General features: G+C 49.4%; 1 protein-coding gene across 1 annotated transcript; it reads left to right on the top strand.

Moving 5' to 3' along the window:
• Positions 1-15,641: 15,641 nt before the first annotated feature.
• On the top strand, positions 15,642-55,262 carry Pik3c2b (phosphatidylinositol-4-phosphate 3-kinase catalytic subunit type 2 beta). Its single transcript, XM_032914629.1, has 31 exons — positions 15,642-16,650; positions 19,649-19,749; positions 20,517-20,671; positions 21,064-21,184; positions 24,251-24,362; positions 24,515-24,594; positions 25,210-25,273; positions 26,684-26,830; positions 28,987-29,180; positions 30,255-30,377; positions 34,133-34,300; positions 34,829-34,940; positions 36,352-36,494; positions 37,592-37,780; positions 39,145-39,238; positions 39,360-39,454; positions 39,861-40,041; positions 40,757-40,864; positions 41,618-41,710; positions 42,015-42,144; positions 43,049-43,185; positions 46,857-47,026; positions 47,371-47,527; positions 47,856-47,965; positions 49,176-49,377; positions 49,796-49,920; positions 50,714-50,831; positions 51,629-51,710; positions 52,002-52,108; positions 53,171-53,299; positions 54,022-55,262. Exons 1-31 carry the CDS (start codon positions 15,721-15,723, stop codon positions 54,208-54,210), a joined length of 4,866 nt encoding a protein of 1,621 aa, XP_032770520.1. The 5' UTR covers positions 15,642-15,720; the 3' UTR covers positions 54,211-55,262.
• The last annotated feature ends 15,478 nt before the right edge of the window (positions 55,263-70,740 follow it).

Below are 70,740 nucleotides of genomic sequence, written 5' to 3'. Positions count from 1 at the left end.
GAAGGAAGAAAAAGGATGCCCTTGGGCGAAAGTTCAAGTCCGCAGAAAAGTGGGAAGACCCGATAAACGATGCCACCTAAGTCTCTCCATTTGTAATGCTCACACCATTCTCTCTCCCCCCCCTCTGTGTGTGTGTGTATGTGTGTGTGTGTGTGTGTGTGTGTGTGTGTAAGCGTACTACATGTGAGCCTGGTCCCTGTGGAGGTCAGATGAAGGCATCAGATCTCTTGGAATTAGAGTTACAGATGGTTGTGAGCCATCATGTGGCTGCTGGGAATCGAACCTAGGTCCTCTGTAAGAGCAGCCTATGCTGTCATCCACTGAGCCATCTCTCCATTCCCGCCTTGTGTGTTTAACCATAGCACTATGGAGACTGAGCAGGAGGATTACCTCACGTTCAAGGATAGTTTGAGATACACGGTGATTTCCAGGCTAGTCTAGGCTATAGTATAAAACCCCGTTTCCCACAAACGAAAACAGATTAGTGGCCTGGTGTCTGTGAAAATGCTTCATAGCTGTAAATACCTACACGTTTAATCACTAGCGCGGTACCTCGTATAAGTGTGTAAGGAAATACAAAGATTTTGGAGATGTTCCAAAGAGACAAACAGCAGAGGAACTAAGCCCAGGCTCCTTCGTAGAGGGAGAGCGGGTGCTGGAGGAGTGGAGGGTCCACAGGAGTGGCAGCATGTGAGAAAACGCTTAGTAAATGTCAAGGCGTAAGGGGATGTGAAAGAACTGGGCTGGGACTCTAAGTGGAAGCCCTTGAGTACCTGATAAATAAAGGGAAAGACAATTTTTTTGATTAAAAGGTTTGTCTGTTTCTGCATTTGTATTTATGTGCACTTGTGTGCAGGTGCCAATGGAGGCCAGAGGGAGGCACTGGAGCACCCCCCCCCCAAGCTAGAGTCACAGGCAGGTGTTAGATGTGGGTGCTGGAAACTGATGGAAACTGAACTGGTCCTCTGCAAGAGGCCATCTCTCTAGTCTCCTGTTTTCTTTCAGTTAGCTTGTTTGTTTGTTTGTTTGTTTGTTTGTGATAGGGTCTCATATAGCAGACATCTTGAACTCACTATGTGGCTGAGGCTGGCCCAGAAGTCCTGACCCTCTTGCCCTGAGCTCCTAAGTGCTGGGGTTGCAGGCCTGCACCGCTATGCCCTACTCCGGTTTATTTGCTTTGTGGGAAGGGATCTGAAAGTTGAACATAAGGTGCTTGGTTTTTTGGTTGGTTGGTTAGTTGGTTGGTTGGTTGTTTGGTTTTGAGAGATTGTCTTACATAGAGTACAGGCTGGCCTCAAACTCCTGCTTCTCCTTCTCCAGTGCTGAGATTTACAGATGTGTGCCCACATGCCTGGTTAGGTCCTTTTTTGAGTGGCCTGGGCAAATGAAATAGTCTAGGGGTGTAGAGGGAGAGCATGGGGGGTGGAGGGGGCGAGTTCCAGAATGACTGCCAACATCAGTGTGAACATTTGCTCCGATGCAACGAGCCTGGGTTTCCATGAGAGCCTGGGTTTCCCCTGTCGGTTGGAGAAGAGGGCAGGATGGTGAATTTTGGGTTCACACGAGTTTCAGTTTAATTCTTGATCCTATCATTTTCCTGGTTGTGTGACCTTGGGCAGGCCGCTTAATCCCTTTCCTGTTTTATAGTTTCCTCACCCGTAAAATAAGTATTTTAATATCCACATTTAAGGACTGTTGTGTGGGTCAATAAGACAATACCCAGCACAAAATAGCAGAGGAATAAAAAGCCAGTTTCCTTCTTTCTTCCACTGCCTCTGGACCCCTCCCCCAGCTGCTGACAAAACACACTGGCATTTGTATGTTGTGGAGGTATTTCCCTGGCTGTGGATTTCCTTGCTCAAGTGTGCCTGGCCTTCAGTCACGCCCTGGGTACACACACCCAAGCTGCAAGCTATCCCCCCTGAGAAAGTCCTGCGCCTGCTGCTTCTCTGGAGACCCTGGGTGAGGGCCCCATTAAGAAGGTGCTTGTGAGTATGCTCTGCTGAGCCAAGTGGCCCTTTTTACTGAGGGTAGGTTTAGGCTCTTTCTCCCTAGGGACCTTCTTATGCAAATTGGAGGATAGCAGATGGGAAGAAGGTGTCAAGCCACATACCTAAGAGGTAGCACCAAACTGCCCGACACCTCCCTCCCACGCCCATCACTTTCTTCTTTGAAATTCTATATGACTTTCCCGCCCCGAGACTGGAAACAGACTCTCAGAACTGTTGAAAGGTGGTCAAGGTGGGGGTTCTGTTTAGCCGTCATCAGGGCTCACTGAGCGAGCATGCAAGGTATACACACATACAGGGCATAGGGAGACTAAGGGCAAGGAGATTGGAAGAGGGAACTCAGGGAGCTTCTAAGGCCTTTGAGTGGTAAGTGGGATAGAAAGAAGATAAAGTAAGTGAGTGTGTGTGTGTGTGTTTGTGTGTGTGTGTGTGTGTGTGTGTGTGTGTGTGTGTGTGTGCGCGCGCGCGCGCGCATATGTATAGCCTTTCAAGTCTGATTCAGGTATGGATGGGAATCAGGGCTTAGTCAGGCCCTACCCTTTTGTACCTACAGCTGAAAGTGTCGAATACAAACTGATTGTCACTGCCACATGTCTTGGGTTAGCCAAGCAGGGGAAGCCTGGCAGAATCCCCCTGAGGTCTGGTACCATCACAACCTTGTCTGCTCCCCACTCCTGGTACCTCCTGTAAGCATTTCCTTCCTGTAGCTCAGAGATTAGGGACACTGAGGATCTCTAGGAGAATTATCTCATCTCTTAGGCCCCAAATGGGTTTTTGTTTTTGTTTTTGTTTTTTTTTTTCTCTATTAGAATGGATGTAGTTGAGTTCTTGCTCAACCCTCTGGCTTGGGTCCTTGACTGACTTAGAAAAAGACTAGGACATCCCTCTGGGCTGGTACCAGAGACAGGGGGAAGCCCTCAGCTGGGAAGACCTGGATCAGGCTAAGGATGGAGGGAACAGTGAGACCAAGAGGCTACATGACTAGATCATTCTAGAGCAGGAGATTGTGGGCTCAGGAGTGGAGACCAAGGGGGCCTGCACTAGAAGGCTATAACCACCACTCTCTGATGGATGATCATCTCTCCCACCAAGGTTTCCCAAGGCCATGTGGGCTGGCCACTCTTCTTCCTCAGCTCTTTAAATGCAGATTGCCCTTGAGGGAGTCACACCTTGGCCTCTCACACCCCTGTGTGAATTAGTCTCTGATGCCCAGTTGGTATTCTGTTGTAATGGGGACTTGTTTTTTCCCCCTCAGTGAAAGATGCAAACTGGTTCACTTTCTTTTCTCACGTCTGTTGTTCTCCTTGTCTGTGTTGATGCTGCGGTTTCCTCCGGCCTTCCTGAATCAGGAAATAACTAGCCATTTCTGGCACTTACAAGAGGTCCTGGAACCCTCTGGGGACAGGCTCTCTGGGGTCTGTATTTTCCTGGAAGTCTGTTTCCCTGGGTGCTCCACCATGTAGGCCAGAGCTGGGGTGCAGAGAAGCCAGAAAACTGCATGGGAGGGGACAGGGCTATTTATCATTTTTTCTTCAGAGTTAACCTACTTTTCTCAGATGTCTTTGCCAGCGATACTAAGAATGTTACCTCAGAGTCTGAGCCATCCCTCCTCTTCTTAGGAGGCAGATGAGGGAGGAAGGGAGATGGGGGGGTGTGTAGCTGTGAATTCCGAAAGTGGGAGTGTAGGGATATAGGAAGATGTAAGGAGTGGGGTGGGGAGGGATGCAGAGTGATTGAGAGGTGTGGGGTGTGGGGATTTGAGGCAGGATGAGTACAGAGTGTGAGCAGGGGAGGTTGTGGGATGAGTGTGGAGTGGGAGGAGATAGGAAGACTATGTGTGGGATGGGAAAGGTGTGTGGGGGATAAAAGGGGTTTCAGGACTATGCTCGGTTTGTGTGAGTCTTGCAGCTTCCGTTGCTCGGGAATGAGTACCGTCTACCAGGGACCGATGTGAAGGTATCTTCACGTGGACTGAATATACGCCACTGTGTAAGCGCATGGCTATAGTACTGATTTAGGAATGGCGTAGAGGGAGGACCGTGATCAGGGCCTGCAGACACAGCGGATGACGCTTCCTACCCAGGAGAGATAGAAGTTGGCTTCTGGCATGGCACCCGGACTGGTCAACCCCTTTTCTGGTTCTCAGGGACGGTTGGTGGCTTGGCCCACAGCCTTTCTCTGCTTAACTTACAGGGCCAAGCCAATGGCAGACAGCTGCTGGCAGCCCAACGTCCACACAGCTCGTCACCACCCACTGCTTCCCACATTCAGACTTACAGGCTTGTCCCCCCTGCCCTCCCTACAGATAGGACTACTACAGGGGGATGCCTGCTGGCTTTCTTTACTCCATGTACCTGATCATTCCGAGTCTCACCCCATGGGGCTCCTGGTCCCAGAGCTCTTGTATATTTGCTTGCAGGAAGAACACAGGAGCAGAGTCTCCTCCACAGGGTCTATGGCTCCCTATTCCTCCTTGCAGCAGCTCAGTGGGTGCCTTACTCTCTCCTGTCACAGACAGGAAGACTCTATCTAGAAGGGAGTTTAGCCCAGAAAGTTGTTATCAGAAAACCCTCAAGGAATTGTTACCATTTCAAGAAGGCCCTGCAGACATTGTTCTGTGTCCTCTGGCTCGTCCCAGGTTTGTGCAATTGCCCCAACGTTCATGCCCATCATACCAGAGCCTGGACCTAATTTGATATATTCTCCAACGCCGTCTCCCTGCTCTGTGCCAGCTCCAATGGGTTTGCACAGCCATGGGGGACTTGGAAGCCACCATTAGCACAGCGTGATTGATGGGTAATACCCTGCTCTTGTTCTTCCCTCTGGGGAAGCCTCCGGTCCAACTGGGTGTCTCTCTATCCTCTGCCCTGGCTGGAGAGGATTAACTGTAACCTGTTGGTGGCCTCTGTTTTCCTGAGCTGGGTACTTCTGGGAGGGCTTTTTTTTTCTTCCACCCGGGAAAGAATCCTAGAAAACTGGATTCCATAGTGTGTGAGCTGGGATCTGAACTCAGGCTGCAGGTGACGGTGCTGGCCTAGGAGGTCTCAGTTTGCATGAAGCAGTGTTGACGCTGAGAACGAAGATGGCTGATAGTGAGGCAGAACCCCTGTGTCGCATTCCCCTAGTACCTGGCCTCTGTCCGCCTCCGGAGCACAGTCTCGGTATTGCACAGTACCATATAGCACTGTAGTGAGTGAGACAAGGGCTCCCCACTGTCAGTGTATGGAAGTGGGGTAGTTTGGGGAAGTAGGGATGGGGTGGTGTGAGAGTTGCATGGATGGGACGGACCCAACAGTTCCCTCTGCTGGAGGCCATGTTTGGTAAGACGTGGTCCTCGTAGGAAGGTCCTGCACTCCCTGGAGGAGCCCGAGGCTGGACTGAAGGAGACTAGCTTGTTTGGGGAGCTCTAGTGGGGGAAGGGAGGGAACACAAAGCAGGAGCCATGGAGCCAATGAGCCAAAGGAGGCTGCTTTAATTTGACTAAAAGGACCACTTGCAGGGGAAACGATTCACAACCTCATAGCAAGGGTTAAAAGAACACTGCAAAGAGAGAATATAGGCCAGCGAAGAGAATGACCTTGGTGCATGCAATGGACTGTGGCCCTGCCTTAAGTTAGGGTTACTACCGCTATGACGTCATTATGGCCAAAAGCAACCTGGGAGGAGAGGTTGGTTCTGCTTATACTTCCAGGTAACAGTCCGTCACTGGAAAAAAAACAAAACAAAACAAAAAACTGGCAGGAACCTGGAGGCGGGAGCTGATGCAGAGGCCATGGAGGGGTGCTGCTTAGTGGCTTGCTCTGCAGGGTTTGCTCAGCCTGTTTTCTTCGAGAACCCAGGAGCACCAACTCAGGTTTGGGCATCACCCACAATGGGCTGGGCCCTCCCCCATCAATCATTAAGAATATGCCCTATAGACTTACCCGCAGCCTGATCTCACAAGTGAATTTTCTCAGTTGAGGTCCCCTACGCTCAGATAGCTTGTGTCAGAAAACTAGCCAACACAGGCTTCAATACAAAAGCAGGGAGTGAACCTTTCCATCTTCCTGGGGGAGGAGCTGGGCTCCTGGCAGGAGACCCGGGGATTTAATGATGTTCCCTGTTCCTGCTGGAGTTGGAGAGGAACAGGAAGGGCAGGGCAGCAGGTGTGTGGTATGAGGTGTGGGGCCTGGGCTCATAACTGTAAAGCCACTGCGATTCTGTGTGTGTTTGGGGGATGGATAGAGCCAGAGGTCTTCCTTGGAGGGAAACATGGACCAAAGGGATTAAATCCTATGGCAAGCCACATGCTCTGGGCCTTACCTGTAAGCTCAACATTTGGTGGATCAAAAGTTCAAGATCAGCCTTGGCTACATAGTAAGTTACAGGCCAGCCTTGGTCTTCATAGAATCCTGTCTCAAAACCAAACCAAACCAAACTAACTCAAGGTATGATGACACATATCTTTTATCCCAGCACTTGAACAGCAAAGACTGGTGGGTATGAATTTGAAGCTAGCTTGGTCCACATAGCAAGTTCCAGGCCAGCCAGGAAGACCTTTTCTCAAGAGGGAGGGGGAGGGGAGAGGGAGGGAGAGGGAGGGGAAGAAGAGGAAGAGGAGGAGGAAGAGGAAGAGGAGGAAGAGGAGGAGGAGGAGAAGCAGTCAAACAACAAAAATCTATGTCCTCCAACCCCTGGATGGCGTGTGTCCCAAGGGAGGTACTTCCTAAGACAGCGTAGGACGAGTTTTTCCCTTGAGTAAAAGCTACTAAAAGTTGGGCTGTTCAGGGCTGTGTGAGCATGAGGCCCTCCATATTTTTACCATCTCGTCTGAGAGCTCTCTGTGCTCTTGTCCTGTCAGGTATAGCTTAGGGTATGAGGTGCCTCCCTGCTCCATGCCCCAAGGAGGGGTTGAATTATTTACATGTTTACTACCTTTGCCACACTGAGCGCTCCCTGGAATTACATGCCAATTATCTGAATGTTCCCTGTATTTGACGATTCTCAGCATACTGGTGTCAGTTCTGTGGTGTGGAATTTGGAGAGGAACTAACCCAGAGCCCTTAGGTTCTTTGGATCTTGAGCAGGTCTGAACTACAGTGGGGTGTCTGGAAGCTTCTCTGCCAGCTATCTGCCTCAGGCCTCCCTCTCTGGCACAGGCTCACAGGAGGGAGGGCCTGCTTTCTCCCTGCTCTCTGACTCTGAACCATTGTGTGGTTCTGCCCTGGCCGCATTGCCCTTCTGCCTGTCCCTAGTCATTTGCGGGCCTCTGTATAGCCTGAGTATGTTGCCTGGTGCTTCAGACCCTGGCACCCATCTACGTGACCGTGAGCATGTTCTCTTCCTTCACCACCTGACTGCCCTATCTTTGGGGGAAGCTGTCAGTTCTTGTCTTCCAAAGAACCCCTCACCTGTGGTGTCAAGCCAGCTGTACCTTTGATCACCAGTGAAATGGGTGCAGTCCAGGGACTCACCCTACTGAGTCATGACTCCAGGGAAGGGGCCAGGAGTTTTTATGTGTTAGAAACGCTCTCCAGATGACAATTACAGGTATTCAAATGTGGACTATTGGACTACGTAGGATGTCGTCCTGTGACGTTTTGTGGGCGAGCTAGGAGCTTTGTATTTACATAAATTGCTGTGCTACTTAGGAGATCCAAGCTGAAGTATTGATAGCGGTCCTTCGAAATGCTTAAGTAGAAACAGAACACAGACTGGTGTGTGAAATTGGGGAGGGGAACCTGGCTGTCAGCGACCCTGGCTGTCAGCGATTTCCCTCTCTTCTGAGATCTAAATGGCAATTGGCTCCTTGATCTCTCCCTTCCAGTGCTGGGGTTCAAATGCAAAGCGTCAGGAGGCTCAGTGGTTAAGAGCACTGACTGTTCTTCCAGAGGTCCTGAGTTTGATTCCTAGCAACCACATGGTGGCTCACAACCATCTGTAATGAGATCTGATGCCCTCTTCTGGTGTGTCTGAAGACACCTACAGTGTACTTTTGTATAATAAATAAATCTTTTAAAAAAACAAAAAAGCAAAGCTTCCCATAGGCCAGGCAAGTACTCTGTTTCTCAGCCTCACAGCCTGGGCCACTGTTTGCTTTTTTTTTTTTTTAATTGATTGATTAATTGATGATTGATTATATATGAATGCTCTATCTTCATGTACACTTGGGTCTCAAAAGAGGGCATCAGATCCCATTACCCTGTGGGTGCTGGGATTGAACCTCTGGAAGAGCAGCCAATGCTCTTAACTGCTGAGCCATCTCTCCAGCCCCTGCTGTTTGCTTTTTAAAAGAATTCCTAGTACCCTTTAGGACCAGTGGACCAGAGCAGTTTCCACTGTGTCTGCCCAGCTGAGGCTGGTGGGGAAGAAACTCCATTGGACAAGGGAGACTCAGGGGACATGAGGCCCTGGTTACTGGAATAGTTGGTCCCCACACCTGGAAAATGAAATCCCGAGTCTTTAGAGGAAGCCACTTCACACTGTCTGACCTCCCCTTTCCTCTCTGAGCCTTGGAGATGGCTGGGATGCTGTTTGTCCTGTCTCCTTGCTTCCATGGCTGATAGCCTAGCGGTGTTTTTGCCACAGCCAGAACCAGAAGTAGAGGGCACTTTGTAGTCTTTTGGTTCCTCTGTGCACCCCCTGCCCTATCAGTACCTAACCCAGCCCCACTCTGTGTTGGAAAAACCCTATGCAAGGATCCCTCTGTGTTCCGGTCACCCATCCCCTCGTCTATAAAATCCTCACTGCTACAGACTTTTGTCCTAATATTGTGACTCACAGCCGTTCTTTGTGGAAGTATGTTAATTTGGAGCTTGATAACCTCAAGAGAATAACTTGTAATTTTTTTTAAGTCTTTACTTGTTGATTTAGTTTGTTTTGAGACAGGTTCTCATGTAGTTCAGGCTGGCCTCAAACTCATGATATGATTAAGACTGGTTTTGAACTCCTGATCCTTCTGCCTCCGTCTCTTGAGTCTTGGGATCATGAATGTGTACCACTGTGCCTGACACGACTTTTAAAACTAGCTTTTCTAGTAAAGTTGAATTCTGGATACAGTATTTTAATTAAAAATTTGTATATTAGCGTTTTACTTGCATGTATGCCTGTGCACCGTGTGCCTGGTGCCCTGGAGACCAGAAGAGGATGTCGGTTGCTATGGGAACTAGAGTTACAGACAGTTGCGAGCTGCCGTGTGGGTGGGTGCTGGAAATTGAACTCAGGTCTTCTAGAAGAGCAGCCAGTGCCTTCAACCACTGAACCATCTCTCCAGTCCCAGAATAAAATATTTTAAGACTATTTTTGAGATTTGTGTAAGGGACGTGGGGTCCAATTTGGGGGTTTGGAGAAAGCTCTTAAAGAACGTAATCTCAGAGCAGAGTCACAAGAGGATAAGTTAGAGTCACACGAGGGAGCTGGATTGAGAAAGCTATGCCCAGATGCACACGCCTGCATCAAGTCAAGAGGTGTTAAGTGCATAGAGATGCAGGCAGAGGTGACAGGGAGAAGGGCAAGAGAGGCCTTGTAACTGAGGCCAATAGAGAGCCATTGAAGGGTTCTAGGCAGGAAGTGCAATGATCCGATCCACACTTTAGAAAGAACCCCCAAGCCTTGAAGAGGAAGTGCTTGTGGCAGGCAGGACTGTTAGGAATCTGTTATAATAGTTCAGGAAAAAGAAAAAAAAGGGCTTGAACCAGGACAGTGGTAGTTAGCACAGGAGGAAAGATTAGCTTTGGGGTGTGAAGAACAGAGTCACAGCCCGTGATGGGACTTCAGATGAAAAAGAAGGGCTGTGTTGGGGATTTAGCTCAGCAGTAGAGCGCTTGCCTAGCAAGCGCAAGGCCCTGGGTTCGGTTCCCACCTCCGAAAGAAAAAAAAAAAAAGGAAAAAAAGAAAAAGAAGGGCTTTCAGAATGACTGGAGGGGCTAGCCTGGGGTTGGGTAGTGCCATTCGGTGGGGAGCCAGGGATGGGAGCAGAGAAGAAAGATGGTGGTCCGGGCTTAGCCCTTTGGGTTTCGAGTACATGTGATCACATGAAATGAAGGAGGAATGTACATCTGGAATTATCGGTGTGTGTTGGTGTGGACAGAAACAGGAGTGGACGAGACTGTAAGGGGCGTGAGCAGCAGGCTGAGGATGGAGGTGTGAGTCAACACCCGATGTTTGGAGAGTGAGAAAGGGAGAGGAAGACAGAGATAGAGGGGGTGGGGATAAGGGAAGAGTGAGGCCAGTGAGATGGCTCAGCTAGGAAAGTGCTTGCTTTGCAAGTCTGACGACCTGAGTTTGATCCCTGGAACTCCACTCAAAGGTGGAAGGAGAGAACCAACCTCTGGAGGTTGTTTTCTGACCACGGCACATGCACTGTGACACATGGATGTGTGCGTGTGTGCCCACATGTGTGTACTCGAACACACCACATACACAATAATAAGTAAATGAGTAAGTAAATAGAAATAGTGTCACAGGACCAGGAAGCAGAGGATAGGAGAAGAGAATGCTCTAGAAAGAGAGCCAAGTGGACCAGAACATCTGGCAGCATGGGACACGGGACCCCTTGAAGTTGGACAGCCAAGGTATTAGTGAGAGAGGACCCCTCATGACCATGAGAGAACATGGGAGGGAGCGGTTGGTGCTGTCTGCTCTTTCTTGAAGCTTAGCTGAGAATGGAAGGAAGACCGGAGAACCTAAAGCCAAGGGAGCTCGGGCGTAGGTTTTGGCTTTAAGTTGGGAGAGGCATTGTTTCTGTGCCAGTGTGAAACCCAACTGAGAGAAGGTCTCAGCTAGAGGAGAGGGGAGGGAACCCATGAAACCCAAGGAACATTATCCTGCAGAGGATCAAGTGGGTGGGGCAGGAGAGGAAGCCAGTTGTAACAGTAGGAAACCAGATGGGATAAAGTCGGGTGGTGTGGGAAGAGGCAGGAAGCTGGGAGATGGCTGCCATGGCCTTAGTTTCCACTTCGCAGTGGTGCCTAGCTAAGGCAGGCGCTAACACTGCCTGTCCCAGCTCAGGCAGGCCTGAGGTACAGTTAGCTTCTGGATTAAAATCTTAAGGCGGGCTGGCACACAGCCCTGTAGCATAGTGTGTTGGCCCAGTCAGTCCAATGTTGAGCACTTTCCTAGTACCCTGTAAAACAATAGGATACTCTTTTCTGGGACCATTTTCCCACCACTGGATAGCCAAGCCTGGCTATATTGTCCTGTTCTTCTAATTCCTTTTAATTTCAAATAGTAAGACTCCTTCAGAGTCCCCAGACCCCAGAGGGGTCAAAAATAAATAACCTTTTTTTTTAAGAAAAAAAAGTTTTTTTTTTTTTTTTTTGGTTCTTTTTTTCGGAGCTGGGGACCGAACCCAGGGCCTTGCGCTTCCTAGGTAAGCGCTCTACCACTGAGCTAAATCCCCAGCCCCAAGTTATTTTTTTTATATGAGCACATTATAGCTGTTTTGAGGCACACAAAAAGAGGGCATCCAATCCTATTACAGATGGTTGTGAGCCACCATGTGGTTGCTGGGAATCAAAATCAGGACTTCTGGAAGAGCAGTCAGTGCTCTTAACCGCTGAGCTTCTCTGCTATCCCAAAAGTAACCTCTAAGGAGCTATGGAAGGGTGGACAGGTCAGCAGGTGAAGAAATGAGCAGACAGCTGCCTCAAGCTACTCCATCTTTGGGGACCTGCTAAGGACAGTAGTAATCACACTTCAAAGCCATCTGCAGCTCTAACCAAATTTGCCAGGGTCCTGGGAGGGCACCTCAGCTGGAGGAGGATCTGTCTCCTATTTTGAATTGAGTAGAACTTATCACTCAAGAATCTGACAGAGCTGGGTGTGGGTCAATGGTAGAGCACAAAGCCCTACTTTGTATCCTTCCATTCCTGTGCATGTGTGTGAACACATATGCATGCCCCCCCATATTCCCCCACACCACATACATACCACACTCACCACGAACACACCATACCACATACACGCATCTCATACATACTCCTACATGTATACCACACCACCACACATGTAGCACACGTGCACGCCCACACATACAGATACATACACATACCATACACACCACACCGACTTACATACTCCCATCCTCCACAACAGACCCCACACCACACACATGCCACATACACATACCACATACACACACACATACACTCCCCCACACATGCCACACCACACACACAGACCACTTACATTCTCATACATGTATACCACCCCACACACACACACATACCACACATACCTTGAGCTCGCACAAGTGTGTACACACACGCCATACATACATGACCTAGGTGTGGTGGCACATACCTATAATTGCAGCACTTGGGAGGTAAAAGCAGGAAACCCAGGAGTCATTTTCAGCTACACAGATCACCTGCCTGAGTTACAGAGTCACAGAGTCAACAGAAACCGACCAACGACACACAAGATCTCTCTGAACCTTTCTACTGTTGTTTTCAACTTCACGGTCATGAGGTCAATTTCATGGTTCACACTACATGGGTTTGTTACCCCTTGCATGAACCTGCCCTGTAGAGCAAACACCATCTGATACTTTGGTGTAACAGTGAGCTTCCGGGATGCTGTTGCTAGAGGTTAGAAGCGACTGCTCCACACCCACAACCACAAACACAAGCTGTAGGATCTCCTAGGAAACCGTTCTATTGATTTTTATTAAATACCATTAGCCTACCACAGACCAGTTAACTCAGACCCTATTTCGTGAGTGGGCATTGAGCTGTGAACAGTTCCTGTCCTTCTAAGCTACAGCTCGAAAGCCACGCGACAGACCGACCTCGTCTCAGCTCTTTTCATGTTGTGACTTCGGAAGCAGAAGGTACCAACCTCGGGGTGAGCGGCAGGCTCTTACATCTAAAGAGAGCTGGCCTGTGGTTCCTATCTGGCCTCCTAAGGGCCAAGGGATCATCCATATGTTGGCAGATCCATATCCAGTCACCGTGTCTCACCTGTCGTTGAACTTCGAGTAATTATAAAGTCTGCTAAGTAGAGCTGTGTTGTACATTTACATTTTGCTGGGGTTTAATTGACATGCCATAAACAGCATATATTTAAAGTGTACAACATGATAACTTTGGCATATGAACACACTGATGATGTCACTGCCGCCCGGCAAGATAATGAATGGGCTGCAGGCGTAGCTCAGTGGTAGAGTGCTTGCCTAGCATGCTCGGGCCATAGTTGTGATCTCTGCAGAGAGGGAGGGGTGGAGAGAAAAGCCAAAACCAGATAATGAGCATATTCATTGCTCCCAAAAGTTCCCGTCTGGCTTCGGTGCTCCCCCCCAACCCCCCAGATAAGCACCCATCTGTTTTTCCTCTCGGTCGCTCCATTTGCATTTGCAGAAATTTCCGGTACATGCAGTGATATAGGCCCATACGCCTGTCTGGCGGGTTTTATTCAGCAGAGTTAATTTGGGACTCATCCACGTGCCTACGTATGTCAATAATTCATTCATTTTCATTGCTAAGTAGCACTAGTCGATATATATGTAGATGGATCACTTTCTGATTTGTTTAAGACAGGGTCTTAACGGAGCTCAGGCTGGGCTTAAGCTTTTTATGCAACAAAGGATAACCTTGACGTTCTGATCTTCTTGCTTCTATCTCCTGACTGCTGGGATCCTAGATGTGCGTCATCATACCTGGCTTTGTGTGTTTCTGGGGTCAAACCCAGGCTTTGCGTATGCTAGAAAGCTTGCTGCTAACTGAGTTCAGTCCCCATCAGACTTCATGTTTTCAAAAGAATCACCATATAAACATTTGGGTCATTTCTAGTTTGGGGGATTGTCTTAGTTAGGGTTCCACTGCTGTGAGTAGACACCATGACCACAGAAACTCTTGTAAAGGACAACATTCAATTGGGGCTGGCTTACACTTGTTCAGAGGTTCAGTCCATTATCATTATGGCGGGAATCGTGGCAGCATCCAGGCAGAAGCTGCCCTTTCCAAGGTGGTTATGCTATTTTACGTTCTACTAGCTATGTGTGACGGCATGGGAGCTGGTCTCTCTCTTTTCTGCTAATTTTTGGGTGTTTTGTTTTGGTTTTGAGACAGGGTTTCTCTGAGTAGCTGTGGCACTTACTCTGTAGTCCAGGCTGGCCTTGAACTCAGAGATCCACCTGCCTCTGCCTCCCGAGTGCTGGGAGTAAAAGCGTGTACCACCACTGCCCAGCTTCTTTGATAATTTTAATGTCTAGATTTACGTACTTTTATTTTATGTGTATGGCTGTTTTGCCTGCGTGTATACGTGTGCACCACATGTGTGTCTGCTACCCTGGGAGCTCAGAAGAGGGCATCAGATTGACTGGAACTGGAGTTAATGACAGTTGTGAACCACCGCATGGGTGCTGAGAACTGAACGTGGGTCCTCTGCAAGACAATGCTCTCAGCCCCTGAGCCATCGCTCCAGCCCCTTCTTCTTAATTTTTGTTCTGAAACATCTCCCATGCCACCCAGGCTGGCTGTGAACGCCTGGCTTCTGCCTTTACCTCCTGAATGCTTGGATTATACCATGTGCCACCATGCCTGGCTTAATTTTTTTTTTCCTATGGCACTGGGGTTCAAATCCAGGGCCTTGAACCTCCCAGGTCAATGTTTCACCACTAGGCCTTGTTGATAGAACCCCTCCCCTTCTAATTAAGAAATACTTAACTGTATTAATATTATGTGCACATATAATAGAAGCAGTTGAGTGTGGGTGCGTGTGCCACACCACAGCGTGTGTGTGGAAGTCAGATGACAACCTTTAGGACCGGTTCTATCTTCTCAGATGAGTTCTGGTGACCGAACCCAGGTCCTCAGGTTTGTACTACTAAGCCACCTCACCGTCACACCTAACCTTAATTTTTGAAAGATACCTAGGTTGAGACAATGGTTCTCAACCTGTGGGTCGTGACACCTTTGGAGCTCAAACAAGCCTTTCATGGGAGTCGCCTAAGACCACAGGAAAATACAAATATTTACATTATGGTTCATGATAGTAGCAAATTTACAGTTATGATGAAGCGGTGAAATGATTTTATGGTTGGGGTCAGCACAGCATGAGGAACTGCATTAAGAAAGAGTCACAGTGTTAGGAAGGTTGAGAACCACTGATTTGGGCAGTGCTGGGGATGGAAGCCAGGGCCTCATGCACGCTGGACGGACAGACACTCTACCAGTGAGTCTGACCCTAGACAACCATCCTCTTTGGTTGAAGAGACCGTGCGTCCCGTTTTTTACTCTTGGCTGCTGCTAAGTACCTGTTTTTGAAGGACTCATGAAGGTTGTCCTCTGATCTCCACATGTATCTGTGGCGTTCGTGCCTTCCCCTAAGAGCAAACAAATAAATAATTGTTAAGAGGAATAAACCAAGTACCTCTTTCTTTCCTGGGAGCACACGTGACGGAAGGAAGGATAGGAATTAGGACCAGAGATGGAGACGTGTGTACAAGGATGGCTGGATGGCTGTAATAGAGTTGCCCTGGTCTCTCTTTTTGCCTGCCTTTCTGTTTCTTTACTTCTGTTGTGGGCATTGAGGAAAGGGACAATGGCCCGGATTACGTCACTTTATTGTCACAGTATCTGATTATTGATAAGTCTTGCTTTATAACTGAATTACATTTTTGCCCGTTGCCTACAGGTCCCAAGACAGCATGTACCTGCTGCCCTCCAGGCCCGACGCTGGCAGGAAGTAGAAGGCTTCGTCGTCGTCGTCTCCTGTGCCCCTCGCCCTCATCATGTCTTCGACTCCGGGCAATGGGGAGCACTGGAAATCCCTGGAGTCGGTGGGCATCAGCCGCAAAGAGCTGGCTATGGCTGAAGCCCTGCAGATGGAGTATGACGCTCTTTCCCGGCTCCGACATCACAAGGAGGAGAGCAGGGCCAAGCAAAACACAGAGCCCTCTCTTATCAGCTGGGATGAGCCAGCCTTGGACTTCTACAGCAAGCCAGCAGGCAGGCGGACAGAGCTCAAGCTCTTGCGTGGTCTTTCTGGCTCTGATCCCACCCTAAATTACAACTCCATCTCCCCACCAGAAGAGCTCCCCAACTCTACCTCCCAGGATCCACGGCCTGGCACAGATCCCTGGCCCAAGGCCTCCCAGTCTGGAGACTATCTCTATATTTTTGATGGCTCAGATGGGAGATGCTCTCTGTCTCCAGTATCAGGTGACACAGATGGCTCTTGCAAGAAACTGTCCCCACCTCCTCTCCCTCCTCGGGTCTCTATCTGGGATGCCCCTCCCTTGCCTCCTAGGAAGGGATCTCCCTCACCCTCCAAGATCTCTCAGCCTGATGACATCAACAGTTTCTCTTTGGTGGAACAGCCATCTGACAAACTGCTAGGGGCCCAGGACCCAGGAGAGGGAGAGCTACCCGATGGTGGGGGACAGCGACACGTGCTGGGGTCCGTGGACTACGACGGCATCAACGATGCGATCACGAGGCTCAACTTGAAGTCCACTTACGATTCGGAGATATTGTCTGACGCTACCAGGGGCTGGAAGGAGGGCCGAGGACCCCTGGACTTAAGCAAGGACACCTCTGGGAAACCTGTGGCCCGGAGTAAGACGATGCCCCCTCAGGTGCCCCCTCGAACCTATACGCCCCGATATGCCAACCGAAAAAACGCAACACCGGGCAAGAACCGCCGGATTTCTGCCGCTCCGGTGAGGACCTTACTTCCTGTGCGTTCCCTTCAGAACGTAAACTAGTTTCTCTTTGCCGTTCCAAATTCAGATCTACAAAGAACTCACTCCACCTTTAGTCCTCCCTTTTGCCCTCAGGGCCCTTGCAGGTTGGGGAGGGATCCAAGCTAGGCTTTATTATGGGAGGCAGGGCCAGGAACATCAGGAAAGTCTGGCTCCTGTCCTAGGCTAAGTTTCAGTGTGATGATCAAAAGAGCCCTTCTGGGGCAGGTGTTTTGAAGTTCTGGCTGCTGATTGGTGCTTCTTTCATGATGTGAGTTAGGAGTCACCAAGCTCACTCTGGTTGAATGGTGGGGTGGGACTTGAGCCGCTTCTGTCTCCTGAGGCTCCGCCCTGCCGATCACTCAAAGCGTTGACTACTTGTTTAGTGGTAGGTCACCCCCCCCACCCCCGTCCAGATCTCCACAACAGCCCGTCTGATGCCCCAAAGCCACTCGGCATGAGATGGCAGAGCTGGTATTAGACCCTGGTCTAATTCCAAAGTCTCTCCCTTCCTCACTGCTTTTATCGTGATAAAAAATATATCTTACACGTTTGCCACTGGCCATTTAAAAGCATACAGTTTAATGGCAGTTAAGTGCAGTCATACTGTAGGGGCGTTTACCTTTACCTATCTTTCCCCACTCTTTCCTCAGTGAAAATAGTCAGAAAAAGCCTGACAGTATGATAATGCTTTGCCTTATTTATCATATACAACATATAATAAATATAATATAATATAATTAATATAATATATAAAGAACAAAGTCTCTTCATGTCATCCCAGATGGCTAACACAGATGTGTTCATATGCCTTTGGCCCGTGGAGTGTCTCTGGGGGAGGGGACCTGAAGGCCACCTTATTTACCCTTGACTTCTGGACACCCTGCTCCCAGAAGTCAAGTGGCTGCCCCATAGCTTCGGACTTGTGTAGCAACTTATGGCCCGCCCCTCTTTGCAGCCCTTTCCTCCTTACCCTTTGTCTTAGAGCCCTGGGGCTTTCCCGCCTCCTGTCCAGCCTTAGGGACCAGTTCCAGCCCTGCACAGCTGCACAGTCCTTCCTTCCTCTGCTTTTGCAGACAGTCCCTCAGAGCCTAAACAGGGTGAGCTGCAACTCGGGAGCTCAGGCTTTTTAAAGGCTCAACTCAGAGGTGGGGCTGCTCCTGCTATTTATAGGATGGGGAGAGTTCATCACACAGAGCTGGGCCTGCTCACAGAGTCAGGCAGCCTGGGGTAGGTGGTAGTCAGTCACCTTTGTCTCCCCTCCCCCATCTCATGTGTCATCAGAGTACTGAGAGGGAGCCTGACCTGGCCCGGAGCCTCCTTGAAGCAGGGAGGGCAAAGCAAAAAGCTCTTGCCAGTTCTGGGGTGGGGGAAAGAAACGATGCGGCAGTGGTCCCCGCCACCTCAGCTTGGGGCAGGGGCACGACCTGCTGGGAGGGGAGACCCCTTGAGCTCTGCGCCTATACCCCCACCCCGCCTTCGCCGGGCTTCCAGCCGGAATGATCCTACTTATCCCAGGCCCAGTGAGCCATCTCTGGAAAGGGCTAGGTCCAAATGCCAGCCTGGTACCCCCGCTGCCAGCCTCTGCCTGGCAGACTCCCCCGACCAGCATCGGACGATGCCACCAGGGCCTGCCAGCCGGGCAAACGTAAGTGGCTTTTGTTTTCTTACAGTGCCAGGGAATGGTACAGAAAGGGTATGAAATGGCCTTCAGTGGCCATTCTGTTTGTCCCTCTCCCTCCCTGCCTCTCTTGCCTCTGCTTTCTCTCTCTGACTCTTTCTCATAGGTTAATTGCTGACAGTGGTACTATTGTTTGGACTGGAACACAGGCATACGCTTGGCAAAGCCAGGGCCTCACATGCCAACTGCCCCCCTACTGCCAACCGCCCCCGCTGCTGCCTTCTCCTTCATGTACTGCCACCCCCACCCTACACATATCCAGGGGAGCGAGAGTGACCAGAGGGAGGGACATTTGCAGTCAGAACATTCAGGGAAGAGCTTGGTTGCTGCCTTCTGCCCTGAGAGGGCAGGAGGGCATAAGAACAGCTGAAGGGATGATGGGAGGTGAGGTGGCACCCAGACCACAGCATCAGACAGCCCTCTTCCTCCCCGGAGCAGCTGTTAGAACCTGCCGCCTTTACCAGATGCAGCCTGGCAGTCCATGGAGCTGAAGCCTCATTCCCTGTGGCTGCCCTGGGTAGGCCTTTGAGGCCTGTCAATACTGGCTCTCTTCCTTGGGCCTCATTGACAGTTTCCTGGGGGTTTTAGAACAGCCTTGGGATGGGAGATGGTTTGGGGCCTTTTCTAAGGATCTCAGTACTATATGTGTGTTCTGGGAGAGGAAACGAGGCTGATTGGGGCAGGATGCCTGTAGCCGTAGCCACTTAGAACCAGCAAGCTACTGAGGAGCCTAAAGAAGGAACTGGGCTAGGCTCTTCCCAGCCCGGAGCTCTGCTCTGACACAATTGGTCTTCCTCCTGAGAAGGCATGGGTGTCCATGTCATACCACTACCGACGAGCTCAGTCCTAGAGTCTGGTTTCCGGGGCTTTGGATGTCCAAGGGCAGCCTCCCCGGGGACCATTTGGGCTGTCCACCTGTCTCACCTAGCTCAGCTCACCCGGATGTCTCTGGAAGCCTTCCCAAGAATGCTTTGCCCATGATGACTGTCAGCGCTGTTACATACTACCTGATTATGGCCACACTGGGCTGGTCAGACACGTCCCCCTCAAAAGGCAGGTTTGGCCACTCTTGTCCACTGCCCCAGCTTCTTCTGTTCTCAGCACGTGCTTCAAATCCTTTTTCTGTTCAGCCTTTGCTGTCCTAGGTTGGCAGATTAAAAAAAATGTATTTCTGGATTTCATGTGGAGTATGTGTGTGTGTTCTTTAGTGTTATGCTGAAAGTCCATCTGGGAGACCCTTCAGAGAAGGGATTCCACAGGGGGAAAAACGCTGAGTGAGTTGTTCTTCCTTTTAAGGTGAGCTCTCGGCCCCACACTGTCACCAATGGCCATGAATTGTTTGAGGTCTCAGAGGAGAGAGATGAGGAAGTTGCTGCGTTCTGCCACATGCTGGATATGTAAGAACTGAGGATGGGATGGGGGCTGGGTGCGTGTGAGCGTGCGTGTTTGGGGAGGTTGGAGTCTGGGTCTCTAGAGGAAGCTACCTCATCCTTTAGGAAGGAGGAAGAGCTATAGTAAATAAAATTCCAGAGTGGGACCCTTCTCTAGCAGATGTCTGCAGGTTTTTATGAAATCTTGGAAGTTTGCTGGGTGTGGTGGCACAGCCCTTGGGATGTAGAGGCAGGTGGATCTCTCTGAGCTTCAGGCCAGCCTGGTCTACATAGCAAGTTCCAGGCCTGCCAAGGCTACGTAGTGATACTCTGTCTCAGAAAACAAAACAAAACAGAACAAAAAATCCTTTCACATTTTTAGTAAAATTCACGAGCCTTGGTCAGCCTATTGTCCTCCCACTTCAGGCCCTTGACCCTCAGGTGCTGTTAGGAGCAAACATATCTCTCAGTGAAGGAAAAAACATCTCTTGTACAGAAGAGGAAGGAAATAGATTTCCAACTACTTACTGGTTAAATCCTTTTAAACTTAGTGTAGAAAACTCCTTTTGGAGCTCTTACTACTGTCACACAGTGAGGATTGGTTTGTGACTATAACAGAGATGACCACAAAGACTACAGCCTCCCTGGGCTGCTATCCCACTGCCCCGGCTTAGCCTACAGATCAGGGGGCTAAGCTGAGCAGGGACAGAAAAGCCATTGGCCTATGGGTGGGAAGGACCCTGCCCACCCTGTGAAGACACAACAGCAAGAGTCCTTCCTTTCTTCCTATACAGCCTGCGCACGGGCTCTGATACCCAGGACTACTCCCTCACTGGGTGTGTCTGGAGCACTGTCACCCCTAGCCCAGAGCACCTTGGGGACGAGGTCAACCTGAAGGTGACTGTGTTGTGTGACAGTCTTCGGGAGCCACTCACCTTTACCTGCAACTGTGAGTTGGTCGGGCTTACATGAGTGTCCCCAGCGCTGAGGCAGGAGGATTGTTTGGGACTGGAGGGCTTTGTTTCTCACCTCACTCTGTAGCTTGAATGAGGACATTTCCGCAGGGCCAGCTTTCCTGGCACATGGTTACTTCGCGTGTTTGTCCGCTTTCTCTGACTGCCGGTGGGTGCTAGAGGCCACTTAGCTGGTGATAAGAGATCAAGGCTGGGGGTTGGGGATTTAGCTCAGTGGTAGAGCGCTTGCCTAGGAAGCGCAAGGCCCTGGGTTCGATCCCCAGCTCCAAAAAAAAAAAAAAAAAAAAAAAGAGAGAGATCAAGGCTGGGAGGGTCTGTCCCAGTTGCCCCGTGTCACTGCCTTGCTCGTTTGCCTTGCCCCTTCCAGGTTCCTCCACCGTGGACTTGCTCATTTACCAGACCCTCTGCTACACCCACGACGAGCTGAGGGAGGTGGATGTGGGCGACTTCGTGCTCAAGCCCTGTGGGCTGGAGGAATTCCTGCAAAAGTGAGTGAATGGAGCCAGGGCCTTACTTGCCTTCTGGTTGGGAGAGCGAGGAAGGCCCTGAGAGAGCTCTACTTGGCTCAGCGTTTGCCGCTCTTCCCCAGCCCTGCAGTCAGGACTCCCACTCTCTGGGCACATTCTCAGCCACGTCGCACTTTCTGCAGGAGCTCCATCCTCCAGCTGGGTTGGCTGGATCCTGAGCCAAATCTGCCGTGGAAAGAGCTTGGAGCTGGGATTAAGCAAAGATGAGGTCGTCTCTGTGTGCAGGCTTCTGAATGCGGAGAGATGTGCATAGTATGTGGGGGTGGCTCAGGGGCAGCGGCAGGCGGCTTCTCCTACTCTGGAGGGCATGCAGCCACCAGGCAGACAGGCCCTTATAGAACCCAAGGAAGGCACCACAATGGCTCTGGTTGGCTTTCTCTGCCTTTGGTTCCACTGGCCTGTGCAGCTGTTTAGCCTCCTCCTAGGCCGGCTTCCAGCTCCCTCAGCCAGTGCCCTCTACAAAAGGCAGCCTCTCTGGAAAGTGTGATGTGGGATCAGCTAAGAGAAGGCCTCTCCACTACCCTGAACTGTGGAAAACTGGGGTGGGGTAGGCAGGGCTCCCACTCCTGGGGTTAGAATGATGTGGCGCAAACACCAGGAGTTCTGCTTCTCTCCACCCAAGCTGCCCACCATGGTGTGCCCCTTGGAGGAAACAGACCTTGTGAGCAGGGATAGGCAAGGCCTCTATCTCCCTCCTTAGTGGAGCCTGAGAACTGCCACTGTGAGCATTTTCCCTCGAGCAAGCCTTGATAGATTACTATGGTGTGGTTAGAGCACAGGATTGATAGCCAGTACTAAATAAAGGTTCGCTTCTTGACAGATGTCTTCAGCATTAGGGATAGTGACCACTCTCTGGCCTCTGCATCCTCATCTAGAAACTGAGGGAAAAGAAAACAGGCCCCATCGTGATATAATTCCAGGGCATCCACAAAATACATTCCATGATGTGTTCACTGTATTCTTGCCCCCTGCTAGAGGGGCAGGGAGGGATCCTGGTGCAGGGTCTCCTGGAAATGCTAGTGCTGGGCCCAGGGCTATCGTGGGTAAATCAGACTCCGGAGAACACAATTTATACTCAGTTCTGGCTTTCCATTGACCAACTGTGAGGCCTGCTCTTTGGTGTTGGGGGTGTAGTGGTGGTAGAGATGAGGCCTAGCATGGATGAAGCCCTGGGTTTCATCTGTGTGTGTGCGCACACACACAGAGACTGAGGCAGACAGACAGACAGACAGTGACAGATGGACAGAGGGGATGAGGTCAGAGTAAGGAGGACCTCATGAGCAGTCAGTGGATACTGGCAACAAAGGACCAACCCCAGAGGAAGACACATGGGACTCCCAAGTCACAGATGACACATTTTCCCTGCAGAGTCCCAATCCAGAAGTAGTAGGACATGTCAGTATTCCTAATGATGTGATACCAGGCAGTGGTCTTTGGGTCACACGCTACCCCTTACCCCGACCCCAACTTGTGCAGCACAGCTGAAGCCCTTCCACAAACAAGTTGGAGTCCCTGGGGCCCTGACTCCCTGGTTCTACCCGTCCACCCTGCATAGCGCCATGTCCTGGGTGGAAAGGGCCCTCTGGAGTTTCCAGAAAATTGCTAGTTCCCAAGGAAGCCTCAGGATTGTTTCACTGAGCTGGAGGGGCCGATACTGAAGGGGAGTGTTGCTCCAGGATGCAGGCAGCTCAGTGATAAGAGCCTTGAGACAGTCCTAAGGGAGGCTGGGTTTCCTGCTACCTCCCCCTCTCTACCACTGCTCTCACTCTTCCTTCCTCACAGACCCTCCCGCAGGCCCGCCCTGCCTCACGGTCTAGCCTTCCCACGCCATAGTTCACTTTTACTTTAGCCTTAGCCTATCAGAGCTCATATTGCAGGTGCCTGGTCCCCTCAGGATGTGGGGAGCCTCTAACTCTAGGCTGCTTGTGTTCGGCCTGAGGTATTTTTTTTCGGCCTGAGGTCCTGTATTTCCAGAGTCTTCTGCATCCCTCTTCCCTTCTGCTCCCCTCCATTTTCTTCCATTCTAGTCTAGATTCCCACCTCTACGGAGGAAGGAAGTCCTTTTCCGGCTTCTGCTACTCAGATGCTAGGGCCTGGCCCCACTTGTGCACCGGCCCAGAGTGGTGCTGGTTCAGCCCTTTCTTGTGGGTTTCCTTTCAGATTAAGGTGTGATTTGGAGGGAGGGGATGAGGTAGTGTGGCAGAGGGATCAGCAGGCTGCCTCCTAGGAACTAAGGGTCTCCCGTGTGGGTGCTGAGCAGCGAGAACTACTCACACCTCTTAGAATGGGAAGTCTCCCAGGGGATTCATCAGGCAGGGCCAGAACTACTCACACCTCTTAGAATGGGAAGACTCCCAGGGGATTCATAATCAGGCAGGACCATGGAGGGGAGTGGCGGGATGGAACCTGTGTCTGGATAGGACCTGTGTCTGGATAATAGTTCTGGAACTCTGGTCAGATTGCCTCATCTGTCCTCAGCACCACCTTAGGAGTAGCACAAAAAGAGGGTAGGGAACTCAATCTTTTCTTGGTTGTCAAAGCCAAGAAAGGAGATTTAAACAACCCCCCTTTTTAAAAAGATTTATTTATTTATATGAGTACAATATAGCTGTCTTCAGACACACCAGAAGAGGGCATCAGATCTCATTACAGAGTATTGTGAGCCACCATGTGGTTGCTGGGATTTGAACTCAGGACCTCTGGAAGAGCAGTCAGTGTTCTTAACCACTGAGCCATCTCTCTAGCCCAGAAACCAACTCTTTACAGCATCCTGGGAATGAGCCAGTGAACCATTATTTGTGTAGCCCAAGGGCTAAGTGTTGTGGGTGACTTTTATTCAGAAAGACCCCATGCTTTACCATGACATTCCCATGAGTAAAGGGTAAGGCTTACAACACAGGACTTTCCCCCTTCTCCCCTCTGCCTTCCCTTCTGTCCTCCCTGGTTGTCTCTCCCCAAGCTAAAGGACCCATCCCTCCTCCCACTGAGTCCCTAAGGCACTAATGGTCTTGTCCCCTCCCCCACCAGTAAGCACGCCTTGGGAAGCCATGAGTATATCCAACACTGCCGCAAGTTTGACATCAACATCCGACTGCAGCTGATGGAGCAGAAGGCTATCCGGAGCGACCTGGCCCGGACGGTACGTGTTGAAAATTGCTGACAGTTGTACAAACCTGAGCAGGCAGAATGGGCAAAGGGTGATGCAGAACAGCTTAAGGAAGTGGGGTAGGTATCCTGGGCTGAGGAAAGGACATCATCCCTGCCTGACCAGGGCCCTGCTCACTCACTCAGGTGAATGATGACCAGAGCCCTTCCACCTTGAACTACCTCATCCATCTTCAAGAGCGGCCAGTCAAGCAGACCATCAGCAGGTGAGAGTGGGTACCACCTGGGTGGAGTCTAAGCAGGAACTGTGAGGGATGGCATGGATATACTTGCCTAGCTTCCGGCTAGGATGACAGCTCCACATCAATGTCTAGAAACTTGGCAGGGATGCCCTTCTCCTCTATCCCTGTCAGTGGTTCTCAACCTTCCCAGCGCTGTGACCCTTTAATATAGTTCCTCATGCTGCAATGACCACCCCTCCCCAACCATACAATGATTTCGTTGCTACTTTGTAACTGCAATTTTGCTACTAGTTGTAATGTAATTTCTGATGTGGGATATCTATGGTGATTGCTACTTTGTAACTGTAATTTTGCTACCATTACAAGTCAAGTCATAATATAAATTTCTAATGTGGGATCTCTATGGCGTTCAAGACCCACAGGTTGAGAAACACTGCCCCAGGTCCTTTTCTGTCCCTTTCTAGGTAAGAGGTAGCTACTTGGAAAGGACCCCTTTTCCATCCTCGTGAGGGCATGGGAAGAATGGGAACATCAGGGTCTGATCCTTGAACAGTGGAGAAGGAAGGGGGAACATGGGTCTCCCAGAGCAGTGAATTTTTTGTGATCTCTCTTGTGATTTTTCTCACCCCACGTCCCCAGGCAGGCCTTGAGTCTTCTGTTTGACACTTACCACAATGAGGTGGATGCCTTCCTACTGGCTGAAGTGAGTATACATCCTGGGACCGACCAGAGAGGAGCTACTAGAAGTTCCTTTCTTTCCTGCGATCAGTTGGCTGTCGGTGACGCCTCTTTTCACTCCCCTGGCTCTGGGCAAGCAAAACAACATCTGGCGGTGAGGCAGCTGCCGAGTGTGTTAGAAGGTGTTCTGCCCTCTGTGAAGGTCAGGAGGTGGGCTCTGACTGCTGTCTCTGGAATAGAGCAACTCCAAGCTAAGAGTTGTGGCCCAGGCCTTTTTTTTTACTGTCAGAAGTACCCAGGAACACTGTCTTAAGATGTTCTATTGAGGCTGTGACATAGGTATCACACCCCCAGGAGAGTGGCAAGTCCCAAGACTAGATCCTTCTCCTCTTGGAACTACATGGAAGTGCCAGCCTTGGAACCATTTACCCAAATATCATGAAGCAAAAGCAGAGTTCTTTGGAAGTGGTCTTCAAAGTTCAAAACCCTTGGCAGGCACAGTGGCACACTTTAATCTCAGCACTTGGAAGGCAGAAACAGGCAGAGCTCTCTGAGTTCGGGGTCTACCCAGTGAGTTCCAGGCCAACCAGAGTGATATAGTGAGGCCCTGTCTCAAAAAGCCAAGCAAAGTAACAATCTGGTCCCCTCAATCACAGATTCTTTCCTCTGAGGCGGTAAGTCTAGTACACCCTTCACACACTACTAGAATCTATTCTGTGGCAGCTTCTACAACAACAGGGGCACTGATGAGAGTTCTTAGACCATTCTGTAGTGTCCTGTGCTAGTTTGGGGGTTGGGTAGAGGTGAGGGGGCACAGCCTAAGAATTGCTTTAGCCTCAGGGAGCTTGTGTGGTTAGAGAAACGGAATGTTCATCTAAAGCTATTAGATACAAGAGGATGACCAGGGAGGTTAGGGGCAGGGAGCTTGGTGAAGGAGTCCTAGTCCCTAATCTGAATGGACACAAGGAGTCATGGTCAGACAGAGGAGGAAAGTTCTGATGAGAGAGCACTGGGAGCCAAAATGTGGAGGGGAGGGGAGAGTGAAGTGTGGAGGGGAGGGGAGAGTGAAGCGTGTCTGTGGATGTGAAGGCTTGACCTGGGCAGTCTATGGTGAGTTATGAGAAATCTGGGCAAGCGAGTGGGGGCCTCACTGCGTTTCTCTCACCTCCTCGCTGGTCCCTGCCAACTGATTTCCTTTGGCGGAGACCTGTGTATGCTTGTGTAGCAGAAGTAGACGTCCCTGCAAACTGGGGATAAAAGGTTCTGCCTCGCTGTGGCCGACAGACTGGAGAGAATGGATGTGGTCTACCCAACGCAAACAAAGTGTGGTTCCTAGAATTCCTCCTTAGAGTCATTAGCTCCTGCATGGCCTTTAGGATTGGGCTGTGGGAGGCGGAGAGCTGAATCACTTGCCTCACTGTATGGCCTCCCACAGGGGGATTTCCCACTGAAGGCTGACAGGGTGGTCCAGTCTGTGAAGGCCATCTGCAATGCTCTGGCTGCTGTGGAGACTCCTGAGATCACGAGCGCTCTCAACCAGCTGCCTCCCTGCCCGTCACGCATGCAGCCGAAAATCCAGAAGGTACAGGGACCCAGGTGTTAGCATGACAGTGGCGTTCTTGGGTAACCGGGCTGTAGATCGCCATGAAACTTGCTGGCTACTTTACTAAAAGGCTCTCCTAGCAGCTGGAATTTGGGAGGCAGAGGCAGCTGATCTCTGTCAAGCCAGGCTGTTTTACATAGTGAGTTCCAGGACAGCATGGGCCACACAGTGAGACCCTGTCTCAAGACAAATAAAAGAAAAAAAAATGATGAAAGGTTCTTCTTCATCTCCATCATTTGCGTGTAAGCAGTTCTGACTCAAGAGCTCCTGGTAAACAGATACCAAGCCTGTCCCTCTCCTTAAGCATAGAGCTAGCTTCAGCCTCATGGGAATAACCACATGAGCCAGGGCCAGAAAGGCTTTGCCTGACAGTTTGCTTATCTATGAGGGTGCAAAACCAGAGTGAGATGGGGGACCCCCAGAGCCAGGGATTCAGTGACTCCACGGTGGATCTGTGCAGTAAAGTCAGGCGAGCTAACACCACAGGACCTGTATCCCCAGCCTTGCCGGTCTCTTTCTTAGGGAGAGCATGGCTTTTTTTATCTGCTTACTCCGTCCACCCGTGGCTCTGGTACAGACCGTCACTCCCTCCCTCTCCCTGGAGGATCTCTGCTCCTCACATTTCAGCCCTGCCTGGCCCAGATGAGCACAGCTGTGAAAAGCCCTACCAACTGGCACTAATAAATGGACCGGCGCTCTGTCTCACTCTAGGTTTTACTTCCCCCAACAGGATCCCAGCGTGTTGACCGTGAGGGAAAACCGAGGTAAGGGTGCTGCACGCCCTCTTTGTCCCACAGAGGCTGGAAACTGTTCTTCTTCCTTCTTGGCAGTGTGTGTGTGTGTGTGTGTGTGTGTGTGTGTGTGTGTGTGTGTGTGTGTGTGTGTGTGTGTGTCCGAATGAGGTGTGGACACAGCTGGAGCCCGTATTTCTTTCCACAGATCTTTCCCCTCATTATTCTTGCTAATCAGGCTTAGGAGAGAGTGGTGAGCTGGGGTAGGGGCATCATCGGCAAGGATGAGTTTATCTTTCGATCCAGATGGAAAAGCTCACCCTGCTAAGCTGTGATTTTTCTCTTGGCAGCCACAACCCCTTGCACTTCCAATTAAGACTACAACTTGGGAGGATGGGAAGCAGCAGGATTTTGCCCTAGGACTTTGGTCCGCTTGTATTCCTATGTGGGGATGTTGGATCCTGGTGGCAGCTGGGAGATTCCATGTGGGTGCTAGGAATTGAACCTGGGTCCTTTGGAAGAGCAGCCGGTGATCTTAACCACTGAGCCATCTCTCCAGCCCCATCATTGGCTTTCTTAAAAAATGAATCCATCTGGGGTTGGGGATTTAGCTCAGTGGTAGAGCGCTTGCCTAGCAAGTGCAAGGCTCTGGGTTCGGTCCCCAGCTCCGAAAAAAAGAAAAAAAAAATGAATCCAACTTTGGACTTCATGGATGAATAAATTGCCCTCTAAAGTCTTCTAGGAGCTAATAGAATTTCTAGCTCCTCTCTCTCTCTCTCTCTCTCCCTCCCTCCCTCCCTCCCTCCCTCCATGTCTGTCTCTCTGTCTGTCTGAGTCTGTGTCCACATGCTTTCCAAGCACTGTCTTTTGGTTTTGTGTTTTGTCAAGAAAAATCCTTGTTTAAAAAAGGAGTTGTTTTTATTTTATTCGTATGGATATGTTGCCTGTGTATATAACTCTGTGTGCCACATGCATTCCTGATGCCCACAAAAGTCAGAAGAGGGTGTTGGATCCCTGCCCCTGGAACTGGAGTCAGAGTTGTGAGCCGCCATGGGTGCTGGGAATCAAACCTGAGTCCTCTGGAAGAGCAGCCAAGTGTTTTTAACCACTGAGCTGTCTCCTTAGAAAGTGACGTCTTTAAAAATAACATTGTAGCACTAAATAATGCTAAGTGTCCGTATACAGCCCACATTTACTCTCTACATGAGCTCAGTGCATGCTCCTGTATCTTTCCCGTCTCTCCACACGTGGGTAAGCTTTGTCACAGCTATTAGAAATTGGCCGACGTTCTGGGATCCCTGTCCCAAGCTGTCCCATACTGCTAGTGTCATGGCAACAGAATGGCCCCTATTGAGTCCTAATGAGTTTCCTTTCTGACCTTCCCCCACAACCCCCTTCACAGAGAAGGTGGTAGAAGCCTTGACAGCAGCCATCTTGGACTTGGTGGAGCTGTACTGCAGCACATTCAATGCAGACTTCCAGACGGCCGTACCTGGGAGCCGAAAGCATGATTTGGTTCAAGAGGCCTGCCACTTCTCTGGGGCCCTGGCCTTCACTGTCTATGGCACTCATCGTATTCCCATCATCTGGGCTACCAGGTAAGTCAGAGCTGGGAGGCCTGAGTGACGGGGGTGGGGCTGACTGTGGTCCTCCGTTTTAGGATGGTTGTTATTATGTGGCATTCTGGTACCTGGGGCTAAGGGGGATGAGCCCAGTACCTGGAGGGACCCTTAGTCTGTATCCTTCTCAGAGAGTGAAAGTCCCCTTAGGAGATAGATAAGCACCTGCCAGTTCTCCAGCCCTGGCTGCCTCAGCCTCTCTGCCCCCTCCAGATCCAAAGCCAGCTGAGGGAGACAAGTGACAGATGGCTAGTTCCCAGATAGAGTGTGGCCCACAGCAATGGCTGCACTCCCCTGCAGATGCACAATGAGGGTGGTGGGGAGGGGATGACCCTTTGTCTGGGGTTCCCTTGCAGGATGGGAGGAGGAGGACATCCATTTGGTAGTCCTCAGCTCTTCCTCTGGGTCTCCAGAGTCCTGGGGCCTGGGGGAATAGGCATTTGGCCCCGTCCCACCCTTACCGACCCCTCCCCCCTCTCCTCCCTTCCCCTCCTTTCTTTGTTTCTCCCTTAATGTATTCCTCTGGGCGATTGGCATAGAACAAAGGAGGCAGCCTGGGAAACAGGGGCCTTCTCTGACCTCTTCTGTCAGGCACCTGTCATGAGCCACAGGGACCCCCATGTGCTGGTATTCACAGCAGCATATGTCGTTTTCTTCCCCCACCCTCCTTGCCTGCACACACACACACACACACACACACACACACACACACACACACACACACACACCGGTGTGTGCCTGTGTGCTGCACTGGATAGGCCAGAACTGACTATAGGAGGTTAGACAGCCATTCCCATGAAATGACAAAGAAAAAAAAATTCCTATACTCACCATGGGCCTAAAACTCAGGGGTCTAGGGATCCCGATTGAGCTGCTGTTCCTAAGCCCACTTCCTTAAGCCTGGTTTGGTTGTCCTACCCTGACCCCATGTTGCATTCTCCAGAGATCAAGAGAAGTAAGTCTACTGGAGGAAATGGAAGCTGGCAGCAGGGTGGCTGAGGTTGGTTTTAAGGGCAGCTGTACTGGTCCTGACCCGCTCTGATTGCTTTGTAGCTATGAAGAGTTCTACCTCTCCTGCTCCCTCAGCCACGGTGGCAAGGAACTTTGCAGCCCCCTGCAGACCCGGCGGGCTCACTTCTCCAAGTACCTGTTCCACCTCATCATCTGGGACCAGCAGTAAGCCCTCCCTAAGCTCCAGGATGACCTCGGCTAACCTGCCTACTTCAGGGATACCCTGGAGCAGGAGTCAGACCTGGAACTGAGCGCAAGCCTGGGTTAAATCAGGTTCCTTATCCAGATAGGTCATCCAACCTCTTGAGTCATTTCCTGTCTCTTTCAAGTTATTGGGAACATCCAACCGGAAGTACCCATAAAGGTTCTTTATGATCTGTACTAGGTCGTGTAAACGTTACTTGCTGGTTTTAAAAAATACCTTTCTTGGCTTTTCTCTTGCCTCTCTTAAAGCATTTAACTCGTCTTCAGACTTTTTTTTTTTTAATTACTTTCCTTCTTCCCAACATTCTCTTGGAATAGGCAGAGGGGCTAAGATACAGCCCCGCATAGCTGTACATAGTTGACTAGCATGTACAAGGCCCTGGGTTTTGACCCCAGAACAACATAAAACCAGATCTAGAATCTCAGCACTCGGGAGGCAGAGGCTGCAATTTTGAGGCCACCCTGGGCTACAAAGCAAATTCTAGGCCAAGCAGGAGATCCCATCTCAATACCTACGGAACCGGATAGGGCAGAGGGGAGCTTGACTTGTCCATTATGCATAGTGCAGGGACAGTTGTCTAGGAGAGGAAGAATGACTGTGGAGCCAAGGAGTAAGGCTCTGTTTCTGGCTCTCTTGGTAATCCCATGCCCTCTCCAGCTTGTCTGTGTCTTAGCTTCTCAAATTGAGACTTGAGAACACCTGTTTAACCTTGAGGTGGGTGTGGGAGACAGGCAGGTCATAACTACAATAACCACCAGCACAAGATGGCATCAGGTACCATTTATTAACAGTAATTTGATTTCTGGAAGGAAAGCCTCAGCCAAACAAACCAGGAGAAAAATGAGGGGCGAGGGGACCACAAGGGTAGTAATGCAGGTTTGACTTCCCCCACCCCCACCCCGCTCCCCCCCAGTGCTCGTCAGTCCTGGACCTTATTTATCCTCCATCAGTCAGAAAGCTCATTGCCTGATGTGCCCACAATCCCCACCAAGCTTCACTTCCCCAGGCTACCATGTCTGTGTCCTCCTTTGCAAAGCAGCAAATGCAATTTAAGTGTGAGGAATGCAGATGATAAAGACAGAAGAGTGTCCTTGGGGAGGTCAAGGATGCTCAAATAAGTAGTCGAGGGGTCTGGGTAGATTGTTTATAGAGGGACTAGAGGGAAGGCATATCCCGTTCTTCATACTTAGGTCGTTCTTAGGGCTGTACAAGCTAGTGGCATTAAGTAGTCCCTCAGGAGCAGAGCGTGGAGCTCAGGGTCTGTAATACCAGCATTCAGGAAGCTGAGGCAGAACAGCTGCGAATCTGAGAGCAGATTGGACTACATAGCGAGACCTGGGTTCTGTGTAATCCCGCCAAAGTCAAGAGTCTCCATGGAGATTCTCCATCCTCACTAACCACTGGGCCTGTTCCCTGACAGAGTTTGAGGTATGGACACAGCCCAGCCTCCCGTGTGGGTGACCTTCCACACTAGGTTCAAGAACTCTTACCTTGTTACACAGGGCCAGGCCCTGTGGGAGGTGGTTCTCTATGTAGCCTTGGATGTCCTGGAACTCACTCTGTAGACCAGACTGGTCTTGATCTCTGAGATCCACCTGCCTCTGCCTTCCATGTGCTGGGATTAAAGACCGGCACCGCCACATGGCCACATTGCCCTTCTTAATGAAGGCCAAGGCATGTGGGAAAAGGTACCGCCGGCTGAAGTTCTGGACTCAGCTTTGAGCCAGCCATCCTCAGTAGATGGTACTGGAGACACAGCCTGGAATGGAGGCGGTTCTAGGAGTGCTCCACAAGATTTGGAAGAGTCATTAGGACACTAAGGACACTACTGGCTCTGTGGTAGACTGTTTGCCTAGATTCATCAGTAGCACTGAGGTGAAACAAACCAATACATAGGAAAGTACTTGGATAGCTGAGCGTGGTGAGCCACACCTGTAATCCAGTACTTAAAAGGCTAAAGCAAGAGGATTGCTGTGAGTTCAAGACCAGCCTAAGCTAAATAATCAGATGATAAGAGAGAGACAGAGAGACAGAGCAACAGAATGAGAAAGGGAGACCAAACTTGGCCTAACATCTATTGCTTGGTAAATAAATGCTCTCTCCACTGCCCTCATCTTAGATCTGAGCTCTGACTTTCTCAGTTCCTGTTTCTCTGTTCCAGGTGGCTGGCAGTGACTAATGCCCAGGGGAATATTTGTGTGAAAATGCTGTCTATGTCACGTCAGCCAGTTCCACTATAATAACTAATATCACACAGCACAAAGGACCCAAACTATAGGTCCCTCCTCCCCTGGTGAGCATGCCAAGTGCCATGCTGTCAGTTCAGTTGCCCAAGATTGCGAGTGGCCAAGCAGGGGCCCCAGCACATGCCCTGAAGGAGGTACCCCCAGTGTTATAATGTTGGAGAAGGGCTCGGAGAGAAGAGTCAGCTCTTCAGGAGAAGTAGTGGTTCCCTTGACCTAGCCCAGGCAAATGGTTGGAATCTCAGATATACTGAGACCTGAGAAAGGGGAGGCATTGTCTGCTTCTCTGTATTATGGTTTCGGTCAGACAGTTTGCCTCCCTTTTCCTTCTCCCTCCCTCCTTCTTTCCTTCTTTCTTTCCTTCCTTCCTTCCTTCCTTCCTTCCTTCCTTCCTTCCTTCCTTCCTTCCTTCCTTCCTTCCTTCCCAAGACAGGGTCTCATACTCATGCAGACTTATGTTGACCTCGAAATGCCAGCAGTCCTCCTGTCTCAGCCTACCAAGAGCTGGGATTATGTCCATACCAGGAGTCAGCTCCTCTTCCTTGTTGGATGACCAGACCAACTCCTCTCCCTGGCTATGGGGTCAGCTGCTTCTCCCTCCCACTGTAGTAGGACAAGGGATCAGCTTGCTCTCAAAATAGTCCCAGCCGCCGTGCTCTGTCACCTCCAGCCAAACCCAGCCTGGCGTATCCACTGGTTGCTTGCTGAAGGGGCCCTAATTATAGCTGTGGGGCCCCCAGGGTAGAAGCAGCTGGGGCAGAACAGGATTGTGCCAGTCCGAGGCTGCTGAGTGCCTTCTTTGAGTGGAGACTTCCCCTGGGAGTGAGGGGCAGTGAAGAGGGAGGCTGCCTTATCTGTGACCTCTGACCTTGGGGGTGGTGGCCCTGCCTCTGTGCCTTTTGGGTGTAGAAGCAGCTGGGCCTTGGGCCAGCCAGGAGGGTGTGGCAGTGTGGACTTTGGCCCAGGGACCGCTTCCTGGAAAGGTAACTGGGTGGCTCCTGGCTCTCTTTTCCCTAGCCCCTCAGCTCTCTCCACCTCCCCACACCCAAAATCTCCCTACCCTGAAGTCAGAGGGTGTGGTTGGGTGTAGTCCAGTCAGAGTGGACCATGAAGAACATCTGGCTTTCAGTGCTCACTGCTTATGTATGTCTTGGCCTTGCCCATTGCCTTTCTCACTCTTAAAGAACTCTGAAAAGCTCCTCCTCTTTCTTCCTATGACTTTGAGCCTGTTATGGGGTATGTCCCTGAGGCTAGGAGAGGGGACCCAGACAGATGAGTAGGTTGTTGGGGGACAGGCAAGCTAAGTGCCCTGAGGGCAGAGAACCTGGCGTTTCTTCCTACTTGTCCTGGTACTTTGGGAGGCATATCTGGGGACAAATGTGACACCCAAGTGGAAGACTGATTCTCTCCTTGTACCTGTTCCCCCACCCCAACCCCAGAAGGCTGTTGACTTTGGTCCCCTTGTTTCCTAGGATCTGCTTTCCGGTGCAGGTGAACAGGCTGCCTCGGGAGACCCTGCTGTGTGCCACACTCTATGCCCTGCCCATTCCCCCTCCCGGGAGTTCCTCCGAAGCCAATAAGCAAAAGCGGGTGCCTGAAGCTCTGGGTTGGGTCACTACCCCCCTCTTCAACTTCAGGCAGTACGTGAGCTCCAAGGAAGCAGCTTCTGGCCTCGGAAGGGAACGAGGGGGATGGAGATAAAGCCTGGTTGTTGTACGTGGTACTCCCTGAGAAGGATTGGCCACACAGAGCCCACTGTGAAGCCCAGAGGCCTCTGTGTCAGTAGAGAGGTCAATGCACGGAACTGGTGGCCAGGACTATTGATGTAACCTGGTAGGTGGGGGAGGGGCATGGGAAAGCACCGTCCCTGTATCAAGTCATCCGGTCCTGTCACCAGAAGGACTTCAGAGGTCATCTACCCAGGCCTGTCTACCTCACGGAGGTGTCCCTGCCAAAGGGTCATCCTGGTTCAGGGAGTGGTGAGCTCAGAGAGGCTTTCTGCAACAGGAGCCTTCCTAGAGCTTGAAGTAAGACCCGTGGTCTGTGGGGATGATCCAAGGAAGTAGGGAAGAAGCTTTGCCTAGGAAAGGTTTGGGATAAAAGAGCAGAAGAGAAACCCACAGCCTAGGCACTGGTTGTTGGCTCATCCTACCCTCCTTCTGCCTTAGAGTCTTGACCTGTGGCCGAAAGCTTCTGGGCTTGTGGCCAGCAACACAGGAGAACTCCAGTGCCCGTTGGAGTGCACCAAATTTCCACCAGCCAGACAGTGTCATCCTGCAGGTGAGACCCAGCCTACGTCTCCCACTCACCTATCACACGACACCAAAGTCAACTCTAAGGCTCCCATTGAGCTCTGGCTAGGGACTCTGGGCAGGGGATGAGATACGACCAGGCATCTCAGTGAACAGGAGAGTGCGAGTGAAAGGGCTTTCCCTACACACACACACACACACACACACACACACACACACACACACACACGCCCCTCCCCTCCCCCAGTTTCACGGCATCCTCTGAAGATAGGTCTGAGACCTTCTCCCCTTGCTTCGAGACCTCATACTTCTAGGCCAGGGCCCAAGGGAGAGCATCTCCACTAGTCACTCAAGGGACCTGTCCTCCGTGGAGGGAGGGCGGGAGAGAAGCTGGCTCAGTCCTGGTTCTGATTCCCATTTCTCAAGCCCATGAGATGCTGTGGTATGGAGCAGGGGGTGGCAAAACCAACAGGCAATGAAGAGGGAAGATCCAGAATGCAACTCCATTAGCAGGCGGTTTTGCCTTCGACTCTGCCCAGTGCGTGGCAGTGCGCTTTGCACTTGCTGAGTGAGTGAACAGAACCACTTGGAGAGCGGTATCTTTCAGCGCTGATGCCCGTTTTAGGGGGACCTATATGTTGGTCGCACAGAGCAGGCCCTAGAGTTCATAGAGCCTTCACTCAAGGTGTGCTCCCAGAACCCAACAGACCTGGGATGCCTCCGGGTCCACACTAGGAGGTCCCCAGCTTCGCCTGGGTACTCTCAGTGGCTTGCCCTATCAACAGCTGTTCGGAGTTTTGAAATGGGGCTTATCCTGTCTTCCTTAAGCATCTCAACTCAACCTTTCCCTCCCTTCCCCATTTTCCCCATCTATCCATTATGTTGTTTTTGAGATAGGGTTTCTCTGTGTAACAGCCCTGGCTGTCTTGGAACTTTCTTTGTACACCAGCCTAGCCTTCAAACTCTCTGAGATCCACCTGCCTCTGCCTCCCAAGTGCTAGGATTAAAGGCTTTAACCCACCCCCCCCACCCCCCCCCACCCACCTCCCAGCCCATGTTTCCTTTTTTTTTTGAGGGGAAGATTTGGATGAAACAGGGCCTCTCTACGATTGCTAATTGGCCTGGAACTTACTGTGTAGATTGGGCTGACCTCAAACTTGCAGCGATGCTCCTGCCTCAGCCTTTCTGAGTGCTGGGATTACTGGAGTGACCCCCACAGTAGGCTCCTCATGGTTTCCTTTCAATTTTTGCTGAAGGTTACAGCTGTGGATCACCACAGACATCGGGGGTTATCTTACCAGGAGCCCCAGGGAAGGGGAGGATGGAGGCAGGAGTAGCAGCCTGTGAGAGAACTGCCGGGGACCCAGGAAGTGGCTGCCACCACTGACACTGCCTCCTTCCTCTCCTTGCTGCTTCTGCTTTTCTGATCCTATCCCAAGATTGACTTCCCCACCTCGGCCTTTGACATCAAGTTCACCAGCCCCCCTGGAGACAAGTTCAGCCCCCGCTATGAGTTTGGCAGTCTCCGGGAGGAGGACCAGCGCAAACTTAAAGACATTACGCAGAAGGAGTCCCTTTACTGGTGAGGCCCAGGACACCTCCATATGTAGCGCAGGTTTCCCCACTGTCTGTCCGTGTCTGCCTGACCTCTTACCTCCCCTCGTCTAGGCCGTGCCATTGTGCTTGAGGACTGGAAGTAGTCATTGAAATAGTCATTGCTACCACTTGGCAATGGTGGCAAGGCCCCCAGACCTTTCTCTAGTTGACACTAGGGGAAGTGGATAGGGCAGGTCAGGAAATAGGATCCGAGAATGTCCAGCGCCACACTAGTGAGTGACCTGCCACTACCCCAGATACACTGCCTGGTTCTGGTAGGGCAGCTGGCTGCTGTCCTCACCTCCCTGCCCCCACCTCTTTCACACCAAAGGCCTTTGCATTTTTCTGGCCTTGTCACTTTCCAAAAAGGATCAGGTGTCTTGGTAAGCCGGCAGCTCCCAGGAGTGAAGGAGTCCAGGCTGATCCCATCCTTGGAGCTGCTGTGTCCACCAGGACCGGAGAGGGAGGGGTGAGTGAGGAGGGTCCTGCTCTCCATCATCCTAGCCACCTCTCTAAACCCTGCATAGCCCTGTGCATATGCTGGGTGGGGGAACAAGAGAGGCAGACCTCCCTGCCCCCAGCCCACTCCTCACCCCTCATTTCATTAGCCCTCAGCTCCAACCCTCCATTAAACACCTGATCTCAGGCGAGTCCCAATTAGCTCCAGACCAATAAAGAAAGGGAAGAGAAATCCCAAGAGGCCTCACAGCTGACCAAACCCTGACAGGTGTTGCCCACTGCCCTCTAGTGGCTCTCCCAGGAAGTAGCACCCTCAGGGCATCTGAGGGTCTGGTAGGATTGGCCTGTGATTTCATCCTCAGTCCGAGAGACAGGTCCCTGAGATTGGGTCAAAGGCGAGATTTGGACCCTGTTCTCCAAACGTGCAATCAACCCGTGATCATTTAAAAATGATCATTTCTGTGGACATTCTGACTCAACCGGCATTGGTGTGTGACCAGAAGTTGCCAAGCCCCTTCGGGAATAATGGTCGAGAAGCCATTGAATGGTAGTGCGTGATGTGCGGCAGTTCCCCTGAAGTGGGAGTTCTGTGCCCTCCAGCTCACTCTGCCACTCTCTCCCTAGGCTCTCTGATGCCGACAAGAAGCAACTGTGGGAGAAGCGCTATTACTGCCACACTGAGGTGAGCTCGCTCCCCTTGGTGCTCGCCAGTGCACCCAGCTGGGAGTGGGCTTGCCTGCCGGACATCTATGCTCTCCTGCAACAGTGGACTCACATGAACCACCAGGATGCCCTGGGACTCCTGCATGCCACGTGAGTTGTAACTCCTACTTGTCCCGGCTTCAGCACTGACAGGCCAGCTCCGGGAAGCGGTGTCACAGACGCGAGCACTTAGGGCTTTCTACTCTTCCTTTCTTCTCTCTTTTTCCCCCTAATCTCGTAAAACCGTCCTGTGAGTATCCCATGTTCAAGTCGCCTAGAGCATACCACCAGCATTTCATCTGCACACGTCATGAGGTGTGCACAAGTGCTCTCCTATCCACCCACCGTACAGCGTTCAGCTGTTGTAAATACTTCCGTCAAAGCTTTTTGTCAAACAATTTTGACTCGGTGGTGATGGATCGGGCCTTTAATCCCAGCGCTTAGGAAATAGAGGCAGGTGGATCTCTGTGAGTTCAAGGCCAACCTGGTCTACAGAGGGAGTTTCAAGACAATCAGGGCTACACAGAGAAGCCCTGTCTTGAAATAAAACAAAAACAAAAGAAAAAACAAAAAAGCCCAGACGTTTTTGGTTTTGAGACCGAATATGCATATGTAGCCCTACCTGGCCTGGAACTCGACTTACAGATCAGGTTGGCGCTCACAGAGATCTGCCTGACTCTGCCTCCTGAGTGCTGGGATTAAAGACGTACAGCACCATGCTCCAGTAGCATGCACACACTACAAATAGAGCTCAGGGTTCCTTTTTGTTTGTTTGTTTGTTTGTTTTTTGAGGCAAAATTTATGCATAAGAAAATACCCACATTCATCTAACATTTTAACACATGCTCTCTCTCTCAGACCATTATCACTCTTCCTTCTTTCTTCTGAAGAGTTCTTAGGGTCACAGGGCTCCCACTCAGATCTGAGACTCCTCAGCTGTCTTTTCTAGATCGCACCCAGGCTTCCTAGTCTATTTCTTGCCATCTCGGTAATTAAATTGTACCTGCCGATGAGACGCTTTGAGGCTACATCTTTGCTAATCCCTGAAACAGTCATTTCCCAGGCTGTCTATTGGCTTATATAAAACCTCACAGTTCTCAATGGCTTGCCTGACAGGCTTTGTGATATAGGTTGTTACCCAGAGAACACGCTTCGCCCATTCAAGGGCTCCTTGAATTTCTAACACAGCGCAGCGAGTTAAGGACGAGCTTTGGCGGTGGAGTGGAGCACTTTGTTTTATTTTCGTTAAAGTGTTCAAGGAACGAGAAAGGTCATTATCCTGTTCCTCCCGGCCTAAGGGAAACTGTCCATGAGGAAGGCTCGTCCCTAAGAACGGCCTTCCAGAAGAGGTGCACATCTTGGGGCAAATGACATTTCTCTGTGCCTCTGACACCCAGGCACACGCTTTCATGGCTCTCATCTGAGTCACTGCCCACAGTGAGGGTTGTCAAAGCTCTGTCCGAACTCTTTTGCAGCTTCCCGGACCAGGAGGTGCGGCGCATGGCCGTGCAGTGGATCGGTTCCCTCTCGGATGCTGAGCTGTTGGACTACCTGCCCCAGCTAGTACAGGTGTGAGGCCTTACGGTTCCTGTGCTACATCTGACCTCAGAGGTAGCCGACATCCCCGGGACACTGGTCAGCGTGGACGTGGGTGGTTAATAAAACCTCGTGTTTGCTTTCTTCTGGACAGGCCCTGAAGTACGAGTGCTACCTGGATAGCCCCTTGGTGCGCTTTCTCCTGAAGCGAGCCATCTCTGACCTGCGAGTGACCCACTACTTCTTCTGGTAAATTCACGGCAAGAAAGGTGGTAGGCAGGGTCCTTAGGCCAAGACTGTCTTCCCTAGAGCAGGCCAGAGCGAGGAGATAAGAGAACAGGCTCCAATATGCTGCTGATCTACCCTGTGGCCTTGGTCTGGTATCTTTCCTCAGGGCAGGTCTCAGCTCACCCCCATATAACTCTGGGAGTATCACCTATATCCCCCTTCCCTACCCACCCATGGTGGAAATATAAAGGTAAGGTGAGCTGTAGAGGGGCTTCCGCTCAAAGACAGGGTAGATATTCAAACTATGTTTTCCCCTGAAGCATGGGGGAGAGGACTTTCTGAATAGAGGTAGGAGACAGCCCTTTGTTCCCTAGCTTGATGCCATGGCTAGTGAGTAGTCTGATGACCCGCTTGCCCTGCCTTGCAGGTTACTGAAGGACAGCCTCAAGGACTCCCAGTTCAGCATCCGTTACCAATACCTGCTAGCAGCCCTGCTTTGCTGCTGTGGCAAGGGACTGAGGGAGGAGTTTAACCGCCAGTGCTGGCTTGTCAATACCCTGGCCAAACTGGCCCAGCAGGTCCGAGAGGCCACCCCGTCTGCACGCCAGGTGAATGGGCAAGGCTGGTTCTCCCGGTCCCTGTGTCTGACTTGAAGCTTGTGTAACCAGGGGTTGATGTCTCCAGGGCATCCTGAGCAGCAGGACAGAAAATGACTGCCTCCCATTTAAAAACTAGAAAGAGGTGGCTGTAACCCGCAGGCCCAAGCAGACAGTCCCCAAGCTGGCCGTAGTCCATGGATGTGTTTTGTCTGGCTTGTAAACTATTAGAGTTTTGACTTAGCTGTTTGCCTTAAAGGTTGGGCGTACGTGTGCGTGCTGTCCATTGCATGGGCACATTCAGCAGGTGAGGGCTAGGATTCAGTCTCTTCTCTGTAGGGAACCGTGGCTCAGGACTGAGACAGGCGACAGAAAGGGACACTGTGCCACACCAGCAGTGCTTCCCACATTGAAAGCTTGAGAGATTTCTATATATAAGTCTGTCAGCTTTTCTAAGCAAAGTAGGATTTTACCACTTGAGATGTTCCTGCCTCCGTTCTATGCCTTCCCATGTTCTCCTGGGTGTATTGCCTCTCTAGAAACTGAGGTGAGCTTCTTGTGCACTGAGCAAAGTCTGGGACCCAAGTGGGTGGTCGTTCTTCCCAAGAGTTTCTCAGAAGTCGTCCCCGTTATTCAGACACAGGACTAGGCTCTGGGAGACACCTGGCTCTGAGTGGAGCTTCTTGGCCTCTCACCTCATCCCTGCTCTTCCCCACTCCCTCTGAAGGGCATCCTTCGTGCGGGCTTGGAGGAGGTGAGGCAGTTCTTTGCCCTCAATGGTTCGTGCCGTCTTCCGCTTAGCCCCAGTCTGCTGGTGAAGGGCATCGTGCCCAGGGTGAGTCACTGCTAGATGTGGAACTTCAAAGACTGGGGCACACTTGGGGGAGATGAGGGCCACCTTACCCTGTCTTAGGAGAGGAGGGAGGAGGGCAAACAGCTGACCTCTTCCCAGCTTGACTATGTGTGAACGTGGGTTGACAACTGTAACTGTGTGCAGGGCAGAGGAATTGGGTCAGAGGCTGGGTCTCCCTGGTGGTGCCCAGGATGAAGCTGGGGAAGGTGGCAAGGGTGGCAGCTTTTGACCATATGCCTCGACTCTGTCCAGCACGGATCTTTTTTTTTTTTTTTTTTTTCTTTTTCTTTTTTTTTTTCAGAGCTGGGGACCAGACAGGGCCTTGTGCTTGCTAGGCAAGCGCTCTACCACTGAGCTAAATCCTCGACCCCCAGCACAGATCTTTTTGTCAGCTTTTACATTCCCTTCTCACAACTCTGAGGGAGTTGGTAGTATTAGGTACGGGTAGGACATGAGATTTATGAGAAGTCACAAACTAGTAAGTTGCATTCGGGGTGATGAGGAGGGATGGGTAATTAGATGGTAGAGCCACCAGTTCTAACAACCTAAGCCAGGATGAGAGCATGGAGGAAAGGCACTTTGAGTTCCTGGGAAATCTGGGAGACACAGTGAACATGGCCTAGGTGGACCAGCAGCAGGAAGATAGACAGCATCTTGCTTCAATGTGAGGAGGGTAATTTCCCTTCCCGGCTGTGGACCACACTGACATTAGTCGCTTGCCCACTCTATGTACAGGACTGTTCCTACTTCAACTCCAATGCTGTCCCCCTCAAGCTTGCCTTCCAAAATGTGGATCCACTGGGAGAGAATATCAGAGTCATCTTCAAGGTGAGAATACTTTACTCCGCAGGTTTGGCGGCACTCAAGAGGCTGAGGCAGAGGGATTGCCGTGAGGCAAGCCTAGGTTATACAGTGACTTCCAAGCCAAGCTGGGCTAGATAATGAGACACCGTTTTATAAAACAAAATGAAGCAAAACCAATGCTTTACTCATGGCCTGGTGGGAATGAAAACAGTGAGAGAAGAGAATGCTCAAGACAGCACAGAGTGTACACTACAGGAGGGCAGGCAGCACAGGGTGGGTGGGGGAGGGGAGGGGAAGTGGATTTTAATGGCTCCCCTTCCTCATCCAGTGTGGAGATGACCTTCGCCAGGACATGCTCACCCTGCAGATGATTCGCATCATGAGCAAGATCTGGGTGCAGGAGGGGCTGGATATGCGCATGGTCATTTTCCGCTGCTTCTCCACTGGCCGAGGAAAAGGTCAGCGGGGAGTCGGGGCAGGGCATCCCTTCCCTTGCTGCCTTCTGCCCGTTTCCCAACAGGAACAATGGAGAATAGAAGGGCAGGGTTATTTCATGAGAAGATGTGGGGTGGCTTGAAGAAAGAAAGGGAGAGACCGTTGCGAAACAAAACAAGAGTCGGAGGCATAGCAACCTCTGTGGACTTTGGATCTTGATCAAGCAAACCAATTGTAGTTTTGGGATGGCTGTGAGAAATTTGAAAATCGGCTGGCTTCAAGGGCTGCTGGTTTTGGTTTTGTTTTTTTTTTTGGGTTTTTTTTTTTTTTTTTTTTTTTGGATATGACACACATCATTATTGTGTTCTTGTTGATTACACTTAAAGTATCTATGCACGAGTTGGCACGTCTAAAGCCGAGGGTGGTGACAATAAGCCTGTGATCCCAGCTCTCAGCTGAGGTGCAGGATCAGAAGTTCAAGACCAACCTGGGCCACAGAGGGAGAGACCCTACCTTGCTCTGTGGTACTCCAGCTAGAGTGGCAAGAAATAGGAAGCTCTAGCGAGGTAATGGAGGTGATAATGAGATTAGCTAAGTGTTGGCGGGCATTGAAGCTGGGTAGTGGTTACATGAGCATTGATCAAAACCAAAACCACCTTCGCTTTGGTCCTGTACATATTTAAGAGTTCCATAGTAAAATTTGAAAAGAGGAAATAAAAATAAAGAAAATTAGGAACTGCGGAAGCATGGAGCCAGTCTAGACTGGGTGGTGTAGGTGTGGTCGTCTGCCCATCACCCATCTTGTGTGTATCCTTCCTAGTAGCAGGCTTTGCCCGAGAGCCCTAGAACTTGGGAAGCATCTAGTCCAGCTGTGGTAGACTTCTTCCCTCTGCTCTGGAGCATAAGCCCGACCCCTCTCTCTCTCAGGGATGGTGGAGATGATACCCAATGCCGAGACACTGCGTAAGATCCAGGTGGAGCATGGGGTGACCGGTTCCTTCAAGGACCGCCCCCTGGCTGACTGGCTTCAGAAGCACAACCCTGGGGAGGATGAATATGAAAAGGTAGGACTGAGACTAAGAAGCCCGGGAGCTGAGGCTGTGCGTGCGCCTGACTGTGGCGTAGTATGGCTCTGCTCCCGCCGGACCCTGGTGTACACAGATGAGCCAGCTCAGCTTTGCTGGGGAAAGGGCGCGCTTGAGAACTGTGCTTGTGTGTAGATGGGTCGGATGACTTTTGTAAATTAACACTATTCTTTGGTAGCTTTTGAGAGCTTGACTCTATCCGGTTTAACTATGGATCCAGGCCAGTTGTCCTCGAACTCTCGGGGGACTTTAGTAGTGCTGTGGAGAATTCAGGATGGCAGCAAGAGGCCTTGGCTGTCATTTTAATCCGGCCCCTTGCTGGTGGAGCTGCTGTGCAAGGCTGTGCCTAGAAGCCAAGATGGAGGGTATTGGTGAGACTAACCTGAGAGCAAAGAGGCCTGGCTAGCCCCTGGCTATAGGAAGAAAGTGAGCCTCCAGGGATGATAGGGTCTTGGTGACCTGCTGTGATCCATGGTCAGTCCACAGCTTCGTGACTATGTCACGGGTCAGTGAAGTTTGGGGTGAGAGTGGAAAGGGACAGGTCATAATAAAAATATCGGAATGTGGCACACTTTTAATCCCAGTGCTCGGCAGGTAGAGAGACATGTGGAGCTCTGTGAGTTTCAGGCCAGCCTGGGCTACACAGACAGACTCTGTCTCAAAAACAAATGACTGCGGGTCACCAGGTTAATTTCTAAAAGGATCACTTCAAGGGAGTACAAGTGCTAATTTATGTTGACTGATGCGTTTTATTCCTGATGGAAGGAAGACGTGCAGGTAGCCAAATTATAAACAGAATACAACTGATGAGTGTGTAATCAGATGGTCTTAAATGGTCCTAATACATTTTAATCCCTGGAGAGATGGCTCCCTGGTTAAGAGCATTGGCTGCTCTTGCAGAGGACCTGAGTTCAATTCCCAGCACCCACATGTCAGCATACAACTTTCTGAGACTACCTCCAGGGGATCTGTTACCCTCACACAGACAGATAGATAGGTGTTCAGGCAAAACATCATTGCATAGGAAAGGTTTTTTTTTTTAAAGATTTATTTATGTGTATGAGTACACTGTCGCTTTCTTCAGACACACCAGAAGAGGGCATCGTTACAGATGGTTGGGAGCCACCATGTGGTTGCTGGGAATTGAACTCAGGACCTCTGGAAGAACAGTCGATGCTCTTAACCACTGAGCCATCTCTCCAGCCCAGATTTTTTTTTTTAACTTGTCAGTTAAAAAAGAAGTTTTAATCCCTAGCTGGAGTGTGCTCTCTGACTAACACACTCCTGACTGACACGCCCTCTTTTGTGACTTCTGTCCCTGTTCATGCGCTGATGACCCCAAAGCCCTTCTTGTAACCCCTTTCCCCACAAAGCTTAAGCCTCTGTGGCCCTGGCTTGCTGGGTTCCTCTGCTGCATCCCTGCTGTAAGCAAACTCAGCCTCAGCGGAGGCAAGGCTGAGTTCCGGTCTTTCCTCACCTCCCCGGCCTGCTCTCTGTGTTTCCCAACAGTAAATGCAGGACTTTTCAAGTCCAGGGCCATTCATGTCACATTTGCTCTAGCTTCTTCAGAGGCTCCCGCCAGATAAGTCCAACATCTGCACCACTGCCTTGGTCACCCAGCCTGGCCCGCCCCAGTCTCATGCCCTGCTCAGCCAGGATCAAGGGTAGAGGATACGGGCATGTGTTTAGATGATCATACCCTTTGCCTAGAAAGCCATTTCCTTTCTCTCAGCCTTAAAAACTGCTCCTTCTGTATTGTACAACTCAGCGTAGTGCCTTTGGAGAGGACTACTGTTGAGTCTTCTCTCCCTCCTTCAGACCCATATGCTATTTATGCTAACGTGTTTTCCAGGTGCCGAACGCCTCCCAGATTGAGTGCCATGCTAGGTGTCAGAATTGTAATTACTCCATGCCAGTGTACTAGCAAGTCATAATAAACGTGGACGTGTCTCCAGCAAGCAGACACATACCTGGAAGCTAACTTTGTTAGTCTCCCCTCCCCCCTTTCCATCTTTTTGAGACAGGACCTCGCTCTGTAGCGTAGCTCCAGCAGTCCAGAATTCATGCTTCCCCTGCCTCAGCTTCCTGAATGCTGGGGTTACAGGAGTGAGACCTGGCATTAGTAGTTTCTTATGGTAATGCCCAGAAGAAAAGAACGTGACTATACACCCACTAAACAACACCCACATTTCATTGAGACAGACCCTCAGGTAAAGAGGAGGACCATATATAAATTGAGGGTCACACCTGCCCTGCTCAGGAGGGAAGAGGGGTATAGTCATTACCGATGGGCATTAGTACAACACTCTGTGATCTTCCAGGGGCCTTATCTATGAAGAATGTCCATGCCAGGCAGGTTAATAGAGATGTTAAGTTAGAGCTGGGGTCAGATAGGCTATGCTCTTACTCAAATGGAAATGGTTTCATTCAAAAATTTTTCCTTTTCTTTTGCTTTCTAAGAAATGGTTTTTCCGCAAAAAGAAAAAAAAAAAAAAAAAAAGAAAGAAATGGTTTTTCCCTTACAGAAGCTGAACTCTATGATGTCTGGTTTTTTGAGACAGAGTCTCATTATGTAGCTCTGGCTGGCCTGGAACTCACTATGTAGACCAAGCTGGCCTCAAACTCCAAGAAGCCTGCCTCGGCCTCCCAAGTGGCACCAGACCTGGCTCCCTCCTCCTTTTTCTTCTTCTTTTTTTTTTTGGAGCTGGGGACCGAACCCAGGGCCTTGCGATTGCTAGGCAAGTGCTCTACCACTGGACTAAATCCCCAACCCCCCTCCTCCTTTTTCTATGTACATGAGTAGGGGTAGTGCACACACCCATGGGTGTGCAGGCCAAAGCAGATCAAGTGTCTTCCTCCTCCTCTACTGCCTTCCTCTACTGTCTTTGGATAGGGTCTGTTGAGGAGCTGGAAGCTTGCTGTTTGGGCGAGGCTGGCAGGCCAGTGAGCTCCCAGACGCTGTCTGTCTCTGTCCCACCAGCTTGGGAGTTACAGGCATGCATGGCCATACCCGGCTTTTTTTTTTTTTAACATTGTTACTTACTGTGGATTCAAACTCAGATCCTCGTGCTTATGACGCAAATGCTCCTACCCCAGCCCCTCCCACCCCTTGAGCCCCAAAAATATCCCTGACACATTTTACCAAGTAGAGAGATCTGATTTTCAAGTGCAAAACACTACAGGAAGTGTGAAGCTGCCTCAGCTCTTCTCTGGAGCGCGGTGATTTTAATTAGATAAGCATTTAGCTGGCGTCAAGTACTCTGGCAGTGGAGTGTTATTGAGGGCAGGAAGACGGGAGGATGAAGAAGGGTCAGGCGCTTTTAGTTCCTCCACTCGGTAGCCAGGCTCAAGTCAGGGTTATCATGACCCATGACCCGTGGGAAAGGTTTTAAGCATCAGCCTTTCCGTCCTGTCTGGACTTGCTCCTGTCTACTGTCTCTCCAGCCAAAAAACCGAATTCAGCTGAGGGTATATGTAGACTTATAAACCGTCCATCTCCTACCTCAGAAAGCACAGAGGACAGTTCTGTGGATGTGTGTGCTTTGGTATATGACGGAGGAAAGCAGGCAGGTGCTGGCGCTGCTGGAGTTCACCTGAGAGAAGAGGGTCAGGGCTGGCTGCGGCTCCACCACCTGCCTCCACTCTCACAGGCTGTGGAGAACTTCATCTATTCTTGTGCCGGCTGCTGTGTGGCTACATACATCTTGGGCATCTGTGACAGACACAATGACAACATCATGCTGAAGACCACGGGCCACATGTTCCATATAGACTTCGGCCGCTTCCTGGGCCACGCGCAGATGTTCGGTAATATCAAGAGGTAAGTGGCTTCCTGTGTGGAAGGCCGGCGTAGTTCAGAGATGGGGCACGAGACAGTGACTGGAGCAGCTGGGCCTTAGGGCACTGAGCAGCTCTGGAGGCCAGAAGACTGATAAGGAGCTCAAGTTTGTGCAGAGCCTTGTGCAAAGATTAGCTGTTCTTTCTCACGGAGGACCAAGCAAAGCCGTAGGAAGCCGAGAACCAGTGGGGAGCTGGGAGCAAGAATTACTAGACCCTGGGTCGGAACACATGGTGAGGGGCAAAGGAAAGCAGACCTCGATGGAGCTTACAAGGTGACCTCCCTTCTCCCTGTTGACCTCACACGTGTATGTTCCCTCGGCCCAGGGACCGCGCCCCGTTTGTCTTCACCTCAGACATGGCGTATGTCATCAACGGGGGTGACAAGCCTTCCAGCCGCTTCCATGATTTTGTTGACCTTTGCTGCCAAGCCTACAACCTCATTCGCAAGCACACCCATCTCTTCCTCAACCTCCTGGGCCTGGTGAGAAGCTCCACCTCTCTGTGAGCCCTCCTCCTTGTTCCCTGACTCCATCTTCAAGGTTGCCCTGGATTGTTCCAGAGGATTCCTGGAGCTCCCCTTCTCCCAACTGCGTTAACTGTCTTCCCTAAGGGCATCCAAACTACCCAGGGACAGGGGGCCCTGGCCATTTACTCTAGCCCCTCAGTTCCTGTGGCCCTCTAACCTCTGCCCACAGCATCTGTCTATAACCCAAGAGGATCAGGCAGCCTAGAATAGAAGACCTTGCCTTATGGCAAAGAGGAAACAGTGCTAGGCCACTGTCGCAGGCAGCTCTCTTTTCTTCTTCCAGATGTTGTCCTGTGGAATCCCCGAGCTCTCGGACCTGGAGGACCTCAAGTATGTGTATGATGCCCTGAGACCTCAGGACACGGAGGCCAATGCCACTACCTACTTCACAAGGTAACATGCAGCACAAACCAAGTAGCCCATAGGCTGCCAAGTTGGCAGCAGCAGGCCGAGCAGTGGGAAAGGCTTAGCCCAAATGTTAGGGCTACGGCTTTGATCTGCTATCCCTGTTTTACCTTCGAGTAACCACTTTGTTCCTATCCGCAGTCTGAGGCTAATGCATAAGCAGTCCTGGCTGTCCTGGAACTCTCTCTGCAGACCAGGCTGGCCTTGGACTCAGAGATCCGTCTGCCTCTGCCTCCCAAATGCTGGGATCGAAGGCATGCACCACCACTGCCTGTCTCTTATTCATGTTTTTACCAGGTCCCAAACAGACTTTGTCTAGGAGTCAAAGTGGAAGCTGAATTTTATTAAAAGGTTTCAGTTTTAGTTTTTCAAGACAGGGTCTTTCTGTGTAGCCCTGGCTGTCCTGGAACCTGCTCTATAAACCAGGCTGGCCTTGAAGGAACTCAGAAATACACCTGCCTCTGCTGGGGTTAAAAGTGTGTGTCATCACACCCTGTTTTGTTTTGTTTTTTTTTTAAAGATTTATTTGTTTTTATTTATATGACTACACTGTAGCTGTCTTCAGACACACTAGAAGAGAGCATCGGATCCCATAACAGATGGTTGTGAGCCACTATGTAGTTGCTGGGAATTGAATTCAGGACCTCTGGAAGAGCATTCAGTGCTCTTAACCACTGAGCCATCTCTCCGGTTTATAATCGTTCTTTTGGTCAGACCCTTGCCCTTTCACCAGATCTCACTTAGAATTTAGTGTTTTTTGAGCAGAGTTAGTATGGGGGTCAGATAGGCTATGCTCCTATTGAATTCCATTTGATAATACTATGTGGATATTTGCTGCCCCAAGTTCCCTCCTCCCTCAGCAGGAGGAATAGGACCTCAGGATTCACAGACATAAAAACTGCATGAGGTGATTTCACCAATGGTGCTCTGTGAGACTATTACAATGGAATGTAATTTGATCTGGTGGTTATTTTCAAGACTCAGGGCAGGGCATGGTAGCACACATCTGTAACCCTGGTACTTAGGAAACTGAGGCGAGAAGATCACCATGAATTTGAGGCTGGGCTACACAGTGAGACCCTGGTCCCCTCCCGCAAAGGAAAAAAAAAATCTCAGGACTTGGAAGATCTGCTTGGGTAACTCTCAAGGCAAAGGGAGGTTGGGTCCTTGACTACATCCCTTGTTTTCCCACGCTCAGGTTGATTGAGTCCAGCTTGGGCAGCGTAGCTACGAAACTCAACTTTTTCATCCACAACCTGGCTCAGATGAAGTTCACAGGCTCAGACGACCGGCTCACCCTCTCCTTTGCCCCCCGAACACATACTCTCAAGAGCTCTGGCCGCATCCGCGATGTCTTTCTCTGCCGACACGAGAAGGTCTTCCACCCCAGCAAGGGCTATGTAAGTATCCCTCCTCTCTGACCCTCTGTAGCTCCCTGTCCACCGACGTTCTTAGGGTTAACTCTTTCTCCACCCCCACACAGTGGGCCCCGGAGTTTACTGTACTCTGAGTAAACCCAGACAGACCAGTTCCCTTGCACATGACCTGCATAGAAGGCTCAGGGTGCTGAACTGGTTGGTAGTTCTGTGAGTCATGTGTCCTGTGAGACACAGACAGGAAGTCTCTGCTTTTAGGTTCCTGCCAGTGTGCTTCCTACCCTCTTATCTTCACAAGACTTTCCTTCGGGAATGTAGCAGGCAGGCACGCACGCACGCACACACACACGCACGTACGCACACATGCACAGACACAGGCACTCCTTCTCCCCTCTAGTGGGCAGCCGGTCAGGCAGGTGTACTCTGAGTTTGGCCTTTGCAGATCTATGTGGTGAAGGTGATGCGAGAGAATGCTCACGAGGCAACCTACATCCAGAGGACGTTCGAGGAGTTCCAGGAACTGCACAATAAGCTGCGCCTGCTCTTCCCTTCCTCCTTCCTGCCCAGGTAGCCCCTCTCCCCCAGTCCTACCAGAGCTGAAAGATACAGGGGAAGGAGGAGGGAGGGAGCTAGCAGGACTCCTGTTTCAGAAAGAACCATTTCAAACTGAGGAGCTGTCTGCCTGGTGTTGGGCTTAGTGACAGGTGCGCCCCCTGCTGGCTGGTATCACCAGACGTCCAAACCACCTTGCTCTATCTAGAGCCTTGGAAAGCAAAACATGGGGGCACCAGCCAGAAAGCAAGCCAGCTGAGCTGAAAGCAGGGCACTGGGTGAATCTGACATATGACTCAAAGAAGGACCTTTGATAGCTGTATCATGAATGAGCCTAAATGAAATATGCCAAGCACGAGATGATTCTATTCATTGGAGTCCCCTAGAGTAATCAGAGTCATGTAGACAGAATGCAGAATTGGTGGTGAGGTGTATAGCAAGTAGGTTGCTTCCATTTTGCCAGTTGGAAAGAGTTCTGGACCTGGCTTTCAGAGGTGTTTATGCTACAGGGTGAATGTATTCAGTGTCATCGAACCATACACAGAAGTCTTAAAATGCCGGATGGTAAAAATACTAGAATTCTCTGAGGTCCTAGGAAGTGTGTGTGTGTGTGTGTGTGTGTGTGTGTGTGTGTGTGTGTGTGTGTGTGTGTGTGTGCATACAGAGAAAGAGATAGAGTAGGAGTCAGGGAGGCACGGGTCCCCCAGAAGAGAAGCTGCTGGATCAGGTAACTAGAAGTGGGAGTGAAATGTCTGAACCTTCATATTTACTTCCTGTCCCTGGGCCCTTTCTCTGCCTTTCACTCTAGCTTCCCTAGTCGGTTTGTGATTGGCCGCTCCCGGGGAGAGGCAGTGGCTGAGAGGCGGAAGGAGGAGCTAAATGGCTACATCTGGCACTTGATTCATGCAGCCCCTGAAGTGGCTGAGGTGAGTGGGGGGTGGTGGGGTGTGAGGAGTGGTCTTAGTCCTGGGGAAGTCACGAGGGGTCTGTGAGCTGGGGAACGACCAGTGCCTGGCTCTACCTCAGATGAGAGCACAGGTGTATGGTGGATCTAGCCTCAGATCTAGTTTTGGGTTGTGGTGGGTCTAGCCTCAGACCTAGGTTTGGTTTGGTTTTGCTTTCATTTTCCATGCTTAGTTAAAAACATTCTCCAGAGAAAGACTTGTGTTTCAGTCCCAGACTAACTCAGGGATACGTCCCGCTCCAGCTGTGTGTGTCGACTGGGACGTAGAGAAGAGAGGAGTACAGTACTGGAGGCTGCTTTTGGCCAGAATCGGCCTGGGTGTTTTTATTTACTTATCTTTGTCTGTTTTGTCTTTTGAGATGGGGTCTCATAGTTTTGGTTTTTGGAGACAGGGTTTCTCTGGGTAGCCCTGGCTGTCCTGGAACTCACTCTGTAGACCAGCCTGGCCTCCATCTACCTGCCTCTGCTTCCTGGGTGCTGGGATTACAGGCGTGTTCTACCACAGACCTGCCCTATAGCTCAGGTTAGCTTAGAACTCACTTTGCAGACTAGGCTAACCTTGAACTTATAACAGTCTACCCTTTGCTTTTTGAGTGCTGAGTGTATAGGAATTGGTTCCCCTACCCTTCCAACAATTGGCTATATTTTTCCTTTAAAAAATGTAGGTGGGTATCTGTCTGTCTGTCTGTGGTAAATAAAATTAACCCTTCCTGGGTCATGTCTTACTGAAGAGTGGCCCTGTTTTCTTGTCTGTTCCAGTGTGACCTGGTATATACTTTCTTCCATCCTCTGCCCCGCGATGAGAAGGCTTCAGGCCCTAGCCCAGCCCCGAAGTCATCAGGTACATTACCTTCCTGGTGGCCGTCCTGCCAAACCTCAACCCTACCTCTTTGTCGACTTTCTTTCCTGTTCAGTTGTTTACTGGCTGAGGATTCAGGTTTTCCTTTCAGGCTGTGGTGACCATAGCCCTAGGGAATGGCTACTGAGGTAGTGATTACCCATCAGAGAGGGTACACTCAGATATCAAACCCGCAGGACAGGGCAGGGCTTTAGGGAGGAAGTACAAATGTCTGCCCGGCACCTGTCAGGGGCACTACTGGCCTATAGACCTCTGTTTCCCTTATTTCTACAGATGGGACGTGGGCCCGGCCGGTTGGGAAGGTCGGTGGGGAGGTGAAGCTGTCCATTTCCTACAAAAACAACAAACTCTTCATCATGGTGATGCATATTCGGGGCTTGGTAAGTGCGGGCACGACTCTCACTCGGTCCTTGGTCTTTCTGTCGGTAGATTTTGGACGAGTCAGTCCTTCTCCGCCCCTGGATAATGAGAGTAACCACAGAAGTTTATTGAGCCTCCACCACAGGCTGCCCACGCCGGGCCTGCGGTTGACCAGGCAATTCGGGGCAGAGCTGCTTGCTTGCTGTGGTCTGTGGCAGCATCCTGAGTACCGAGAGCCTCTTTCGAAGATGACATTGGTGCCCCCTCCAAGGGTTGCTGTGGGGACAAAAGGAGATAATATATGAAAAGCACTTGCCTTTCTGAGTTGTGGTGGTGGTTATAGTTTTATAAAGGAGAGGCCTAGGTTGTAGTAATAATACATGTTGATAGGTGAGTGTAAACAGGGAAGCCCTTGGATTTCCTTCAGGCAGAGTCAAGGCAATATATAGTTAATGTGTGCAGCATCCTATGTGGCTTACTTCGGGGCTCAGAAAACAAACAAAAACTAAACAGAGTCTGAGTGGATCATTAGTTAGCGGGCATTGAGCAAGCAGCCTCTGCTCTCTGACTCACGTCTCTACCTCCGAGGGCTTAAAGGGACCCAATGGCAGGTTCATCGTGGAGAAAAGATGCCTGGAGAGACCTGATGGCTCGTTTACAACTGTAGTACAAGCCAGGCATATCGAGATGTTCCTTTAATCCCAGCACTCGGGAGGGAGAGGCGGCTGGATGCCTCTCAGTGAGTTTTGAGTCGAGAGCTGGTCTATATCGTGAGCTTCAGGACAGCCAGAGCTATGTAGGGAGAGAGCCTGTCTTGAAAATTTTGAAACTGAAAAATAGCAAATCTATATATTTAATGTAATCACAGTAGGTGTTTTTATCAGTGTGCAGTGAACTGGGAAATGGACAAAAAGATTAGGTGCGTACCACAAAAAAACAAAACAAAACAAAACAAAACAAAACAAAACAAAACAAAACGCCAGAGGGAGAACAAGAGAATCTAGATCAGAGGGTAGCTTCAGGGACTGGAAAGTGGAAGATACTGTCAGGGCCCTTCAACTTCTGTTTGCATTCCGTTATAGCAACCGCTCCAGGATGGCAGTGACCCTGACCCCTATGTAAAGATTTACCTCCTTCCTGACCCTCAGAAAACCACAAAGAGGAAAACCAAAGTAGCCCGAAAAACCTGCAACCCTACCTACAATGAGATGGTGTGTGGAAAATGGGGGTGCTCGGGGTAGGGCAAGGGGTCCGCAAATTGCTTCTTTGATGGTTTATTTATTTGGGTTCCTGAGACTCAGACGCCATATGTAACTGAGGCTGGCCTCAAATTCCTGCTCCTCCTGCCCCTGCCTCCTGAGTGCTGGGATTCTAGGGGTGTGCCGCAGGGTACCTGGCAACCAACCGTCCGTTCTTATATAGCAACTTTATAAGAATGCTGCCTCCTGGTCAGGGACGGCCTTGAGAACTGTGGTATGGACTGTACTTTTTCTTTTGTTTTTACATATTGGTTTTATTTGTGCATAAATGTGCCCGTGGTTGCCAGAAGAGCGAATCTATTCCCCTGGATTTACGGGCAGTTTTGAGCTTTTAGACAGCAAGCACCTCTTAACCATTTATTTGTTTATCCAACCCCCATGTAGTTATACCTGCTCCCTTTTCCCTTTACGAGGGCAGCTTTTAAACCCTTAGGGTTGCGATTCTTGGAACTTGGGCCCTAATATATGCACAGGGGGAGCCTGCTGCCCCATATGGAGGATAATCAGAAGCTCCAATAGATATAATCCCAGCATTTGGGAGGCATAGGCAGGATTGCTCTGAGTTCCAGGCCCGCCGGGGCTACGTGTTACCTTAGGGCCTGGAACATCTCTTTCTGAATTCCCTGAGACTCACAGCTTGCCTGCCTCTCTTCTCACACTGCCCATGTCTGCAGTTGGTGTATGATGGGATTCCCAAGGGAGACCTACAACAGCGGGAGCTCCAGTTGAGTGTGCTAAGTGAGCAAGGATTTTGGGAGAACGTGCTTCTCGGGGAGGTGCACATCCGCCTTCGGGAGCTGGACCTGGCCCAGGAGAAGACCGGCTGGTTTGCACTGGGATCTCGAGGTCATGGAACCTTATGAACCCACTTATGGCCCAGACCTGTGGCTGCTGCCCAGAGCTGGGGGAGAAGCCTCTCCCTCACCTAACTCCTTTGCTAGGACGGGGTAGAGCTCTCGGTGGCCTTCCCCACGGTCCGAGTGGACCTGACCTGGGTGTTGGGGCTGGAAGAGTCAAGTGCTGTCCGCTGCCCCTTCCCCCTGCAGACGGCACCGGGGTTGGCTGTGACGAACAGCCCCTTGGAAGCTGTGGGCTTGCAGCCGAGTTTTATGTTTACCTTGTGTCAAGGGAGCAATGCCTGCTCTGGGGTGTGTGGAGTGCGGGCAATATGAAGTAGCACTTAGAGAGGGAGGGTGGGTGGATATTTTATTTTTATTTTTAAAAAATGAAATAGTAATGTTGTCCTAACTGGGACAGGAAGGTTTGTGTGAGAGGAGCATGCTGTGCCTCAGAAGGCAAAAGAGAAAGACTGATTTTTTTTTTTTTTTTGTATGATGAAAGTTCTTATTGGACTTTTTCTCCAGGATTTTGGGGGTTTTCTTTTCTAGCTATAGGAAATATTGGGGAGGGCCCTGGTGGGTCCTCGGTGAAGCCCTCCCTCTCTCAGGCAGACTGGGGAGGAGTAGGGAGGACTAACCGACTGCCGGACTGACGCTCACTCTGGGCCATCCGATTTTGCCTCCAAAGGAGTGCATCGTGATAACTACGTGTGTAAGGAAGGGCCTTCCATAGTAGGGTTCCGCCAAGGACCTATATTCAGGGACCCATGCTCTTTAGGGCAAAGGATTTCCTCCTCTCTTCCCCTGCTGCTTGGACTCTGTGCGAGCACCTTCCTTTCCCCTTCCCCACTCTGTTCTCTCAGCCCTCTGTGGGTCACCCAGTCCTGGTGACTACACTGGGGTGCTTCTATGCCCCATCTTGTTCGATGGGACAAAATGCTGCCAACCCTTAGCTCGGGGCCATGCCTATAGAGGCACCGTGCCATTTGCTGCAGTTTCTGGGAACTGTCCCCCGAGACCGTCTACTACTTTCTCTTCCAAACCCTGTTTCTGTCACACTTTAAAAAGAGCTTCATTCTTTAGGGCCATGAAGCTGTTGAGGGTGTAGACAAAGAGGTGCTCAGTCCATAGCTGCAAAGAGTGAGCATTGGTCAATGCAATCATTTCTTCTGGTTAGTTTCCTGGCCAGAAGGAAGCTGGATTAGAGCAGCATCCTCTTTGGAAAACAAGCAAAAGATTATTTCAACCCCTTCCTTCCTTCCTTCCTTCCTTCCTTCCTTCCTTCCTTCTTTCCTTTTTTTTTTCAAGACAGGGTTTTTCTGTGGAGCCCTGGCTGCCTTGGAACAGGCAGAGATCCAACTGCCTCTGCCTCCCAAGTGCTGAGATTAAAGGCGTTTGCAGCCACCACCTCCTGGCTCACACAGCTTTCTTACGAGCTACTAAGGGCCAAACCCAGGGCCCTTTGAGTACTGCACCACCAAGCTGTGTCTCCAGCCCACCTTGCAGTCTTTGTTTCTCACCAGATGAATTTTAAAATCCACTCTCGAGTTTCCAAAGAGTTGTCTCATTTTCAAGGTGACAGGTAGGACTCAATTTAACTTTTTGTATTTTCTAAGACAGGGTCTCACTATGTACCATAGGCTGGCCTTGAACTCACAGAGATCTGTCTGCCTCTGCCTCTGCACGGGAACTAACTTTTAAAAGAAGAGTTAGCAAGGACACGACAGTTTCTCTGTGACCCCATTACTGGAGAGAGAGAAAAAGTTCCATGGAAGCTTACATGGAAACAAGAAACTTTTTTTGTTTTGTTGTTGTTTATTTTGTTTGTTTTTGTTTATGAGAGGGGATATCATGTAGCCCAGGTTGGCTTCAAACTCCTATGTAGATGAGGATGACCCTGAGCTCCTGATCTACTTGCCTTTCCAACTCGCAGGTGCTAAGATTACAGGCATGAACTGCCCCTTCCATTTTTTTCTTAATTTAAAATGGCGGGCCTGTGAGGTGGCTCAGTGAGTAAGGGGACTTGCTCTGTCAACTTAAGTTTGATCACTGAGACCTTCGAGATGGCGGGAGATGATCAACTCCTACAAGTTGTTTTCTGTCCTCCGTATGCACTACACAACATGTGTGCACATACACACACACACACACACACACACACACACACACACACACACACACACACAGATAACATAATTTTAAAATGCCAAGAATAAAGCAGCCTGCTGAAGGCAGGAGACCAGAGCAGAAAAGCCGTGGAACCTTCCAGATATTTGGACCACAGACGAGCTTCTGGCTTTTTGCCTGCAGCTCATTTTATTTTGACCCTTTATGTCCCCGACTTAAAGAGGTCTGTGTACTGTACCCACTTCCCATGTTCCTTTATCTTCTACTTTCTCTGGAATTGTATTTTTTAAATAAACGACATTTGAGAAAACAAAGGTATCATTATTAAAGATTGGTGGATGTGTGAGTGTTCAGATTAAAGCACAGGATGTGTGTTTCAGTGCCCTAGGGCACCACAGTGGGCATTTTTACAATTGTCACCTTGTAACCAAAGTTTCTGGGCAAAAACCCTGATTCAGGAGGACTAAGAGGCTGGGCTCAGCCACTGTTCCTGTGCTCCGATTGAAGGGATGATGGTGGTGAAAGGCAGGGAGGGGAGATGTATTCACTCCGGCCATATTGGAAACATATTGGAAACAGGGGGTCCTGTGACATCCCCCTGCCGCCCCCAGTTCATCTTCAGGACACTGACGTGACCTCTAGGTAAAAATAGAGGAATATTTGGGGGTTGGGGGGTGGGGTTATTCATAGTAATGTTGTCTTCCTCAAGGTGTGATCTCTTATGATCTCAGCTGGAGTCTTTGAAAGACGCTCCCATAAGTTGTTAATTCTTCTCTATTGCTCCTGCTGTCCAGACATGATTCCTACCAGATGGTCTGATCCTGGATCCTGGGTGCAACCTTTCCATCAAAGACAGCTGTTCTCATTTTGGGGGAATTCCAGCCTAGCCTTGGCTACAAGTTCTCAAAGGAAAAAAAAAAAAAAAGAGTAAATAGTTTTTAAAAAGCTAGCTTGAAAGACTTGAATGTCTTAGTCATTCCCTATGAGTTTGTAACTTGGTTAGAGAGGGATCAAAACCAAAGATAGATAGCAAAAGACTTAGAATAGCCACAGTTAGAAGTTCCTAGAAAAAAAGTAGCAGTTGGCCAAGCACTGTAAGTATTTCCACTACATATGCATTTTAAGTTAGTAATTATGATTGGCGGTCTATCAGGATCACCAAGCTGTCCTAAACCTCCTTCTCAGAAATACATTTCAAACATTTCCCTTTGTCTTAACCAGTAAAGACAATTACCATACATGGCCGGCAACCCAAGTTTGTTTCCCAGACCCATGTAAGAGTAAGGAGCGAACTCAACAAAGTTGCCCTGCATCCCACCTTCCTGTGTGCACATTGTACACACATACGTGTGCTACTGATGATCTAAAGTATGTGACGATAATTAGTGTCTCAGTCAGGGTTTACTGCTGTGAGCAGGCACCGTGACCAAGGCGACTCATAAACAACGTTTAATCATGGCTGCTTGCAGGTTCAGAGGTTCGGTCCATTATCATCAAAGTAGGAACATGGCAGCATCCAGGCAGGCACGGTGCAGGCAGAACTGAGAGTCCCACATCTTCATCTGAAGGCTGCTAGGAGAAGACTGATTCTCAGGCAGCTAGGGTGAGGGTCTTAAAGCCCACGCCCACAATGTTACACCTCCTAATATAGTACCACTCCCTGGGCCCAGCATATGCAAACCATTACAAATAGTTTACATTTACACATAAATTCCCATTTAATTCTCTTTTAAGAATAAGCAAGCTGAGGGATGGTGGTATGAATGCTTTTAATCCAAACACTGGGGAGGCAGGGGTGGATCTCTGTGTTCAAGGCCAATCTGGTCTGTAGAGTGAGTTCCAGGTCAGGGCTACACAGAGAAATCCTTGACAAAAGGAAGGATAAACAACAGGGGCCAGTGGAATACACCTTTGATCTCAGCACTCAGAAGGCAGAGGCCCACAGATCTGCATCCTGAGTCTGAGTCTAGCCTGGTCTACAGAGTGAGCTGCATGATAACCAGAGCTACATAGTAAGATCCTGTCTCAAACAAAAAGGTTCTTTAAAGTAAAATATACTTACTTACAGATATAGCCTAGCTGACTGGTACCCAATTCTTTTTAACTAAATTAGGGCACTATTTGGAGTTTACATTGTTACTGCACATCTGTTTGTCTTTCCTTAATGAAAATAATCATGAGGCTGGAGAGATGGCTCAGCAGTTAAAGAGCACGTGCTGTTCTCTCGGACAACTTGGGTTTGACTCCCAACACCTACATACACGGTGGCTTCTAGCCAAATGTGTAACTCCAGTTCCAAGGGCTCCAGCGCCCTCTTCTGGCCTCCATGGACTCCTACACACATGTGGTGTGCACACATACATGCTGATGAAAGATCCATGGGCTGGCCTGGTCCATCAGACAGGCTGCTGCACGGGGTGCCAGGGACAGCTTTGCTCCGCTTCTTCCAAGTTCCCACTTGGCTCAAAAGAGGCAGCTGATGAACAAGCAATGGTGGTGACTGGGGACTGATGTGGTAGGCGTTTCTGGAGGAAGTGACTCGGGCACACCTTGAGACAGGTTTACCATTCACTTGAACTCGCCTCCCTGCTGCAGTGACTCGATGACCCCATGAATGTCCTGACTTGTGAGCGTTCCAGTTTCTTCCCTAAAGATCATTTTGTTGTTATTCTCCTGTCTGCTATGAGCACCGTTGGCAGTGGCCGTCCTCAGGTTAGATATAAAGACACAGCCAGGTCTTATCTGGGGAGGATGTTGTGTGTGCCAAGGTGTATGGTTTGAATGAGAGTAAACTCCAGTAGGCTAATATGTTTAAATACTCAGTCCCCAGTTGTTGGCGTCATTTAAGAAGGATTGGAAGGTGTGGCCTTGTTGGAGGATGTCATTCCCTGTTAGTTCTCTCTGTGTCTGTCTTGTGCTTATGGATCTGGGTGTAAGCCCTCAGCTACTGCTCCAGCGCCATGACTGCTACAGTGCTTCCCACCATGATGGCCATGGACTCAAACCCTCTGAAAAACTCTTTCTCCCAAAAGTTTCCTTAGCCATGGTGTCTCTTCACAGAAATAGAAAAGTAAGTAAGAGAGAAATGCAGTTCTCTAAGGAACACGTGCAGACAAGAAACGGGCTCTTTGAAGGGCCGTCTTCGTTTCTTTTCTTGCTGCTGTGATACATTACACCGATCAAAGCAACCTTAGAGTTCATTTTAGCTCACAGTTTAAGGTACAGCCCCATTATGGTGGGGAAGCCAAGGCAGGCAGCTGGTCACATGTCTGCAGTCCGAAGAAAAGACCAATGAATGCTAGTACTCTGATGGCTTTCTCTGCACAGTCCAGGATGCCCTGCCTAGGAAAGGTCCCACCCACAATTAAGATGAGTCTTCCCATATCAGTCAGGAATATCTCCCACAGGCATTCATAGAGGCCCATGTCCTAAATGATTATAGATTCTGTTAAGCTGACAATTGACAGGAAGGTCGTAGAGGTTATTGAGTTTCTTGGGTAACTCAAGGTCAAATTCTAGGAGGGTTTAGGAAGAGCAAATTCCTCCTAAATTCCAGGAGATTCCAGACCCCTCCCTCCCTCTCTCCCTCATTCTCCATCTCCTGTCACACATCGCTCTGTCTCACTTTCCCTGGTTCACTGATCCTGTCCAAGGCTAACTCTCCTCACCACTTTGCTACTTCTCTTATGCCTGGAGAACTCTCCGACACTCTCCCATGCTGGCCGGGGGCTCCTTTCTGCCTTGGTTCCCTTTTCCCAGCTGCTCCCACCCAGAAGCCACTATCCTTTCGAGACCCTTGTGTTCAGGAGCTACCATAGCTGGGTCCTTCTTTCTTTCTGGCCCCTCTGTCCTGTGCTCTCTGCCAGCAGCCTCTGAGAGCCTGCAGGCTGCCTGTCTGGCCTGCTGTAAAACAGGCTCTTTCTGGACAATGGCCCTTTTGCCGCTGTCCCCTCTCATATTTTCCTCTGCCATGACCACTTTGGTCGTTGTTCACTTTCACCCAGTACACTCTGTAGACTAGGCAGGCCTCCGACTTGCAGAAATTCTCCTGCCCCTTTCTCCTGAGGCTGGCGTCATAGGGCATGTGCCACCGCACCCAGTACAGCTATCTGCTCTGTGTCTCGTCTATTATTGCTGGGAGGAAACCATTGCATCGAGGTCCATCACACACACCAGGCTCTACCTACACCATTGCTACTGCCCAGTCTTCATCACGAACCACTCCATACCTGCCACTGTGAGTCTCAGCTCCCAAGGGACTTCTGTCACCAGGCAGCTAATGCACAGGGGTTGGTCACAGCTGGACCAGTCTCCTCGTACCAGTTCTTTGCTGCCTCGTGGCAGCTTCCAGAAAACACAAATCCCCTGGCCCCCATGCAGCAGGATGTTAGTAGATGTCCTGTCCCTGAAATAGGAGAAATGGCGCTCCCTGAAAAGGACAGACGTTGTGGTCTCAGGTGTGCAAAACTCCAAAGTTAGGCTGCTGCAAGTTCACAGTCAACAAAGCCTCCTCTGAGTCAGTGCTTCTGGGTTCTTTGTCTTGAAAACTGGGGAAAGGAAGTTCTATTTATTCATTTATTATATATAAGTACACTAAAGCTGTCCTCAGACACACCAGAAGAAGGCATCAGATCTCATTACAGATGGTTGCAAGCTACTATGTGGTTGCTGTGATTTAAACTCAGGCCCTCTGGTAGAGCAGTCAGTGCCCTTAACCACTGAGCCAACGCTTCAGCTCCAAGGATGAGCTTTAAAAGGAGTTTTATTATAGAAGTCCTAAGGACCAGCGCTCCTGTATAGAAGGAAGATTGCAGAAAGGATTAAGACTTCTGGGCTTAAGCAGGGGAGCCAAAGAGAATTGTCACTGAGATGCTTGTCTAGGAGCTTTCTGTAGGACATATGACAGAGACTAGGTAATTTCTATTGAATTTGATTAATCCTTTGGGCACATCACAGCTGAGCTAACAGGGACTCACATGTCCTTTGTATGTGTTTAAGAGGCGCATATGCCATTCACACACTACTCAAATGGTTATGAGGATAGTCCCACCCCATGTCCATTTCTTTTTTTTTTTTTCTTTTTTTTTTTGGAGCTGGGGACCGAATCCAGGGCCTTGCACTTGCTAGGCAAGCGCTCTACCACTGAGCTAAATCCTCAGCCCCCATGTTCATTTCAAAAAGATTTTTAGGGGGCTGGAGAGATGTCTCAAAGGTTAAGAGCACCGACTGCTCTTCCAGAGGTCCTGAGTTCAATTCCCAGCAACCACATGGTGGCTCACAACCATCTGTAATGGGATCTGATGCCCTCTTCTGGTGTGTCTGAAGACAGCTATAGTGTACTTATATATAATAAATAAATAAATCTTTAAAAAAAAGATTTTTAGACACAGTGTGTGTGTGTGTGTGTGTGTGTGTGTGTCTGTGTGTGTGTGTCTGTGTGTGTGTGTGTCTGTGTGTGTGTGTATCTGTGTATGTGTACACAACAGAGTGTTTTGGGTAGAGTTCAAAAGATAACTTTCAGATATTGGTCCTCTCATATCATGTGGATCCCCAGAATCAAACTCAGATCAACAGGATTGGCAATGAGCACCTTTACCGGATGAATCATCATATTCCCTCCCCCGGGCCATCTTTGATTTGTTCACTGATGACCCTGGCTTCCTCTGTTGGCCACCATCAACCTTGACTGGCACTTCCAACCACCAGACTTTGGTGTTCTTGGCCTCTGAGCAGAGCCTGTTAGCCATTGATTGTGAGCCATGCTTCCTCGTTTCTGGTTATTCAGCCTGCTTGTAGTTTACCATGAACCATTGTCTTAACTGTCTACAGATAGCTAACTCTTTACACAGCTACCATATTTAGCTGCAGCTCTTGGTAACCTCATATTTAGTTTGGTGTCTATGGAGATCCGTGGTCTCCATCCTGGACTAGGTGGAGGCTTTTCAGGACCTCTTCTTGAGCATAGTTAAGAACGTGAGCTGCTGGATAGTGTAGTGCACACCTTTAATCCTGGCACTTGGGAGGCTGAGACAGGCAGATCTCTGAGTGTGAGGCTAGCCCGGTGTACAGAGCCAAAATAAAAAAAAAGAATGTATGAGCGCTCCTTAGTGTCTCAAGACCAGAGAGAAGCTTGGAGACCACATCTCCCTCCCTCTGTAACCCTAACCCCAAGGGTATACAAAGCCAGTGCAGTTCACTCATCCGTATCTCAAGCCCTGATCAGAACTTGTCCCTAAGTCAAAAACCACATCTCCTGCCCTCCACCACCCTAGCCTGCAACATCGCAAGACCCACACGGACCTTGTCCACAACATCTCAGCATCGAATGGAGCTCTGTACCCAGGGAGAGGCCGCACATCCACTGTCCCCTACCCTTGTTCCTTAACCTCCAGAGTCCTATCCCCTCCCTCCAATTCCTTAACCTTTGAGGTCTCTTAACTCACATGACTCATCTTGTCCCTTTTCACAGGTAAGAGGCCACTGCTACATCACACCCCAACTTCCAGGTTTTAGGTACCCACTTAGAGCACCTCCCTGTGCCTCAGATCGGAGGCCACATTCCTGCCAACCTTGGCAACCCAAACCCCATCTCTACCAACTCAAATAGATCACCCATTATCGATGTCAGACACACACCGCCCCTAGCGGAGCTGGCCCCACCTCAGCTACCCCAGCCAAGAAGCAATGCATGTGTCTCCAAGACTGAACATCAGGCATCCCATAGTAATGGCCAACAATGAGAACAGCACAGATACAATTCCAAAGGATCTGGAAGAATAATTGTAAATATTTTCAAAGAGGACATACATAAATGCCTAAATGAATTTAAACACGACAGGAATAAAGTCCCCAGCAAATTCTAAGGAAACACAAAGAACTGAAATAAATGGGTAGACAACACAGGTTATAAAAATAGAATTCAGAGAAGAGACAGAAACACTGAAGAAAACCCAAACTTGAAATTAAAAGCACGGTGGAGGAGGGAAGTGTAGGGAGGTGGCCAAGAGACTAAAAGCGCTTTGTGTGGAAACCCGTTTGGAACCCCAGAGCCCATGTAAACACAGCATGTAGTAGGGCAAGTGTCTGTGATCTAATATACACTAGGGGAGATGGGAGGCAGAGACAGGAGAATCTGTGGAAGCTTGCAGTTCAGCAGGAAGGAGAACCTGACTCAAACAAGGCAGAAAGGTAAAGACAGACAACAGAAGGTTATCCACTGACCTCCACGTGTACACTGTGGCATGTATATGCCTACACCCACAGTAACAAACAAGCACAAACATACACTCATGGCTATCACACCTTACACACGTCCAAGCTCAACAGATCAAATATAAAACTCAATGGAAGGCCTCATCCACAGAGTGGATCATATGAAGACAGTATCAGGGCTTGAAGACAAGGTAGAAGAATCGAGTCAGTCAAAGAAAATGAGAAAACTTAAAACACAGCAATGGAACATCTGGGATCTTTGGGACACCCTGGAAAGGACCAAACATTTAAATTATGGGGATAAAAGGAGAAGGATTCGGGGGCTGGTGAGATGGCTCAGTGGTTAAGAGCACTGACTGCTCTTCCAGAGGTCCTGAGTTCAATTCCCAGCAACCACATGGTGGCTCACAACCATCTGTAATGGAATCTGATGCCCTCTTCTGGTGTGTCTGAAGACAGCAACAGTGTACTGTACTCATGTACATAAAATAAATAATGCTTAAAAAAGGGGGGTTGGGGATTTAGCTCAGTGGTAGAGCGTTTGCCTAGTAAGCGCAAGGCCTTGGGTTTGAGTCCCCAGCTCCGAAAAAAAGAAAAAAAAAAAAAAAAAAAAAAAAAGAAGGATTCATGCCAAGAGCCTGGGACGTATCTTCAGTAATACCGTAGAAGAAAAATTTCCAAATCCAGGGAAATAGATGTCCCCCTAGGTCAGAGGCATGGAGGATACCAAATAGGGAGGTCTTAAAAAATGACCATGTCAATTTATAGTTAAAAATACAAAATGCAGGGGTTGGGGATTTAGCTCAGTGGTAGAGCGCTTGCCTAGGAAGCGCAAGGCCCTGGGTTCGGTCCCCAGCTCCAAAAAAAGGAAAAAGAAAAAAAAAATACAAAATGCAGGGCTGGAGAGATGGCTCAGAGATTAGGAGCACTAACTGCTTTTCCAGTTATCCTGAGTTCAATTCCCGGCAACCACAAGGTAGCTCACAACCATCTGTAATGGAATCTGATGCCCTCTTCTGGTGTGTCTGAAGATAGCTACAGTGTACTCGTATACATTAAATAAATAAATATTTTTTTAAAAATACAAAACGCAGGGGCTGGAGAGATGGCTCAGCGGTTAAGAGCACTGACTGCTCTTCCAGAGGACGTGAGTTCAAATCCTAGCAACCACATGGTGGCTCACAACCATCTGTAATAGGATCTGATGCCCTCTTCTTGTGTATCTGAAGTCAACTACAGTGTACTTATATAGAATAAATCGTTTAAAAAAAGATACAAAATGCGGTCAGGAAAGATGGCCCAGCAGTTAAGAATGTTTATTGCTAACTTAGAGAACCTGAGATTGGCTCCCAGCACCCGTGTTAGGTAGTTCAGTCTCCTATAATCCAGCTCCAGAGGATCTGATGCCCTCTTCTGGTCTCTATGGGTACCTGCACTCATATCCACAGGTGCATATACACATACACAAAAATATATCAAATAAAATCTTTTTAAAAATACTAAATGGGGCCAGGGAGATGGCTCAGTAGATAAGAGAAATTGCTGCTGACTTGGGTTCAGTTCCCAGGACCCAAAGGCAGCTCAGAACCTTCTGTAACTTCAGTTCCAAGGCATCTGATAACTTTGGCTGCCACCAAGCATGTGTGCTATGCATATATATATATATATATATATATATATATATATATATATATACATATATATGTGTGTGTGTGTATATGTATATATATGTATATATATTTGTATATATATGTATATATATGTGTGTATATATATATATATATACAAAGCACTCACACATAAAATAAAGATAATATTTTAAAATTTTAATACCCCAAACACAGAAATGGCATTGAAAGCTGAGAGAACTCCTTCAAAATAATGAGTATTGAACGGAAACCTTAAAATCCAGGAAGATTTAAAGTGATGTACTTCAAGTTCTGAAAGTTCACAAATGCCAACCCAGACTTGTTATCGTAACTTTTATATTCCTGGACTAATTGATGACTCTGAGGTCTCAGCCTCAGTCTGTTAACCTAGGCCTATTCCTGGAAGCTTCTAGCCTCCGTATAATCTAATCTAGGCCCAGAATGTTTTCAACCTCTGAGAGTTACTGATGAATAAACTCACCCTTGCTTGTTCTTTCTGACTCTGACTGGATGGTTCAACTCAGTTCTTCTGGCTTAAACTCCTCCCCAAGATGATTTTTTTTCAATCTGGCTTCTCTCTCTCTCCCTCTCCTGAATTGCTCTGCTTGGCCTCAAACTAACTTTGGCAATCTGTTCTAATCTCCTGGCTCCTTCTCATTCTCTGTCTCATTCTGTCTTTACCTGTGTCTAGTTTGTTCTCTCTTCATCCTGTCTCTGTAAAACTCTCTGGGTAAAGCTGCCTCCTTCTCCCTCTCTGTGCAGCTCTACTCCCCCTCTCAACTCTACTGCACTGCTCCCCATGAACTCTACTGTATCCTGTACTGTACTCTCTTCCTCATGTAGCTTACCTTTCCTCTCCTCTTGAGAGTTGGGCATATCCTATTTTGTTAAATCTTTTTCTGATTCATTACTTTGTCTGCTACTCAATTAGGCATTGCTTTCAAACTGGGTGCTTCATTCTACAAACTAACTTAACCATCGTTTGGGATTAAAGGTGTGTACTAAGTGGGTGTCTGTATCCCAACCAGAAAGATCAAAAGTGTGTGCTAAGGGCTGAGCCACACCCTTACTAGAAACAGGCTCAAATAGCCTGTAACACAGACTATTATACCCAGTAAAACTATCAGTCACAAGTTGTCTTAGGGTTTTACTGCTTCAAAGAGAAACCATGACCATGGCAACTCTTATTTAAAAAATTATTTTAACTGTGGTTGCCTTACAGTTTTAGAACTTTACTCCATTATTGTCATGACAGGAACCATGGAGGCATGCAGGCAGACATGGCGCTGGAGAAGTTGCTGAGAGTTCTACATCTAGATCATCAGGCAGCAGGAAGTGAATATCACACTAGACCTAACTTTGGGCATTTGATACCTCAAAGTTCACTCCCCTAGTGCCACACCTTCTCCAACAAACCTCCACCTTCTCCAGCAAGGCCACACCTCCTAATAGTGCCACTCCCTATGGCCAAGCATTCAAACACAGGAGTCTATGGGAGCCATTTCTATTCAAACCACTATTAAAATGAAGGGAAAAAAACAGCTTTTTATAAGAAAAGCTGGCTAAAAGAATTCATGGCCATTAATCAAGTTTTACAGCAGATACCAAAAGAAAGACTACAGACTGAAAGTAAGAATAAACACACTCCAAAAGCTACTGGAAACACAATAATCAGCATTAAGACAGCTGTTAAGAGAACTAAGAACACACTAGACATAGCAAATGTCTGCGTGTGGATATGTGCATGAACCCATGGAAGATGTCAGATCCTCTGGAGCTAGAGTTGCAGTTATGCGCCATGCAATGAGGGTGCTGGGAACTAAATCCAGTTCTCTACAAGAACAGAATAGCCAGGTATAGGGACACACATCTTTAACCCCAGCACAAGGGAGGAAGAGGCAGGTGGATCTCTATGTGTTCAAGACCAGCCTGGTCTACATAGAGAGCTCCAGGCTATCCAAAGCCACCCAATAAGAACCTGTCTCAAACATCCATGCTTGCATGATGCATGCACACATGCACCATGCAAGCTCTTGCAGTACATGCTCTTATTTACCGAGTCACCGCTCCAGTCCTGTTCTTGTCTTCTCTTTAAGACAAAACCTTGTGGCTGGAGTGATTGCACAGTGATTACGAGCACTTGCTCCTCTTCCAAAGAACTTGGGTTTAATATCTGTAACTCCAGTTTCAGAGGATCAGACAGTCTCTTCTGGCTTCTGTGGGCAGCAGGACACCTGTGTACACTGACATACAGGCAGGCAAAATACCCATATACATTTAAAAAAAATCTAAATTTCGTGTCAAGACACCAAAGGTGGAGGTCACTGGACCTCTTTGCGTCCCTTCCTAATAAATGTCATATTACTAACATAGTCAAATTGAATAAATGCCCTTTGCCTGCTTTTTCCTATTGCTTTGTTTCTTCAATTGGCCGACTGAGGATAGGTGGTCAAACTGTAAGACTTGATGTGAGTCTTAACTACCAGGAGACCCCACCCACCCACCCAAGTGAGACATGAGAACGGAGTTTCATGCAAACACAAGAGGTTTATTTTCCAGAGCGTCAGGGTCGACCTTTAATCAGCCCCTGATGGCATGTGACTGGAAGGTGACCCTGAATGGCTATAACAAGCAGTTTTTATACTTTTTAAGGGTACAGGTTACATCATCAAAGTTACAGTTTAAATTTATTGTCTAAGCATATTGACCTTTGAATCTATTGGCTAGCAAACATATGACATGCATTCGAACTCTATCTGGGGGGGTTGGGGATTTAGCTCAGCGGTAGAGCACTTGCCTAGCATGTGCAAGGCCCTGGGTTCGGTCCCCAGCTCCGAAAATAACAAAAAAAACAAAAACAAAAACGAACTCTATCTGGGACCAGAGGGTCAGGTGACTATCAGTACATTCTTCAAGATTTTCAAGAATGTCCCTGTTCCTCTCAAAAACTGTGAATGGAGAATGGAACTTGGCCTAACCTTGACCTGAGGCGGGAAGCTGGTACTTGACCTAATCTTGACCTGAGGCGGTGGGTGTGAAGCTGGAGAAAGCCCTTAGGGTACCTACTTTCTACCAGGCCAAGCCTCCTAATAGCGCTTATGCTTCAGTAAGAACTAGGGTCCTTCAAAACCTGTTTGTTAGGGCTGCCAGGGTCCAGGTTCTGGCCACAACTACAATAGGTTTGTGTATCCCTTGGTCTTGTGGTAGATCTCTTAAGCAGCATGCAACAGTCTCTCAGTATGACGGTTGATAGTTTTGGAGTGCCTTAATATAGTTGTTGTCAACCTTGGAAGGTATATATCTCTCACTGATTCTCCCAGCAATCACACAATGACTCTATTGGTGCTCCCTAGTTCCTTACCACTATTTGCAGAGAACACAGCTTGAAGGATGCTTCTGGAAATGTGTGCTGGATCCTATATCAGGACCCTGACTGGGTTCCAAAAATAGATCAAGACAATCTTTTACATTTGAAAAGCTTGCTGTCCCAATTTATAACACCGAAGATGGAACCCCTTGAGGCACGTGGCAGCTGACAGCTCGTAGAGCAGAATTGTGGCCCAGAAGTCTTAAAATCATGCTGGTGGAGAGTCAGGTTTCAGACGAGGGGATTTTGCGGGGCTTCCAGGGGAATTGTCCTCAGTAAACAGCTAAGTGTTACTCGCTGTGTTTCTAAGTGGTTTTACAGCATTGCAGCCCCGGTAGAGCTTTTAAAAGTTTGAACTTGAGTCTGGCAAGTCTCATTTAAGGACTTTTCTAAGCCAAGTGGGGTGGAAACCTGACCCCCCTGAGGGAGTGAGAACTGGGACTGGGAAAGAGAGGTCGCCAGAGAGGAGAGAAACAGAAGAAGCCCTCAGGGCTGGGCTACACAAGTGAAGTCACCCAACGGAGGTTTGGGGGGCAGGGGACAATGATTCGTATGGATTTCAAAAGTGAGAATTCTGGGTAGTATTCTAAATTGTGAGGAAATTCTGCTGGCTTGAACTCTCTGGTCTGGTTGATCTCTTCTGCAAACAACATTGGTGACCTTCTCAGGGTCAGGTGAGGTGTCAGGCACTGTGGCTACTCAAAGCATAAGTATGTGAATGACTTCAGGGAGTTCACATGCAAGGGAGGCAGCCATGGAAACAAACATAGCAGTCCCTGCAGCTCTCAGACTCTGTCTTCTGGAATTTAGCCAAGCAGATGGAAAATATTTGTAAAAATATCTATGTATTTGTACTGAACAGATACAAACTCTTCCTTGTAATCACTCATTTCCTAAAACTATACCCCAAGACAGCTGCTTATACAGACACACATTGTATCAGTCCTGAGATACAGCTGTTTACACAGGCACACATTGTATCAGTCCTGAGATATAATACAGGTGTGGGTTTAAATATTTAGGACAGACAGGCACAAGGATTCTGACTTGTAATCCTAGCATTCAGGAGGAGGAAGAATTAATCATTTGTAGGCTACATGGCAAAAGCCAGTCTCAAAATATAGAAAACAATCCATGGTGGAAGTTGTATGTGTATGTATGTATGTATGTATGTATGTATGTATGTATGTATGTATGTATGTATACTGTGCCTTTTATTTTATTTTCTGAGACAGGATCTCTATGCCTAGGCTGGCCTCAGGACTTCCTATATAGTAGAGGATGACACCGAACTTCCGATCTTCCTGCTTCATCTCCCTGACCAGGTATATGAACCTCAAAGTGTAAGCTTTGTCCAGTATGGAGTATGTCTATATTAGGGCTCTAAAACCCATTTTTAAAATTGTGTTTTTAGGAAGATTTAGAGTGGTGGCGCACACCTTTAATCCCAGCACTCCAGAAGCAAAGGCAGATTCTCTGTGAGTTCGAGGCCAGTCTGGTCTACAGGGTGAGCTACACGGAGAAATCCTGTCACAAAAAAACAAAAAAAACAAAACACTTGTTCACATGAGTGCTTTACCCACATGTATGTAAGTACGTTGCATGCCTGGGACCTGAGGAGGCCAGAAGGTGGCAGTGGATCTCCTGTGAGCTGACAGTGAGAGCTGAGACCCAAAGCTGGGCCTCTGGAACTGTGTAATGATCCTCAGTTATTGGTAACCACCACAGCAATTAAGCCAATTAAAACTTCTCTGTCCTTTTTACTGATGGCCAAAGTCAGAGTGGTCTTGTGCTCCTGAAAAGTCTCTGGGGCCCAAGCTCAGGGATACAGAGTTTTTAAGGGCACATCAAAGAAAGATGAGGGTCAGAGTAACCTTGAACCGTTCATTCCTGGCAGAGCACAGTAGTTATTGAGACACAGCTTGACAGTTTTCCATGAGGCTCTCTCTCCATCAAGGAGGTCAAATTCTAGTTAAAACTGAAATGGCCTCGGCAAGAATACAAGATGGAGGAGCCTCTGCACTGCCTTCCCCTGTCGCACCAGCACCATGTGATCGTTCACAACTGTCTGTAACTTCAGTTCCAGAGGATCTGGTCCTGCCCCGCTTTAACCCTGAGGGCACCCTGCGGTACACAAACGTATATATACACATACATACATACATACATACATACATACATACATACATGGAGGCAAAG

The sequence above is a fragment of the Rattus rattus genome, chromosome 10 (genome assembly GCF_011064425.1).
Source record: "Rattus rattus isolate New Zealand chromosome 10, Rrattus_CSIRO_v1, whole genome shotgun sequence".
Lineage (NCBI taxonomy): Eukaryota > Metazoa > Chordata > Mammalia > Rodentia > Muridae > Rattus > Rattus rattus.
The sequence above is the reverse complement of the archived record's forward strand: the minus strand, read 5'-3'. Positions and strand labels throughout refer to the sequence as shown.

Coding starts and splice junctions, on each gene's coding strand:
- Pik3c2b (XM_032914629.1), top strand. CDS start 15,721: ATGTCTTCGACTCCGGGCAATGGGGAGCACTGGAAATCCCTGGAGTCG. Junction 24,595..25,209: donor GTCAAGCAGACCATCAGCAG/GTGAGAGTGGGT, acceptor CCACGTCCCCAG/GCAGGCCTTGAGTCTTCTGT. Junction 39,239..39,359: donor ACCTGCCCCAGCTAGTACAG/GTGTGAGGCCTT, acceptor TCTTCTGGACAG/GCCCTGAAGTACGAGTGCTA.